Raw genomic sequence first — 72,089 nt, 5'->3', positions numbered from 1 at the left:
TTGAGTTTCTCAACCGCAAGGCCAGAAGTGATTTTGGCTCTATCAGAGCCAAAATCACTCCCACTGACATCACTAGTGATGTCAGTGGGGCCGGCTTCAGACGGTAGGCGTTCCCTTGGGAACGCCTCCGTCTGGCAGGCACGCCCCCGGCACGCCCACCAAAGGGGGCGTGCTGTCAGTCACCATCGACAGCACGCCCCCTTTGATGAGACGCTACGAGCGAAGGAAAGTCCTTCGCTCGTCGCGTCTCGCGCATGCGCACGACGGAGCTCCCTCCGTCATGCGCATGCGCAGTGCAGACGATCGACCCACTTGCGAGCGGACAGCCGCTCGCGAGTGGGTCTGAATGAGGGCCTACATATTCACACATAAGGTTTAATAAGCTCTAAAGTATATGATTTAAGTTGGTTCAGTTAGTTTAAATGCTGAGAAATAAAGATATTTGATAACTAAGGCCCTCATTCAGAGCCGTACGCTCTGAGCAGAGCGCACGCTCTGAATGAGGGCCGGGCTCCATTTTCATGGAGCGTCCTCCTGGACGCTCGTATAGCTGTGGGTCACCACCCACAGGCTATACGAGCGTGCTTTGTGATGGCCGCGATGGTCGAGACCATCGCGACCATCGAAATTGCGAGCCGGAGCCTGCGGTTGAGGTTTTCAACCGCAAGCTCCGGAGTGATTTTGGCTCTATCAGAGCCCAAATCACTCCCACTGACATCACTAGTGATGTCAGTGGGCCGGCTTGTGACGGGAGGCGTTCCCGTGGGAACGCCCCCGTCAGGGAGGCACACCCACCAAAGGGGGCGTGCTGTCAATCAACATTGACAGCACGCCCCCTTTGATCGGACACAACGAGCGAAGGACTTTCCTTCGCTCGTCGCGTCTGGCGCATGCGCACGACGGAGCTCCCTCCGTCGTGCGCATACTCAGTGCATAACATCGACCCACTTGCGAGCGGACAGCCGCTCGCGAGTGGGTCTGAATCAGGCCCTAAGGTATTATACATGCTAAACAAGTCGTGTTTGGTTTCGTACTGATGCGTACTCTTTCCACAGTATTCCGGTGTTATCGGTGGGGAGATCACATCATGCATTCTCGAGTTATGGATCGCAGAGACTACAAGCAACAAAATGTATATTTCATGAACAACTGTTAGGATGTTGCAGGGGGCGGGAAGGGAAAGATCCCCAGCTGTTAGAGGCAGGGAGAGTCTATTTGAACCAGCCTGCTAAATGCTCTGTAACAGATGCTTCTCTCCTGGGAACCAATGACATCAGCAACAAACTTCTCTATTGTCCTGTCTATTCTGGGGGGTTCAAATATGTGTGCTCAAACGCTAGGTTCTTAGTCTTCGTGCTGAATGCTGAATGTCGAGGGGTCTCTTGCTGATGCCTATCTTCGGGTCCGGAAGCGCTGCGTATGTATACTGTACTTGGGTCTGTATAATTTCTTTTGCGCCTAAATTGTGTCTGGATCAATTGCGTGTAACTGTCTGAACTTTTACTTGAATAACACTTGTGCTTTGGAACCACAGATTCCACGTCTAAGTCTTTATTTACTGTATGACTGCGTACGCAAATTAGCGTCATCCTTAGAGGTTTATAGGAAGGATTTTAGAAGGTACAGGCAGGGGTATGTAGAGGTTCATTTTAATATTGTTAACGACAATGTCACCTGTCATGTTTCCAGGGTGACGCTGGACTGGTATACAGATAATTTGGTAACCTGGATGGACTGGCCAGCTCAGAGTCCAGATCTTAACCCCATTGAGAAACTGTGGGATGAATTGGAGCGACGTGTGCGTTCGAAGCAGTGGCGTATCTATAATGGGTGCAGTGTGTGCGGGGCACACGGGCCCCCGGGTCCAGGGGGGCCCCGCACTGCACACACTGTACCCATATTATTTAACACGTACCTGTCCGTGGTCCCGCGTCGGGTGTCAGCGCTGCTCAGAACACCGGGAAAATGGCCGCCGCAGTAGACTCCGGTCACACTCTGGTGCCCGGAGTCTACTAAGGCTCCGGTGGCTGGCTAGCTGCGTCAGTCGCCTGCCAAACACCAGGGAGAGAGGAGGGGGCCCCGCACAGGAAGTGCACATGGGCCCCCTCCTCTCTTAGGACGCCCTGGTTCTAGGCCAACTCGACCTTCTTCAATGTCACAGTTGGTCACTGGCTTTAAGGTGGAACATCAAAACATACCGCCTGCTGCTGTCCAGGAACTTGTGGACAGTTTTCCAAGTAGGGTGTCTGCAGGAATCACTGTACGTGGTGGACCTACATGGTACTGACGTCAATAACATCTCGTTGATCTATTTGCTGTCAGTGTCCAGTCACTTTTGTCTATATAGTGTGTGTATATATATATATTATATATATATACACATTGTGACTTAAGACTAAATGGAATAATAGGAGCTGGGTGCCATTTGGGTTAAATGTATTTCCGGCGCTAGGTGCAGAGTGCGTAATTTTTTAAAAAAATTTTTATTTTACTGTTACATGCAGCAGCCCAGATCCCCTCCGGCAACTGAGCAATGGGTTGTGTGCAGGGCTGTGTGCATGCCCGCTGGGGGACAGGGAAAGCCTGCTCCCCGGACCTCCAGTTTTGAGAGCATGCAATAGGGGCTGGTAGCGCTGGGGAACTAGGCAAGCCAGCTCTTGGTGACCACCAGCCCTCCAGCCCAAGTTCCCCTTAGCAGATTGGTGGGAAGATTTTTTTCATCCCAGGCGTGATGGTGCCTGGGCGTGGACGAGCTCTGAGGGTGGGCTCAGGCACAGAGGATTGACCACTCCCCACTGTCCATTAGGGACAATGTTAAAGGTGTAAAAAGCACATGCACTTAATTTGATTGGGTAAAAATCACAGGGCGGACTTACCCCTATGGTAATGGGTATTGGAGTAACATAAAAGAAGGCCTGCAAGCCTGATTTCTGTGTGTCTTTTTGAACATCAAGAAGGCTTGTACTGCTGTTAGTATCTGTATGCTGTACCCCCTTAAGCCAAGGGGAAGAGTCTTTTTGAAGACTATTTGAGCAATAAGCATCTTACCTTCATCTGTATCCTGAGACAACAGAATTGTGCCAAACGCTATTCCGTTCTCCGGCTGTTCTGGATTGAGCCTAGTGTCTCCAAGCTCAAGCCCTCTGCCAGCTACCTTGCAGAGCCTGTTCCACTGCGAGGGATCAGTGTGTATCAGCCAATACCAATCAGGAGGTGTGGCCGCAGCTTGTCTACGCATACGCAGGGCAGAGGTGGTTCCAGGTGCCTATGGTAGCAGCCTGGGTGGAAATAAGTGGTTCCAACTGCCGATGGTAGGGGTTTAGTGGTGGCAGCGTGTTACCCGTCCACGGTGCAGTGGCCGGTGTCAGTAACAGGCGGTTACCGACGATAAGAGGGAATCCCTTACACCCTACGATCCAGTGGGATCAAAAGTAATCTGTGATTGGGTGGCGAGGATGAGGTCATCCAGTCACACACACACACGGGGTCTGTCTAAAAAGTTCAGTGAATGGTCTGATATATCTGTATGCAACGCTTGCAACAAGGTCGCTCATGCGCGCTGACATGCATGGACATGTCTGGACCTGACCCCAGTTGGGGGTTCGTTTGAGGCCTTCCACAGAGTGTCCCGTGCAGTGTGCGTCGAGCAGCAATGGAGCTCGTCTTCCACCGATTCCTTGCCACTGCGAAAGCGTGCAAACCAATCATACACACATTTTCACACTTTCACCAACATTTTGTGCGTCTCTGCATACTTGCCTACCTTTTTTTTTCTCCCCCCCCTGGGAGTAGCAGGTGGGTTGCAACGGGGGCGGGGCCTGGCGGCTTGCATCATCACGCCCCCCCCTTCACGGTAAATTGCAATCTGACGTTATCGGCAGATTGACCGGCATGTTCAGGCGATGATTGATGTTGAAAACGACCAGCAGGAGCGCGCATCGCTGGTCGATTTCAACATTTTAATGCTCGATTTGTGAACAATTAATGAGCGATGTCGTTATCGTTCAATCGCTCATTTTAATCGCCTAGTGGATAGAGCAAGTAACTGTGCGCCTGAACAAACCATGCTGTACTGCAAGGGGGGCAAATACATAAAAAAAATTGCATATGGGGTAAATACTGGCTGCTTTTGCATGTAGCCCACAAATGCTGGACAGCTTTATTTTTATACTGCATGTTAGATCTCAATTTGGACACACCCCTCCCAATTCTAAGGGGTCTAGTTACTAAGCAGTGTTATGAGACAGAGTGAAAAGTGATAAGTCTGTGATAAGGTGCCAGCCAATCAGCTCCCAACTGTCATTTTTCAAACACAGCCTGTGAGATGACAGTTGGGTGCTGATTGGCTGGCACCTTATCACAGACTTATCACTTTTCACTCTGTCTCATAACACTGTTTAGTAACTAGACCCCTAAATCTCTCTGAACATTTTAAATCTGCCCCACCTGCTGTGCAGCTGGGTGTTACCAACATGCTGTTACTTTATCTTTCTTAAGCTGGGTACACACTAGGACGATGGATCGGCCATCCTATCTGACAATTAGTAAGTGCACACACACTTACCAATCGTCGGCCCGATGTATCGTGACTGACATCACAACTGGTTGGGCAGTTACATGCACCCGCCCAGTTGACTTGTCAGTCAACGGCGGCCTCTGCGGCAAGTGTACAGGTGGTCGGCTGACCGCCGGTACGCAAAGCACGATGCTGTAGATATATTGGGCATCGGCTGTGCTGCACAGCTGACTCGATATGTCTGTGAGCGATGACGTTCATAGACATATTGTCTGTGCACACTGGCCGACGCACACGTGATATATCAGCCATTGAACGGCCAATTTATCGGCCAGTGTGTACCCAGTATAACTCTATTCCCAAAATTAAATCAGACCCTGGGCTCGATTCAGACCCGTTCGCACGCAGCCAAAGTATGCAAATCCCACGATCGCACGGCAAGGCATTAGTACGCCTACTATGTCTTAGCGTGCTATCGCGGTGTGTATTTAGATGCCTACCAGCCTGACATAAGACTCCCACTGTCCCATGTCATTTCCAGGAAGTGTATACGGCCATCGGTAACATGGAGTACCATCGGAAGCGAACACAGCACTCGTGGTCGACCATACCCTACCGCAAGCACTGCGAGTGCTTCAGTGTGTAAAACAACCATGTGATGTATACTATGATGCTGCGTCTTATTTATGCACGCCTCTGAAACGGCGTTAAGACGCTCAGACGCACCACCACTACCCCGTTTTCAACGAGCTTCCCCTGTCACCTCCCATAGACGGCTCTTCCTGTCACTCATTCTAGCGAACTGTCTATGCGCAGCGAGTGAACGCTTCCCGATCGCATGGACTAGTTCGTACACGCGCACTGCGATGCACACACACATTGCGAAACATCGGCAGCTACGTGCGAACGCAGCCTAGCGAGGGGGTCTGAATCTGACCCCCAGTGTCATCTCATCAGCACAATCAGCAGCACACTTTGAAAACAATGGGTCTGGTTCAGTAAGAATCGCAGCTCTGTAATCGCAGCTCTGTAATCGCACGCAGGTCTGCTGCGAAAATATGCTAATGATTGCTATCGCATTGAGCATAGAGCAGCAGAGAGACGCCCACTGCCTCCCACTACCGCTATCTCACGTCCGTAATACCTTGCACACCTCCATAAACATCGGTAACATCGAGTACCATCGGCCTCTCACGAAGTATTGCAGCAGCCCTGGCCTTACTTAGAAATTGCTAACCTCGTTGAGTACGTAGTAAGTACTCAAGCTGCATATGCAATAGCAATGGCTAATTTATGCATGTACATGCAACGGCGTTCAAACGGACAGACGCCTGCGTTACTCCAACAACACCCCCATCACCAGCCCCAAACACTCACTGCCTGTCAATCACTCTGCGATGGCTCTCCAGCAGAGTTGCCGACATCCTCAGTAGTGGGGAGTGTCCCATCAAAAGGGGGTGTGACCTTGACCATGACTAGTCAATGGGGGTGGGGCATGGGCATGACAACACGATCGCGTCATCGCGGCCCCGCTTCCTCTTCACAATGTCAAGATAAATGGCAGTGTGAAGCAGGGGGCGGGGCCATGATGACGCGAATCGCGTCATCGGGCCCCCCGCTGCCGGGGATAATACTGTATTCGCGGGGGGAGCCAGATGGATCGCCGGGGACCGGGAGACTTACCTACCTTTCCGGGGGGCCGAGAGCGGCACAAACGATTTTCGAGAGGCTCCCGACCAAATCGGGAGGGTAGGTAAGTATGCTCTCCAGTGGTCTCTGTGATCGCAGTAGAGCCTTCGCGCACATGCCTGCGCAGTACGCTACAACCGGCCGTCTGCGTACGCTTTAGCAGTAGCGATCCGCAATGAATCAGGCCCTATGTCTTTTCAGTACCGACTATTCAAAAGCTCTAGAAGTGAAATCTTCCAGCTCCTGAGGAGCCAGGAAAGTCTCCGTTGGGTTGGGTCATTCGCGTGCCAAGCAGCCCGTGTAGCTAGTGCTAATCTCTGCCACCGCCCTGCTCCCCATCAGCGCCCTAGACCAGTGAGAAGTGGGACAGAGAACTGCGCAGTAGATAGTTACTGTGAGTGTCCTTCCAAGCCGCCCCTCACCTCGGAGAATGTCAGGATCTGTCATAAATGTGTTTGTTCCTGGAAAGACTGATTGCATGTACTGGCTGGTGCTGGCTGCCACTCCCCTGTGTGAAATATACATTGTAAATCCAGAGTGCACCCTTTGTGTCCTAGTATAATAAAGCATACCCTGAGATAAGATCTACCTACATGCTATTCCACGTCTCCCTTTTAGCCCTTGGGTGAGACTAATGTAAACTTCACATTCACTGTTCACCGTCAAAGTAGTTCAGTTTTCCAATTTGTTTTTCTTCTATTTTTTTTTTAAACATTTCGCTGTTTCTTTAGGTCTGTGTATGATGTTATGGGTATGCAGAAACAAAGGATGGATACAGTGGCAAATGCAGGATTTCCAGAGGGGGGTTTCCAAATGCTTAATTTTAGAGCGAGTGTGTCCAGCTTTAATAAGCATCATACAAAGGGCCTGATTCAGAGCCGCTCGTAATCGGCAGTACGCTCGTTCTGAGTGATGTTCGCCCATCTGCGCATGCGTACGGATTTTAATACGCATGCGCGAACCAGTCAGTGCGGCCGAAAATCATTTGTTCGCTATATAGCGAATGCCTGGTATTTTGAATGACATGAGGAGCCGTATATGGGTGGTAACAGGGGAAGGTGCTTGAAAACGGGGAGTGGAATTCAGAACGCAGGCGTGCTTAAAGGTCAAAACGGGCGTTTTATGGGTGTGCATAATTAATACAGCAGCGTCATTGACCACGTCACCTGGTTGTTTTATAGTCAGAACTGCTCGCAATATAGTGGTAGCAAAAACCAACCACAAGAATAGCGAGCAGTTCATACGCTGTTCGATGTACTTGATTAATCTAATAAATAGCAGACATGACGTATGATGCGAGCGGCCAGGGGGCGTATTTTTCAAATAAACGTCCGCATGTTTTGTTCGGTCGTTCAGACATAGAGGCGGCAACAGACCGCAAAGAACGAACGGTTCATTTGAATAACCACCCCCTTTTTCTGAACGAGCTAATTGCATCCGGCTCTGAATCAGGCCCAAAGTGTATTGTGTGTAACAATCCTAGCATATACAGGACCAGCAATCACAGTAAGCCATTAGATGCGTCAGTATAACCATCCTGCCTGAGCTGAATGTTTTTATTTTAGATGTGGGCACCATTCCAAACTATTGGAGCAAGTCCGGGAGCCTGGAGGAGCAGCAGAATAACCTAGCACTGCCCTGGACATATATGTACATATAGCAGTGCATCTCTAACAGTGCATGTTTTCCAGATCTTCTAGTTGGTGCACAGGTTATTTATTACTGGCTGATACATGTTAAAAGATCCACAGGTGGTGCTACTATTATTTAATTTGTTATACTGAGAAGAACATGCAGCACTAGTAACAATCTATTATATTACTATTTCTATTGTGGTCATGGTGTGGGCTGGGGAGGGAGGTTTCCAGGCAGACGGAAACCCCACCTGCGTTTGCCTATAGGGTATCTGTAACAATGTAGAGACAAGCAGAGGTTAGAAAGTTGTTTGCTCTTCCTCTTTACTATATTAAGGGGCAATTGTAGAGCTGCTCTGGAAAGTTGCCCTGCGCTGGGTTCACCGTCCAGTACATACGCCTCTGAGGGTCTTCCTAATGGTGAGAAGCAGATGTCTGATAACAACGCACTGCTGGCTTCTATGAATGGTCAGATCCCGATCATAGCTGGACCATCCTGTATTTTACAGTCCTCATAGTGACCAGTCTACTCAAACAGCTCTTGTCAAAGTACGACGGACAACTGTGCAACCTGTATGAGCTCTTCGCTTGCTGTTATGTGACTTCTATTAAACAGATGTTGTTACAATTACAGCAATAAATCCAGCTCCTCTTCATCATCAGAAGAAAACAATAATAATTTCTAACTATCAATATACAATTTTCCTGTATTTTGGTAAAGTAGTTATTAGTCCAAGCACCAGTTTTGAGTGCGGTTCCTGTTTAATGATGGCACGCGCTCCCTAACTGTCCATAATGGTGCCCTGACACATATACTGTAGTTTCTCCCACGTCTGGCATTATACAGTACATAACACATAGGCTCCAGAGTAATTATGATGTCCCCATGACAACTCAATGCTGCTCTGCTTGTCTCATTAATATAATATAACCTTCCTGGCAGGAATGTTCCTGAATACACAGGCTATGATGTATCAGCCCACACAAATGTCAACAGTTACGTGTGGACAGTACCGACAAAAAGGACATTTAAATCGGCATGAAAGTCCGCAGAGCTGTATGTCAGCTGCAGTAAATGAGTGCAGGGGTGATCAATTTGATGGAAGATAGCAACACCCAGGGCTGTAAGGAGGCGGGGGGACGCTATGGAGATGGTACCAGCCGTACTCACCTTCCACTGCAATCCACAAATTGTTCTGCCTCACAGCTCCGTACTCACTTTCCACTGCAATCCACACCTTGTTCTGCCTCACAGCTCCGGCTCTGCATGGGGCGAGACATTGGGCGGGATGCACTAACGTTGGAAATGCGGTCAACCCCCGATCATGCCGTTTTTGGAGGTTCGACCGCATCAAGCCTCGGGATGCGATACATTCCATGGCTTTGATATGATGGGCTATGCCTGACCCGACGGTCTGGATGCCGGCAGTAATCCCAGCACCGGAATCCCAACAGCAGTCCGAATTCTGTCTTCAGAATCCTGACCATTGACATCCCGACGGTGAGTATGAGAGTTAGGGGTAGGTTTAGGGTTACGGGTTAGGCAAGGCACTAGGGGTAGGTTTAGGCTACGGGAGGGGAGGGTTGGGGATAGGCTGCGGGAAGGGAGGGTTAGGCTGCAGGAGGGGAGTGTTGCGGTTAGGCTGCAGGAGGGGAGGGTTGGGGTTAGGCTGCAGGAGGGGAGGTTAGGCTTCAGGAGGTGAGAGTTGGGGTTAGGCTGCAGGAGGGGAGGGTTAGGCTGCAGGAGGGGAGGGTTGCGGTTAGGCTTCAGGAGGTGAGAGTTGGGGTTAGGCTGCAGGAGGGGAAGGTGAGGCTGCGGGAAAGGTGGGATAAGGTTAGGGTGATGGTAAGGGTCAGTGGCGTATCTATAATGGGTGCATTATGTGCGGGGCACACGGGCCCCCGGGTCCAGGGGGGCCCCGCACCTGCACCCATACTATTTTAAACTTACCTGTCCGTGGTCCTGCGTCAGGTGCCAGCGCTGCTCAGAACACCGTAAAAATGGCCTCCATGGCCATTTTTCCGCTGTTTTGCGCATGCACAGTAGAGTCTGGGCGCACTCTAGTGCCCGAAGTCTACTAAGGCTCCGGTGGCTGGCTAGCCGCGTCAGTCGGCTGCCGGCCACCGGGGAGAGAGGAGGGGGCCCTGCACGGGGAGTGCACACGGGGCCCCCTCCTCTCTGGAGATGCCCCTGGTAAGGGTTACTTACCTGATTCTGTTGGCATTCTGACTGAGATCCCATTCCCAACCTGCAGAGGGTTCTTCCAAAGGGAGGCCACTTCCCTGCTATTACGGCAGCCCTATCCAGCTTCTAGGGGCTGCAGCCAATGTGCACTTGTGCAGACCCTCAGGCATAACAAGGTAAGAGCAGTCACTTCCTCTGTTGGAACCAATGGTATGTTGCACTGGCTAAGCCTTGCATACATAAAGGCTACATTCCTTTCTATTAAAATATGTGACACGTCTTCCCTCAATCCCTGACTGAAGCTCTGGCAAATAATATACTAATCAGGCAGTTAGTATGGAAATCATTGTGCCTCCTGGTGTCCACCTGCTCCATGTCAGGGGGGGGGGACAAAGAGCTGCTTTGTCTCATTGGCCTATCTATAATGGGTGCACGGTGTGTGGTGCAGGGGACCCACACTGCACCCATATAATAATTGTTATACTTACATCTCCATGCTGCAGACTGAAATCACTGGGAAAATGGAGCTGTGGCCATTTTCCCAGTGACTTGAGCATGTGCAGTAGAGATGTCTCCAAGAAAACACTGCAGGAGCCATGTTCCCAGAGACCTGTACATGTGGAGAGTATGGAGCTGGCACGGAGGCAGCAGGTCTGACCTTCAGAAATTGCTAACTTCATCGTACGCAGTGAGTACTCAAGCTACGAATGCCGTTGCAGTGGCTAATTTATGCATGCCCAGAAAGCGCCTGCGTTTTCTCGGACCTCTCCCCTGTCGCCACCCCAAATGCTGATGTCCCGTCACTCCATCTACGATGGCTTTCTTCCTGCGTGCATGATCGCAGAGTCATCGCAATGCTAACTCGCGCACTGTGATGCATACGCAGTACGCACCATCGGTCGGTCTGCGTACACAGGGCCTGATTCAGAGCCGCTCGTAAGCGGCCGCTCGTTCGCTCCGAACGATGTTCGCACAACTGCGTATGGGTCGTAATGCGCATGCGCCAACCAGTCAGTGCGGTCCAAAATCGAGCGCTCGCCAAATAGCGAGTGCCTGCTCATTTGAGTAACAGGATGAGGCATTTGTGGGTGGTAACAGGGGAAGGTGCTTGAAAACGGGGAGTGGAGATCCGAACGCAGGCGTGCCTAACGGTCAAAACGGGCGGTTTAAGGGTGTGCATAATTAACAAAGCAGCGTCATCGACCACGTCACTTGGTTGTTTCTTAGCCTGAACTGTTCGCATGATTGCGGTAGGAAAATCCAACCACAAGCACTGCGAGCAGTTCAGATGCCTTTCGATGTACTCGATTAATCAAATAAATAGCGGAGATGACGTATGATGCGAGCGGCCAAGGGGCGTCTTTACAAAATAGCGAGCACATGTTTTGTTCGCTCGCTCAGACATAGAGGCGTCAACAAACCGCAAAGAGCGAGCGCTCAATTTAAATAGCCGGCCCCTTTTTCTGAACGAGCGAGCGCAAATAGCGTCCGGCTCTGAATCAGGCCCACTGTGCGGTTGTGATCCATAATGAATCAGGCCCATAGATTCTAAGTTCCACTAGGTCAGGGGCCAATGTGGGGTAAATATCAGAGCCAGCTTTAGGTGGAACAGCGCCCGGTGCCATTATCAGCTGGTGCCCCTTATCCCTCAGTTCGAAAAGGTGGCGTGTCCTAATTTTCATACACCACGCCCCCTATATGACTTTATTTGGGTTTGTGCCCGTATGGCACGCCCCCCATTTTATGTCATGCTGTGGGCGAGCCCAGCACTCCGTCAGCAGATGGCAGCACTGTCGCAGCAATGGTGGCTGCAGGATGATGTTTCAGGCACCCTGCTAGCCAGACGCAAAGGCCGCGGGGCAGCGACAGTGCTGCCCACAGATCCCTGCACTCTGTGCCACTGCACCAGTAACTCACCCCTAGCTATGGCCCTGTGTGTGCTTAATTAGTAACTGGTAGTAATAATAATAATATAGATAGGATGTAAAGTAGGTCGAGGCCATGGAGCACTGCAGCAATAAGCTGGTGAATATGGACTAGGAAGGGAAGCAGTGAATGTTGCCTTGTACCAGCTGATTATGCACAGTCATAGGGCTGGATTCCATTAGCCTCAAAGCAGTGCCCGGGGCTATACAATCGCAGTGCGTGGTAGAGCGCGATAAGCCCGCAGGCTGCACTTAACGCAGATTTCTATTCGCCCCCTCCTGGGGCACGAACAGAAATCTGCAGTAGGTAGGGGTTTCTGCCGTATCGCAGCCTGGAAATCTATGGGTTAATGAGCACACGCCATGGATTTACCGCGCAAGGAAAGGACTTGTAGTTGAATGGGTGTAGTAGGTATTACCGCCGGCCGAATCTCGACAGCGGCAGCCCGGCAAAGGTGAAGATCCCGATCATCCCTAAGGTAAGTATCACTAACCCTAACCCTCCCTTAGGGGTGCCTAACCCTAACCTCCCCCTAAGTGCCTAACCCCCCTTCCCTGCCGCCTAAACCTACCGTAAGTCCCTCGGTGGTGTCTAAGCCTAACCCCCCCTTCCCCTAGCCTGAACCTAACCCTCCCGGGGGGGTGCCTAACCCTAAGTCCCCCCGGGAGCCCTAAACCTAACCCTCCCCCCCCCCCCCGCATCCAGCGCCCGGCTTACCTTCGTTCGGTATGCCAGGCGTTGGTCTTCCGGCGTATGGTTAATGACAGGCGTCGAGTTTTTGACGCCTGTCATTTGTACCATGCCAGGATTAGAGAGTCTGGAAGCCGGCGGTCGGCATTTAGACCGTCAGCTTCCAGACTACATCCCAGTTGAATAGCTCCTGGCATAAAAGTCCGAGGCTACCAGCTCTTTTCCTTGTGCGGTAACTATTGAGCCTAACTAAATGTGCCGTAATGGAGCCTACAATCTAAGGGTCTCATTCAGACATGCTCGCGAGCACAGGGTGCTCGCAAGCGGGTCGATGGTACCCAAATGCGCATGCGCATGACGGAGGGAGCTCCGTCGTGCGCATGTGCGAGACCCGGATAGCGATAGCCAAGCTGTCGCTCCGGGTCTCGCACCAAAGGGGGCGTTGGGTCGATGGTGAGTGACAGCCGTCCCCTTTGGTGGGAGTGCCGGGGGCGTGGCTGCCAGACGGAGGCGTTCCCATGAGAACGCCTACCGTCTGGGGCCGGCCCCACTGACATCACTAGTGATGTCAGTGGGAGTGATTTTGGCTCTGATAGAGCCAAAATCACTCCAGGGCTTGCGGCAGCGAGACCCTACCGCAGAGTCTCGTCACAAGCCCGATGGTCGCGATGGTCTTGACCATCACGACCATCATCATGGACGCTCGCATAAGCTGTGGGTGGTAATAACCCACAGCTATGCGAGCGTCCAAAAGGCCACTCCAAATTTAACTAGGACGGCCCTGATTCAGAGCGAGCGCTCTGGTCAGAGCGTCCAGCTATGAATCAGGGCCTAAATCCCTTGCCATGGGTGCACAAATAACTATTTATTTACTGATTAAATGGTTACAATTTACTAAATAATACTTACCTACTATCCCGGGTTGTTGCGGGAGGCTCCTGAATTTTCAGGTAACCCTCCCTTCGCACCCCGGAAAGAGTATCCGGATGTGGTATTAAAAGTTGTCAAGCCGGAATAATATATCTTCTCTATCAGGAGTAACAGTTATACTCCATGGTAAAGAGCAGAAACAACACGTAGAATAGAGACACAGGGATGTACAGGTATAGTAATTGTATAGAGCAGCCTAGAGCGAGAGGGTATTGCTGGGCTTTGTAGTGCGCCAGGCAGTATGATGACAAACATTCTGGTGGTTAATGGCACTATACTTGCGGTACTCCGTGTGCTCCGTAGTAACTGGAGTCTCGGCGGGCACGCCCATAAATATCCATAATGCACCTCCATAACGTCCATAAACATGGCACACCAGGGAGGAAAGACACGCCAACAGTGCGCACATGCACACGCAACAGATATCATAAAACCAGCAACAAAAAGTGTAAGCTTCAGGCACCTATAAAGTCACACACTTGTAAATCATGGAGCAAACGGATAACATTAGTTCACCTCTGCAGTAAGCGCTGTTGATTTAATTCCATAAACGAGGTGGTTGGAAGCAAATAAATGTATAATAACTATGTAGTGCGCACGCCAATCTGAGGAATCTGGCTGTGGGCCATATGCAGTTAGAAGCAAAAAGTCAATTTCCGCGATACTTTTTCGCCGATGACGTCATTTTCACCGATTCCATTTATCCCCATATTCAATTTGTCTGACTTTTCGTCGGTGCAAAAAGTTTGCCCCTTGTAACCAGCGGAAAAGTTTCGCCAATGGATACCCGGTGGGAAAAAAGTGAAGAATTGGAGTTTTGGGGTGCAACCCCCCCTAAACCATTTTTACACCCCCTTTGACGCTAACTGTGTCAGCAAAACGCAAAAAAAATCCACAAAAGACACACCAAAAAACCACTTTGAAAAAGTTGGCGAAAAAATTTAAGTGGGGGTACAAAATCAAAAACTAGCGAAATAGCCCTTGGGGGGGTCTGCAAGTATGGGGGAGGTGTTTTGGTGATTGCAGGTGCTTGCTGAAGGTGCGTATTTGGCGCTATTTAATGCCTGACTTTAGCAACTTTACATTATGCTAGCACCCATTTTCATGTACCTCAAATTTGATGGAACTACTTATTTTCCCCCAAAAAAGTGGCTAAAATGCTATTCTTCATCACTGTCCCAAAGATGCTAAATAGCGCCTATTGAGACCATTCAAAGACCCCAAATACCTTCAGCAGGGCTAATCGGAGGTACCATAATGAACCCCCATGTCAGAGCATCTTTTTGGGGGTGTCAGGCTGATTTCCCCAAAAATGACAGCACTTTTCGCCTGTTTACTCTTCGCCGGGTCCCGTTTTCGCCGATTTCAAATTGAAAGCGGGGATACAAGGGGACGCGTGCGATACTTTTTCGCACCTGAACCCAGCGATGATGGCTAAAAGTCTGGCAATTGACTTTTCGCTTCTAATTGAATTCGGCCCCCAATTTGACAAATACATTTTTTATGAGGTTTTTTTTTTGCACTTTTTCTTTTAATTATTTGTGTCTGTTAGTAGAAAAGTTCATACAGAGAAAAAAAAAGTCAAAACAAAAATAAATATATATGTTTTCAAAACTCCTTGATAATAAAAAAAAAACACCAGCAGCAGCTACCTACTATTGCCTGCAAAAATAAATACCTGTTTCCTTGACATGTTAAATTCACAGAGCGAAGTGTGAGTTACATGACATGACAGACGTTGACAGCCCCACAAGGGGAGTTGCTGAACCATTGGTGTAGCCCACAGGTCAAGGCGTGTCTCACTCTCTTCATAGATAAACCAGATCACTTCCCCTCTGATCCCCGTTGAGTTTACTAGAAACGTGCCCTAGAGTTTACAGTATTGCCCGCACAAAATTAACCAACTAAGAAGCATATGTCTCCACTAATCTCCTAAATCTGTCACAGCGACACAGAGAAAGGAATCCTGGCTGCCAGGAACTGCGATTAAACAGGGGAGCCTTGGAGACCTGGTGGCTGTCAGTCAACGATTCCATTGTACGGTCCACAGGCGGAAAACATGATCAGGTGTAAGGCACTGGGGAAATTAAAGAAAAGACTTGAAGAAGCCAAAAACAAATGGGCCAGGCTGGGCAAGCTAGAGTTCAGCCACAACGAGAGTGCCCGGCTGGCCACGGATGCCCTTTTGGATGGTGGGCAGGACGCGTATCAGAAGGTTCTCACAGAAGAAGGAGAGGTGGACTTTCTTTCCAAGCCAGAGGTCCACTACATCTTGGACAATGCAAAGGAGCCCTATTACGCCAACGAAGGTCACGCAGATGGCGAAAACGGCTCGGTGCACAATGGGAACCACTCTCACCAGTCTGAGAGCTATTACCCCATTAATTCTGACGTCAGTGAGCCCACGACGCCCCTGCACAACTGGAGCGCGGAGGACAAGCCCTACCTGAAGGACAAGTCCAGCGCTACTGTGTACTTCCAATCCGACAAGACCAATAATATCAGGGAGACCATCCGAAGGAGTATACACCGAACAAATCAGGTAGGCACGCATGCATCGTGTTTCTAAATGCCAGGGGTAAGCAACCTCTGGCCCTCCAGCTGCTGTGGAACTACACATCCCAGCATGCCCTGGCACAGTTTTGCTGTTAGGGCATGTTAAAAGTAAAACCTGTGACAGGGCATGCTGGGATGTGTAGCTCCACAGCAGCTGGAGGGCCGTACTTTCCCTACCCCTGCCCTTTGCTCTGCATTGTATCTACGGAACAGGTTCAATGATAAAACTGTGCACATGTAATTGTAATTATTAGTGAAATCACAGATCCATTCATGTAAATACGTTTCAGCCTCCGCCGGCCCCTGTATTATTGGGTTACATGAGCCTGTACAGTACTGTGTAATATGTTGGCGTTATTATAATAAATATACTATAATAAATAAGTCTGACTACACCGAGAACGATTTGTAATTGATTGAACTGATTTCCAAGGTGGCAACAGAATGTTAGGGGTCTATTTACTAAGCAGTGTTAGGAGACAGAGTGAAAAGTGATAAGGTGCCAGCCAATCAGCTCCCAACTGCCATCTCACAGGCTGTGTTTGAAAAATGACAGTTGGGAGCTGATTGGCTGGTACCTTATCACTTTTCACTCTGTCTCCTAACACTGCTTAGTAAATAGACCCCAGTTTGTTACACAGAAAATATCCTAATCTTCCGAAGGACTAGTATAAAGTGTTAGCTGCTCCTAGATTTCTCTTGGAAATTGGATTCATTTCTTACATCATTTATTACACAATGGGATGTATTTTATTAATCTGGGATTAGTAACAATTCAAAGAAATGTTTAAGTGCAGCTTTGCTCAAATAGATTATTATTATTATTAGCATTTATTTATTAAGCACCACAAGTGTTCTGTGTCACCGTACAGGGGGCTAAAACTGGTAAGTAATTCTGTGTTCCATAGCCAGCATCTCCTGCACGGACCTGTCATTTTATATAACAAAAATTCTGAACCACCAAGTTCATTGCGTGCGCAAAACATGGTACGCGTTGAAATTGACCCACTCGTCGCAATGCTCGTACAATGTTACTTGCGTTATCGGAAATGACAAATCCTGAGGAGAGTCTCAGCAGGATAAGACATTTTTCTATCACAACCCTGAGTTTTTCCAACAGATTTGGCACCGGTATGCCTCCTAAGCTGGGTACACACAATACGATGTCACTCCGACGCAGATCGGAACGATATATCGGAAACACATCGTATAGTGAGAATCCTGATCCTTCGTTCCGGACGGTTAATCATCGCATCGTCCCATCTGCTGTTCTGCAAGGCAGATGGGACGACACAATGGATGACCTGGCGCTGTTACATGTGGTACATCGCGCCGTGATACAGCGTACTCGATGTATTGTCACCTCGCTGGGTCGCACCCTCGTTCAGGTGTGTACCCAGCTTTAGTGAAGCCAGTGATACAGAGAGTAACAGTACATAATTTCACATAATAGATACATAATTCAAGTGAGCATTTAGCACAATTATGTAGAGAAGACAGACAGGGAAGAGCACTATTCTTACAACCTAAAGGTGCCCATACACGGGGCGTTTTGTATCCGATCCAATCTCACGTACGATTACCTTGAAAATTCTTCCCTTGACATTCTGTACGATTTGTATTTAGAAAATGTACGATTGTACAAATGACCATACGATCCGATGTATTAAGATGTGTCACATCGTACTGATCTGTCGAAATCCTTCTGCAAATCCATCTGATCTATGATGCCGATAGACGACTGCGGGGACGGCATCGTAATCGTCTAGAAAATGCCATTTTTTTACACGACTGGTAGGTACGATCAGTCAAAAACGGCCATATCGTGTGAAAAATCGCCTCGTGTATGGCGGCCTTTACAGTCTATAGTATACTGTATTAAATGTAGTTTATTGTAAAAAACCTGATAGCATTTAGACCCCATGAAACTGGAAGTGCAGAAATATTATGTGCAAAATTGACATTTAAAGCTTTGTGTTCTCGTAAATCCATAATTCCCCTATAAGTGCATATTTAGCCTGTTTCATGGCCATAACACTCCTTGCAGGAGCTAACATGCCTTTAGTAATGAACACAGGGCACTAAAATGTATAGGTCAAATCCATCGCCCCAGGGCGATACCCCACCAGGTCATCTACAGAAGCCGGCTCGCAGTAAATTGACCATTTTATCATTATACTTGATCTGCTCATGACCCAATGGCCTTAGGCTCACCTACACTCTTAGGATAATGGCCCCTAACGCTAGTGGATCAGAGGACTGTACTCTCCTTTACAGAACCCGTTTTGCGACCCTCCGATACTTCTGTAATGATGATATATTTCGATTTTGTCTAAAAGTTAATGATATTACCATTCTTAAAATGTAACTGCTACATAAATGAGGTTTTTGTAAATGTAGCTTTACTGTATGCCATGATCTACACAGAGTAAGAAACCCTGTTCTAGATGATCACACTATGTACTAAGGGCACTGTGAGTGGTTATGGGCATATGTATAAATTTTCAGGTTTTAGACCTGATAATTGTAGTTGCCTAACGCCACAATAAAAAATGAACATTCGCCGGGATGTATAAAAAAACGCATGCAGGAACAGGTTCTCCGAAAGGATCCAGTCCCTGCAATGTGTAAGAAGTGCCGTGAACGCTAGTGCAATTAGTTTTCACCTCCCTATCGGGACACCTGTGGGGGCTGCAGCTGCAGCTGGAATTGTAGGGACTGCGGTGGATATCTGCTGCTGTCCTCCGTTATACATTAGGGTGATTAATATTTGCGGGTTTCCCCCAAAAGCTGGTGTTTTCAGTGGATATGCAACAAATATTGAATGATAAATAGGCTTCAATATCCTTACTGTCTAATTGTGCACACAACTGTCGGACGCTCATTATTGTTATTGTGAGTGATACGTTTGGAAATGATTAAGCAGCAAATCTAAATAACTGAAAGGAAATTAGTTCATAAAATGTAGAATATAATATACAGTACGGTAAAATAGTATTTATTACTTAATATAGTTTAAAAAGTATTTTTAAAAATATATTTAAATATATTTATTAAAAAAAAAAAAAGATGCAATGGGGGGGGGGTGGATGTCTCGCACCACCCTGTGTCCATAGGCCCCTATTATAAAATCACATCCCACCCCCCCAGTGGTCATAAATCCTAATAACAATACCACCACTGTACGCCCACAGCACACCCCCTAAGTTGTAAAAGAATAAAGCTGCATACACACACAACAATTTTTTTACCAACGATTTTATGAACGATTTTCTGTCAGATTATCTGTCAGATATTTTAAAGTGTAATGAACGATTTTTATGAACTACAAACGATTTTTGCATATTCCCTTAACGAAAATCGTTCAGTTGACAAGTCTGACTGAACTACAAACGTGAACGCGCATGAACGATAATCGTTCATCATTTGACTCATTTGATATTGTTTAACGATAATCGTTCAAAAAATCGTTGTGTGTGTATGCACCTTAATGGTGGGTACACACTACACGATATGCTCCCTGAGCGATATCGTGTAGTGTTGTCCCCGGCAGGCTGTGCTCAATGTCGTTCATGACATTGAGCACAACCGCTGAACGATATCATTAACGATATCGTTCAGCGCCGGGCTCTCTCCTCCATTCCCTGACATGCAGCAACCTGACGAGGTCGTCAGGTTGGACTGAATGTCAGCCCGATGAACGATAATGACGAACGACCCGCGGGAACGCGCGTCGTCGTTATCGTTCATCTTTTTGGGGTTAAAAATGGACGATAAGGTGGACGACTGAATGATAACGATATCGTTATCGTTCAGTCGTCCACTTTATCGCCCAGTGTGTATGCACCATAACTGTTTCATAAACAACACCCCCTATAAAAAGCTCCTGTTTTTTGCGCACCCCCCTCCTCTCCTTCCCTGTGACAATGTCATTTATTTTTTTATCTTACCCCCCTCCAGGGTCTTATTACTTTATTTTGCCACTCCCCCACACTAAAGCTGCATACACACACAACGATTTTTTTAATGATTATCGTTAAACAATATAGTTTTAACGATAATCGTTTGCAAAAATCGTTCACTTTCTGAGTCAAACGATGAACGATTATCGTTCATGCGCGTTCACGTTTGTAGTTTGTCGTTTGTAGTTTGTAGTTCAGTCAGACTTGTCAACTCAACGATTTTCATTAAGGGAATATGCAAAAATCGTTTGTAGTTCATAAAAATCGTTCATGACATTTAGTAAATGAACAACTTTAGTAAACGATTTTAGTTAATTTTTTCAAGGGAAAAAATCGTTCATTACAAAATCGTTGTGTGTGTATGCAGCTTAACTGATAGCAGATACCCTCACTCCCATGCTCATTACGACCCCTTCCCCGCATGCAGACCGCTTTAGACCCCGGCACATGTGCTCTAAAATGCTCTTCGCACAGCATTCTGGGGCGCGACATTCTGTAGGGGGATTCAGGGAGTCAGAGGAGAGCTGTTGTGCACGTTTGCAGAACGGATCTCCTCTTAAAAATCTGCGGGTCACAGCAGGGGGCGGAGTCACATTCACCTTGTCAGCTGAATCAGTTCTGGCGACGGTCGCATCACGCCAGTTAAGTGGTTAATAGCGATACTTACTGCTGGTGGCATATTACGTTGTCAGCAAAGCCTAGATGGCTTCACTGATGCCGGGAAGGCTTTTGCTGGGTCCCCATTTCCGCAGAGGGGACTGTTCCACTAAAACCATCTAGAGACGGCATAAGCAGTACAGTGACTAGCCGCGGTGAGATAAGGTTACTGCTGTTTGTTACATACGGAGCGGAGGAAATAACTCTTTTAGCGAGTGCTACAGGGGTTATGTCGCGTTTTTGAATGGAGCCCTCAGGGTAATATTTTTGCTACAAAAACCTGACAAATGAAAATAACAGCTTCAGTAACCAGGTACAGAATCTGACAGTGCGATTATGGACGGGTCTGCTGTGATGCAGTGTAGCTGTGCTCAGTTGTCCCTCTTACTGGTGCTGCACAGGACACGAGCACAATTTATTTATTTATTTATTACCAATTATTGGTATAGCGCACACATATACTGCAGCGCTTTCACTGTTAATAAATAGCCATTCACATCCAGGAGGGCGATAGATTCAGTAGGTTCTCCTCCCAGTATGTGGCCAGCTGCAATGCACAAACAACAGGAATTGAAGGAAAATAGCCTCAGTGCTGTAATAGACAGAAAAAAATATTCATTATTCTGATATTCAGGGCCAGCTGCCAAGGTTTAGGGGGCACCTAAAACACCGAATGAGTGACCTTATGTTACGTATTCATTGCTTTATTTACCCAAAGGTGGGCCCACACAATGGGGGTCATTCAGACCCGGTCGTTAGCGCCGATGCGCTTGGACCGGGTCGATGGCCCCCCACGGAGCTTGCGCACGACGGCGCCGTCGTGCGCATGCGTGAGACCCGCTACGACCGACAGCGCCGGTCGTAGCGGGTCTCGATCCAAAGGGGGCGAGCTGTCGTTGTTGATTGACAGCTCGCCCCGTTTGGAAGGCGGGCCGGGGGGGTGGCAGCCCAAACGGAGGCGTTCCCATGGGAACGCCTACCGTTTGGGGGAGGCCCCACTGACATCACTAGTGATGTCAGTGGAGAGCTTCCGGCTCTGACAGAGCCAGAAGCTCTCCGGGGCTTACGACAAGTGAGACCCTACCCTAGGGTCTCGTCGTAAGCCCCGATGGTCGCGATGGTCTATGACCATCGCGACCATCACCCGAGCGGTCGTTAGAGCTGTGGGTGTTAACCCACAGCCTAACGACCACAACAGAGGCGGGCAGTCAGGATGCAAGTGGCCGCCCAGTTTCTGAGCGACCGCTTGCATCCTCCGACCGCCTCTGAATGAGGGCCAATGTCCCTCCCCCTCTAACGCGCTTCTCACAATTTGTGTATGTATTGAAACAACCAAATATAATTCCAATGTTTCATTTAAAATTAAAAATGTACTTAAGGGAAGTTTTGTATGTAAACTGGAATGTTAGAAGAACAATTTGCTTGTTCCAAAGACCTCGAATGACATCTTTTCTTTGTCGTATACATTTTGTGAGGTGGCAGATAATACCCCTGTTTAAATTTAAAGACAGATTAACTGGGAAGGAAACCTGCTGCCAAATTGCATTATGTAGTACAATTGTTTATCATCGCAATGTATATATAAATGATGGGTTGGGGAACATGGCACAAGAAATTAAAGATGGCAACCAAGAATTGGACTTGAGCGCCACATTTATATGGCACCTTGCTGTGCGGAATGTACATTGATATTTTTTGTCAAGGAAATTAACCTAATAACAGGAAAACAGATTGGGCAAATTCACTCCAGCGGTTTGGTGGCGGTTTTGCTATCTGCAGATTTACTAAGGCCATAACCTCTTCAAAATCTCTGCAAAACCAATATCAAAACACATTTTAGGGCAAAATTTACTATTCGGCGGTTCTAAACCCCGGTGGTATGGTGGCGGTTTGGCGGTGGTTTGGCCGATTCACTAAGGCTATAACCCCTTCAAAACCGCTGCAAAACCCCGGTGGTATGGTGGCGGTTTGGCGGTGGTTTGGCCGATTCACTAAGGCTATAACCCCTTCAAAACCGCTGCAAAACTAATGTCAATACAACACATTTTAGAATAGAATAGAACAGGACTAGGGCTAAAATTACTAGGCAGCAGTTTTGGTGTCATTTAGAACCCGCCATCAAACCGCTACCAAAGCGCTGGGGTTTAGAACCCGCTGCTTAGTAAATTTGCCCATTGTGTTGAAAGTGTCGTTATTATGGTTATGTTGTGTAAAACGGGAAACGTGCATCACTATGATAGAGAATAAGACCAAATAAAATTTAGCCGTTTCACGCAGTGCAATCATTAGCTTTGGACAAATGTCTGAAGATTGTAAAATGAACCCAGGAAACTGGATGGACCCTGCTGAAGAATATAACATGTTTGTATATATATATATATAATGTTTGTGCTTTTCTCACAGTGAGCAGTGACCTAGAGCTAAGGATTAAAGTAAAACCTCATCTTTTCCTAAAGTAAAACGACAAGCATTGCTTTGTCGCAATGGATTATGGGTAACAAATATGGAAGGGATTCTGGGTAAAATGAAACATTCTATAGAGTGCAGCGATCCAGAGCCAAGGATTGTGATTGACAGTATGTCATCAACAGTACAGGACAGTAACAAATCTCATACCCTCATACAATTGTTTTAAGAACAATGACTGATGCTGATACATGACATTGTCAATAGCCGTTGTCATTTGTCACTGTCAACCCGTTCCACAATCCTGATTTTCATGGCACAGTCCATTTAGTTTGTAGTTGTGTCAAAGCTTCTGAAGAATGGAGAAGAGGACAAGGGAGACATTTCCCACATCAACCAATCAGATACTAGCTATCATTTATTAAGTACCTTTAATAAAATAATAGGTAAAAGCTAATTGGCTGCTCTTGGCAACTTCGCCACTCTTTAGAAGGCTTCATGCCAGTGCCGGGACAGGACGCTATGCTGCCCTGTGCAGCCCCGCCCCCTAAACCCGTGACATCACAATGTCATTCCTAGGGGGCGGTTTCCTCCCCCCGGCTTTAGGAAGTAGAACACAGCTCTACAGGCTGCAGGGTGCCTGCCCAGAGCACCCAGATAGCCACATGAAGGTAGCGTGGTACAGGAAAGGTGCAGCCCCCAGGCCTCTGCACGATGGCACTGCTCGCACAAACCTAGTTATGGCCCTATTTGATACATCTCCCCCTAAAAATGGAGTGGTCTTCGGGGAAAGAGCCAAAGGTTCTCCCAAAATAGTTGTTGTTTGGTTGAATGAAATGTGTAACTAGCAGAGGAACTACTGGCACAGCAGCAGGTACACTGCACTGGGGCCTGTCAAGTGCCCATTGCCGCAGCCAGAGCCATATCAAGGAGGGGTATTGGCAGTAGATACCACAGCCCTTCTCTCTCAGAGGGCTCCTGGTCCCCGGGCGGTTGGATCACCGGAGTGATCCAAAGCTGCTGTCAGACTCTCCACTGCGGAGCTCACTGACAGCCACCTGTGCCGGCTGCCGGCCAGTGAGCAGTAAAAGCCTGCTCAGGCTTAGTGTTTGTACTGACGCTGGTCGTGAAGGCAGCAGGGAAGGAGGATGGTACCAGGTAGGCATTACACGTGAGCCCAAGGAGCAAGCTCAGCCCAGGACACATCTCAATAACAAGGAGTCTGGTCTGTACTCTGCAGGGGCACAGCCAAGTGAATAAACTAATAAAATAGTAGCTCTTGCAGTGCTTTTTTTCTTTCACATTTTGGAGGGGAGGGGGTGAACTGCTCTAGTTCCGTCACCAGGTGCGACCTGTTCTAAATATGGAAACATATTAAAACATAAATTTTGACAGAAGCGTCAACACAATTTTTAATGAGGTGGCATCAGATTTTATTTAAGTTTTGCAGATATACTGATGTTTACAAACTGCTTCTGGAGCTGGCATACAGCATATCAGGTGTATATTTTATATATATATATATATATATATATATATAGTATATCCCACAGGAACGTAATCGCTCCTTCTGCGGCTCTATATGACATCTGTCAGGTGCAGCAACAGGTAAGTTTCGTTCAGGTTCTAGCCTACAAACAGCAATCAAAACTGAACACGCTTTGCAGAATATACAAAGCACCAGGAAGGTTCTGTATTGTTGTCAAACTGGAAGTTTCCTACTAACTGTTGAGCCAATAACAGATCCTTCCTTAATGAATCGTAAATGCAGGTAAGAGGATATAGATTATGGCGCTCCTCAGTGGACCTTCATCTCAGCACACTAATTTCCCCCTACCCCCCATAGAGCCCCTCACAGCACTCCTCACCACAGCCCCAGTCATCACAACCCCTTTCATCACAGCCCCTCTCATCCCCCTCATCACAGCCCCCCTCATCACAGCCCCCCCATCACAGCCCCCATCACAGCCCCCCTCATCACAGCCTCATCACAGCCTCCCTCATCACAGCTCCCCTCATCACAGCACCCCCATCACAGCCCCCTCATCACAGCCCCCCCATCACAGCCCCCCATCACAGCCCCCATCACAGCCCCCCTCATCACAGCCTCTTCATCACAGCTCCCCTCATCACAGCACCCCCATCACAGCCCCCCTCATCACAGCCCCCCTCATCACAGCCCCCATCACAGCCCCCTCATCACAGCCTCCCTCATCACAGCTCCCCTCATCACAGCACCCCCATCACAGGCCCCCTCATCACAGCCCCCCCATCACAGCCCCCCTCATCACAGCCTCTTCATCACAGCTCCCCTCATCACAGCACCCCCATCACAGCCCCCCTCATCACAGCCCCCCATCACAGCTCCCATCACAGCCCCCCTCATCACAGTCCCCTCCCTCATCACAGCCCCCCTCATCACAGCCCCCCTCATCACAGCCCCCCATCACAGCCTCCCTCATCACAGCCCCCTCATCACAGCCCCCCTCATCACAGCCCCCCTCATCACAGCCCCCCTCATCACAGCCCCTCTCACTGCCCTCATATCCCCTCATCACAGCCCCTATATCCCCCTCATCACAGCCCCTCATATCCCCTCTTCACAGCCCCTCCATCACAGTCCCTTATCATAGCCCCTCTCACTCCCCTGCATCATAGTCCCTCATCACAGTCCCCTCCATCACAGCCCCCATCACAGCCCCCCTCATCACAGCCCCCCCATCACAGCCCCCCTCATCACAGCCCCCCCATCACAGCCCCCCTCATCACATCCCCCCCATCACAGCCCCCCTCATCACAGCCTCCCTCATCACAGCCCCCCTCATCACAGCACCCCCATCACAGCCCCCCTCATCACAGCCTCCCTCATCACAGCCCCCCTCATCGCAGCCCCTCTCATCACAGCCCCCCCATCACAGCCCCCCTCATCACAGCCCCCCTCATCACAGCCCCCTCATCACAGCCCCCATCACAGCCCCTCCATCACAGCCCCCATCACAGCCTCCCTCATCACAGCCCCCCTCATCACAGCCCCCCCATCACAGTCCCCCTCATCACAGCCCCTCTCACTGCCCTCATATCCCCTCATCACAGCCCCTATATCCCCCTCATCACAGCCCCTCATATCCCCTCTTCACAGCCCCTCCATCACAGTCCCTCTCACTCCCCTGCATCATAGTCCCTCATCACAGTCCCCTCCATCACAGCCCCCCATCACAGCCCCCCTCATCACAGTCCCCCCATCACAGCCCCCCTCATCACAGCACCCCCATCACAGCCCCCCTCATTACAGCCTCCCTCATCACAGCCCCCCTCATCACAGCACCCCCATCACAGCCCCCCTCATCACAGCCTCCCTCATCACAGCCCCCCTCATCGCAGCCCCCCTCATCACAGCCCCCTCATCACAGCCCCCCCATCACAGCCCCCTCATCACAGCCCCCCTCATCACAGCCCCCCTCATCACAGCCCCCCATCACAGCTACCCTCATCACAGCCCCTCCATCACAGCCCCATCACAGCCCCCTCATCACAGCCTCCCTCATCACAGCCCCCCCATCACAGTCCCCCTCATCACAGCCCCTCTCACTGCCCTCATATCCCCTCATCACAGCCCCTATATCCCCCTCATCACAGCTCCTCATATCCCCTCTTCACAGTCCCTCCATCACAGTCCCTTATCATAGCCCCTCTCACTCCCCTGCATCATAGTCCCTCATCACAATCCCCTCCATCACAGCCCCCCTCATCACAGCCCCCCTCATCACAGCCCCCCTCATCACAGTCCCCTCCATCACAGCCCCCCTCATCACAGCCCCCCTCATCACAGCCCCCCTCATCACAGCCCCCCTCATCACAGCCCCCCATCACAGCCCCCCATCACAGCCCCCCTCATCACAGCCCCCCATCACAGCCTCCCTCATCACAGCCCCCCTCATCACATCCTCTTTCATCACAGCCTCCCTCATCACAGCTCCCCTCATCACAGCCCCCCTCATCACAGCCCCCCCATCACAGCCCCCCCATCACAGCCCCCCTCATCACAGCCCCTCCATCACAGCCTCCCTCATCACAGCCCCCCTCATCACAGCCCCTCTCACTGCCCTCATATCCCCTCATCACAGCCCCTCATATCCCTTCTTCACAGCCCCTCCATCACAGTCCCTTATCATAGCGCCTCTCACTCCCCTGCATCATAGTCCCTCATCACGGTCCCCTCGATCACAGCCCCTCATCACAGGCCCCCCATCACAGCCCCCTTCATCACAGCCCCCTTCATCACAGCCCCCTTCATCACAGCCCCCTTCATCACAGCCCCCTTCATCACAGCTCAGCCCCCTTCATCACAGCTCAGCCCCCTTCATCACAGCCCCTTTCATCACAGCCCCCTCCATCACAGCCCTCTCCATCACAGCCCCCTCCATTACAGCCCCCTCCATTACAGCCCCCTCCATTACAGCCCCCCACTCAGACTTTCCTGGTGGCTCCAGGTTGTCCTTAACAGCTATGGGGGACTGGCAGCGGGGGACTGGTCTGGCAGCGACGGCGGTGGGTGCCCTCCTGAGCGCTGCAGCATGCCTGCCCAGGCAGCTGTGTCACAGTGACACAGTCTGCCCAGAGGCCGCTTTGCATGTCACTGGCCGCGGCATGGTCAGGACGCCCAACTCTAGGTGGCGCCCTACTCGGCTGCGTAACCAGCGTATATGTAAAACCGGCCCTGTGTAAACGCTATTCTGCTCCTAGATCTCCCTAATGACTTTGATTAAAAATATAAGTACTTATCCTAAAGCTAAAATACTCTATTGCTCCTCACAACTTGGGGAGAATTCAATAGTTTTATCGCACCCGATCACCCGTATAAAGTTACAGGAGACCGGGGTGCGATATTCAATTGTTATTGGGTGTCCATGTTTTATCGCGCATGTCGTCCCTAAAGAAACATTGTTTAGCCGTGTAGAGCATCTAAAGTCCTGGTTAGGGAGCCCAAACTACCGTTTTGAGTGCCTAACACCAGGACTAATCGCACATTTCAGGAGGGTGCGAGCAGAAATGCCAGCGGCTATCGCGCCCCAACGGAGCAACAATTGAATTGCTCCTTCGGGCGCCCATTAGGAAATGGTGGTCCAACATTATATTATTGTTACTTTATATAGTTCCCACCATATTACGCTGCACTGTACAGAGAGTATCCAATCATTCTCAACAGTTTAATAAATACTTTTTGCGGAAGTCACAGGCGTTCCCTTTACGCGCCCTATTACAAGAATCTTTTATATATTTATTGACAATATATCCCATTGTTTTATAGGAGATAGTATAATGTAAAAGACTATTATTAAAGAATCTATTGTGGTAGATATGATATTAGCTGGTGGGAACATTGATGTTATACAAGCATTCATATTACCTGGATCTCGCCATTGTACACTACAGCAGTAAGTGAGCCCTGCAGCCTCGCCCATGCCCAGAGCCAGCTCTCCCTGCTGAATGAAGGCATCTATCTACAAGGCTAATTAGTCAGAATTAATTATCTCTGTGTATAAACAAAAACAATCTCTACGGTGACAGCAACAAAGCATCGATGCAAATATTAATTTAGGAAATTATTGATTTCACTTGACAGCTTGAAAACAAAGAGGTTTATTGTCATTATCTGGAGCAACAAACCTAGTTATAATGTGTATTATGCTGCTTATATAATAACTGTTTACAAAATAATCTAGAATCTAATGTATGCATATAATAAATAATAGATATGTATATGCAAATCAGAGCAGATCGTTATGTGGAGGGTGGTTTTAAGAACAGGTTTACATACCATCAATATGCAGACTTTATCCTCCCTCTGTCATGACAAAACTGTCATATCAACAAATAATACAGTACAATAACAATAATATTACATAGCAAAGGATAACAAGACCCAGGACTGTTAAGGTGGGTACAGGGGCGCCGAGAGGGGGGGGGGGTGGGTACAAAAAATTACCCGTCCCGGGCTCCTTGGAGGGGCCCGGCGAGGGCCCAGGTCCGGCCCCACTCCCCCACCCTCTTACATGACAGCACACGCTGCTGTGTGCTGGGCTGCACTGGGACACTGCTCGCGGCTTCTAAGAAGCAGCCACAGCAGTCTCCTATGCCTGTGGGGGAAGCGATCAAGCACCGGGCTGAGGGGGCTCAGAGCGCCCCCCTCCCCAGAGCCACAAAACTTTTTTTTTCTCAAAGGGGGCATGGCTACGCCTCCCGCTATTAGGCCACACCCCCTTTTACCTGGGTGGGTACACACTGGAGTGACGAGCATTCGTTCCGACATAGGCATTAGCATACCACAGGTCACTTGTGTTATCTCTAGGTTTGATGTGCTGTACATCAAACTTAGCAACCGTCACAAGCGACCATGGGAGCGAGCAATCACCCGTACACACTGAGCAATATAGGTGATCTGTCGTTACGAAACTGTAAATCTGCCCGACATCGCTCCACTGTGTACCCAGCTTTAGTGTTGTTATACTGTCACTGTCCTCCTTTCTCTTACATTCTGAACAGAGCCCTCACAGATTGAAAGCACAGTGAATATTTAATAGCTCCATGATCCCTATAGAGCAGGTTTTTCGCAAAGCTGGTCCTCATGGAACCCTACCAGTGCCTGTTTTCCAGATCATCTAGCTGGGACACGTGTGTAAATTGATTAAGGACCTAATTCAGAGATGTATATAAACGTGATGTTTACGCAATGTTTGAAGATTTGTGCATGTGCAGATCTCGGGCTGCGATGTCGCTCGTAGAACCCCAAACGCCGCAGCTTGATTGACATGCTGCTGGAATTTGTGGGCGGGGCAGCGACAGGAAGCATTCCTGATGAAAGGGGGACATGCCGAAGCCAATGGCTGCGTCCCCAGATGCAGCTTCACTCACCCAGGCAGAGTGATTTCACCGGACCTCCAGAGTGACCTGAGGGTCTTTCAGATGTCCGATGTTCATGTAGTTTGATCCTGTGCTGCACACTCGGACTCAGCAACGGATCACGGAAGCCGGCAGGAGGCGTCTTTTTACACAAGGCGCCTCCCACGGTATCTGCATGTTTTAGCACAGCCGTTGTGCTAATAGCATCCATCTCTGTATCTCTGGGAGGGGGCAGCCAGGTCGGCGATGCCGGGGACGTGTCTGCGGCAACGGTGGGCTGTGCGGGGGCACGTCACGTCATCAGAATCCTCTGGACCGTTAGATAAGTGGGGGGTGCGTGGGATTCAGGGGGTGGCGGCCAGACCGGGAGACTTGCCCTCTTTTGCATGAGAGTCGGCAAGTATGCTCTGAATCAGGCTCTAACACGACAGATCTACAGGTAACACTAATTGCTCCTGAGGATAACTTGAAAACATTCACTGTTAGGGTTCCATGAGGATCAGGCTTGAGAACCACCGCTATAGAGACACGTATTTCCAGTTTACATAGCCAGCAATGAGAATTGGACAATTTGCCCCAATGGAAGACGTTTTCATATGTCTAGGCCCTATTTTGGTGTGTGGTTTGGTTTTCACTGCTTGGCTGTGTCCTTATCCTGAATCATAAGTAGGGGGCGCTTCGATTCTGAGCGTTGGTCGCTATGCGCATTTCGGAACGGCACATCATGACCACCAACATGTCTGATCTTGCCTCGCGCCCCATAGAGGTGAGCAGCAATATTGTTGATGTTGGGCTATCGTAATATATGGTAATGTGCACATTGGCCCCTTAGGGATCTATTTACTAAGCTGTGTTAGGAGACGGAGTGAAAAGTGATAAGAAAGTGATAAGGTGCCAGCCAATCAGCTCCCAACTGCCATCTCACAGGCTGTGTTTGAAAAATGACAGTTGGGAGCTGATTGCCTGGCACCTTATCACTTTTCACTCTGTCTCCTAACACTGCTTAGTAGCTAGACCCCTTAGACTCTACGGAAAAATTAAATTTAGAGTGATGTGCCACCAGACATCACCACAATGACTGTCCGCGTACATCATCATTTAATATGGCAGGAAATCTTAGCTCATTATCCCATGCTCCTCTATGGGATGAGCTGCAGACTGGGCTTTCACCCAACTGTTGAGACAATACTACGTGGATCATTTAAGTTAAACTCATCCAGTAGAGCGCGTGACAAACCCGCCTAACCCCGGATGTATCGGTTCTCTCAGTTATCCTGGGAGAGTGGCTGAGGAACAATGACGCAGGATGTAAGGGACACAGCGCTGCCCAGTTCAGTGATTAGCATACTGGGTGAGACTGGTGCTGGGAGCAGGACGGGGGTAGGCAGTAAGTTTCCCTGGTGACAGATGCCCACCTAGCAGAACACTACTAATCTGTATAAGTGTGACACGTATGCCGCTTTATTCTGTCCAGGTCCTGGCTATAATGATGGACGAGTTCACAGACGCCGAGATATTCTGTGATGTATTGGAAGCTGCCAATAAAAGGAACGTGTTTGTCTACCTACTGCTGGACGTCAGCAAGATCCAGCATTTCATGGATATGTGTGAGAAACTGCAGGTGAAAGACGTACATCTCCAGGTACACAGTATAATCAAACATCTACTTTGGGCTTTATTTATTTTTCAGATTAATGTACATAATCTCCCCCCTCTGTATATGGACAATATGTCATTTACTGGAGTTTATTTGAATCGTTGCTTCTGACAACTGCAGAGACTCTGGACCGATGTTAGGGCCCTCATTACATTAGTAAGCAGTACTGACGCCCTGTTCCATTTTAAGCACTTTCTATTGTTCCAACCATCCACCCGATGTTCCTAAACTTAGACAAGCTATTATGGGTGCTGCCATCTGCCTGCTTGCCAGTTCCTGGAAAGATCAATCCCAATCCCCCTCCCCCACCACTGACGCCCTCAGGATCAAGATGGCTCTTCGGTGCCATAGAACTGATGCCAAGCAAGCTGAGTAACTCCTCAAAACTTAGGATCATTGGACACAAGTAACCTCATGGCATCTCTTCTCCCCTACACTATGACTGTATGTGCCCTCATTTTCAGGATTCATTAATTTATCCTGTTCCGCAACCTTTTCAAACTGGTCAGAGAGCACCCTCCACCCCCCTCCCCTGTTAATTTCTGTTATCATTCCCCATCTGACATTAAGGAGTCTATTTACTAAGCAGTGTTAGGAGATAAAGTGAACGGTGATAAGGTGCCAGCCGATCAGCTCCTGTCATGTCACAAGCTGTGTTTGAAAAATGGCAGTTAGGAGCTGATTGGCTGGTACCTTATCACTTTTCACTCTGTCTCCTAACACTGCTTAGTAAATAGACCCCTCAGCATCATACTTCAGTAGTTTAACTATTCCAGTTTCTACAGTTTGGTAAAAAAAACTACTGTATTGTGTTAATTTCGCGCTCAATGAGACAATTATCTTGCATACTGTTTATGCTTATGGTATGCCTCCTCTGTTCATTAACAAAGCTTGTTGTTGTTTATTTCATGTTTTTACCGCTGTAACTTCTGATGCTGGCAATCCAATATTATTAAAAAAAAGCTGCATTCAGGACAAAATCACTTTACTTCCCCTGTTCCCATCAGCGGAGCCCCAGGGGCTACTGCATGAAGCCCTTATTCCCAGCTCTGTCATTCCTCTCACAGAGATAGATGTTCTAAGCCTTGGAGAGAGATGAAGTGGAGATAGATCAAGTACCTACCAATTATCTCCTAACTGTCATTTTTCAAACAAAGCCCGTAAAGTGACACAGGAGCTGATTGGATGGTACTTTATCACTCGCCACTTTATCTCTCTTCAAGGCTTAGTACATCTCCCCCACAATGTGAACTGCAGAGCTTCGAATAGCTGCATACCAATACAAAGCCGCAAGCACAGAGCTTGGGGTTTCATATTGGTCCTTCGGGCGCCATTTTAGAATGGCAGACAAAGAACCTACTACCTCCATTTCAGATGTATTTATCTTCCCATAACACCACCCTCTCTCTCTCGCCAAACCAAGCTACATCAGATCCCTCATCTCCACCTTGTACAGCAATCCTTACTTTGTAAGTCACTTCTCTGACCTACACTCCCACATACCATCTTACCTCACCACTCAGAACTTTGCCACTTTAAAAGCAAAAGGCATCAATTATGAAATCTGCAGTCATCCCCTTGCCACTCTCTCCTGTCCTCCCCAACTTTACCTCAGATGCCCATGGCAACCAATCAGCTATTAATGAGCTATAAAAATAATTGTGAATCTTTTTGACTTTTTTTTTTCATTGAGGATTACCTCTTGTGCTTAGCAGGTGACCATAAGAAAATCGTGAGTGGGACTAAACACCCCCATAATACAATTATATTTGTATAAAGACAGCTTTCTGTCCTCCCAACAGTTATGTTTTTATAATAAACTTATAAAATCTTCCTGCACCTACTTTTTGTAGGTTGTGTCTGGCTGGAAAAAAAAAAGAAATAGTGAAAAAAAAAAAATTACCAAAAAAGACTAGTGAACTAAAAAACTTTAAACCACTGCTTTTATTTTTTTTAAAAAGAGTTTTTACTTGATTTTATTGGAATGATCATTTGAAATAATTTATGTATTTAGATTATATTAGAACGTCGATTGGGTAATCTCAAAAAAAAATAAAAATTATTATTTATTCCTTAAAAAAATTTCTGAGTTTTCATTGTTCTAATGTTTCGCTTTCAAGATTACTCGTACATTTTATCGTATGGTTTTCATACTGTTTAGTCACATGCTTCATGTCCTGATGCTGTTTCTGCTATTTCCAGAATATTTCTGTCAGGAGTGTAACGGGAGAAGTTTACTGTGCAAAATCCGGCAAAAAGTTTTTTGGGCAAATTAATGAAAAGTTCATCATATCCGACTGGCGGTGCGTCCTCTCCGGAACATACAGGTAGGCAGCTTGTCTCTATTCACGTACTGTAGATATTTGTTTTCTTACAGGAGTCATAGGAAGTTACAGATAAACAACTTTACTTATCCTCTTTAGAAGGTTTGGTAAATATCCTCCTCAATGTACCAGATGGAAACAAAACTAGGCCAGCAGGACTGTCCATGTAGTAAATGTGGCCTTTATTGAATAGAATATAGCCGGGTAACTTTTATTTTACCATTGTAAATTGTGCAACAACTACAATATGGCACAGTAAAAATATGTAAAACATATGAGTACTAGCAAAAATATACTGCAAGTCTGTGCGTATCTAGCAAATAAAAACATGGGGATTTTGTCATATTTTGACCAGAACATTTAAGCTTGCAGCCTGTTGTCAAGGGGCCCCAATTCTGTGCAAATCCCTACACTAGCACATATGCCCAACACACCGTTAAATTGCAGTTACATGCAGTCACCTCTCAGGTACAGAGGGTAGCCTCTATACAGGGGCTGGCTTGTGAGCCACAACCAACTAGACCTTTCATAGCCTTGACTTGAAAGGCTATAGCATAACATATAGCATACTGTACATAGGTAGGGTCAGCCAGGAAACACCTGAGAGATGAGAGTGTCCAGATTTCTCATATCGTTGTTTAGGCAATGACGAGTCAGAAGTCTTGCACTTCCTCTTGTTATAATAACACCATGGGAGTGTCTACACTACAGTGATGCTAATCTGAATTGGAAACTTCTATGTGAGGCAATGGAAACCCCAAAATATTCAATATACAGAGAAAAAAGAAAGATGAGCAGTTGTAACCTGCAACATTGTAAAAGGAAATTCATGGTCAAACATATACATAATAAACTACAACATAAAAACACACACAATGCTTAACATTGTTTCACATCCTAGTCAGTAGTGAATAGGATACAGATAGACCATTACATGGCAGACAAACAAACCATTACATGACAGACAGACAGACAGACTATTGCATGACAGAGACTGACAGACCATTACATGACAGACAGACAGACAGACCATTACATGACAGACAGACTGACAGATCATTACATTATAACAAACTGTAAAAACTTTGGGGAAGGGAATAAATAAATGTTACATTTGGAGTTATTGTTATTGTTAATTCAAAGAGTATTATATAATAGTTTGCCAACTCCCATTTAGGCAAATTACAGTAATCTGAATCCCAGAAATGACAGCACAATATAAGCCCCCTCCCCTTTCCTACATGTGCTACCTCTTCTCTCCGCAAACCCTGTAACATTCAACCCCACCACTTCCTACCGTATATACTAAGGGCAAGTATAGGAGGGGATACCCCTGGGCATCACACACACTACTGCTGCCCAGAGTTACTGATGGGGGCGAGGCCGACTTGTACTCAATGGGAAAAATATACATTTACTATAGATTGTAAGCTTGCGAGCAGGGCCCTTTTACCTCTTTGTCTGTTATTACCCAGTCTTGTTTTATTATGGTTTTTCAATTGTAAAGTGCAAAATAATATGCTGGCGCTTTATAAGTAACTGTTAGTAATAAATAAATAAATTTACGTTTTGAAATATTAAAATGTATAAAAAAAACATTTGGAGGATCAAAACGTAAATCTGTCTCACCTTTGGGTTCCACCCCAAAACTCATGCTCTATTATGCTCTAATATTTGGTGATGACAGTTTTCCACTATTATATTTCCCAGTGTAAAACAGCATTATCAAACCAGCTTCTTGTTAACTGCTTCTCACTGCTCCCTGACAGACAGTGAATGAGGTCTAGCTAGATTAGTACTGAGGGCTGCAGAGACACACACTATATTTAGGGAAGCTGGATTCTCCTGCAGACAGACATTTGGAAATGCATTATTTCCTCCACAAAACAGTAATAGAAAAAAATTGTAAATAACGCAAATTTAAACATGGGTTCACCTTTACTAATGCGTGTATATAAAGGGGATGTAGTGAGCATGCCAGACGGGACTAAAGACAGTGGTTGAAATCCTGATGCCTATCTTAATCCCGACGCCGTAATCTTGACAGCCGCCATCCCAATCGAAGGTACACCGGGGCGTCTTAGCTGTTAGCCGTGGGGGGGGGGGGGGGTGATGAGGGCTAGGTTTAGGCACCACAGTAGGGTTAGGGTTAAGCTTTGGGGGTGGGTTAGGGATAGGCACCACGGAGGGGGTTAGGGTTAGGCACTATGGGGGGACGGTTGGGTTTAGGCAACATGGGGGTGGGGGTTAGGTTTACGGACTGACTGGGAGGGTTAGGGTACGGGGAGGTTTAGAGTGCAAGAAGGGAGGATTAGGGGGAGAAGGGGGGGAGGGTTAGTATGCTTACCTGACCCCTGTCGGGATACCAACCTGTATAAAGAATATGTAGTTGTTGCTACCAAAGCTGAATATTAAACAACAAGTACTTTAGTTGCATAGTTTTCTCAGAATTACCTACTGTATAATTATTAGATCTGGCACCAACCTGTTTATCTCCTAATCTACTGTATCTATGGAAATAGCTCGTTTATTTACTGCACTAGGAAAACAGAATCATTTTAAAATGTGTGAACAGAGACTTCAAAGGCACTAAGCAATCTGCAACTAATCTATAAACTAATCTATAAAACACATAAGACACCCTTTATCCATCACATCAGTACTGGGAAACATGTATAATTAATGAGACTGTAGGTGTGGATCACTGCTGCAGGTCTGAGGTGTGTAGTGCATGTAGTGTCCTCTGTGGTCCTTATATTGCTTCATTTTCTGAGATAATTTGACCATTTAATAACATACAATATAGAAACAGCTAAACGGATATAAAGTAAGAGTGCATTAGTGTAAGTAGCATAGGTGGGGGCAGGGCGGGTATGAGGTGGTTGCACACCAGATTGTGCAGTGTGTATGGAACGCCCAATATATTGTGCCCTCGCATCTGCCATCATTAGATATGGCACATCGTCTAGTGTGTAGCAAGCATTAGGAGCTGATTGGTTGGTACTTTATCTCCACCCACTGTATCCCTCTTCAAGGCTTAGTACATCCCCCACCCCCAATGTGAGAGTCTGATCAAGCATGGAGTGGATTCATGGGCATTTCTAGAGAGGAGGGGGCCCATGTGCAGTCTCCAACATGGGCCCCCTCCTCTCCGCCCGGCGCCCGGCAGCGCACTGAGCTGTGCATGGCCAGCGCCGGAATGATAGACTCTGGGCACTAGAGTGTGCCCAGAGTCTATAATGTATGCACAGGTCACCGGGAAAATGGCCATGGCAGCCATTTTCCCTGTATTGCGCATGCACAAACGACGGGAAAATGGCCAACGTGGCCATTTTCCAGTTGTTTTACAGTGCCGGACCCCCGCGCCGAAGTGAGACTCAGGAGAGGCACTGCCCCACTGTTCCACCCACGGGACGAAGTGTCGTTGGGCAGTTGTGCGGTGGTGCTGGCCCCGGAGAAGACGTATGGATTCTGCGCATGCGCGCAACATCCATTCAGTGAAGGAAGAGAGCTGGTGGCAGCCCAGCTACTGACGTAGTGCTGGGCTCGCACCCAACCTGACTTTAACGGGAGGTGTGCCATACGGGCATGCCCCCTAATAACTCAATTTAGGAGGCATGATCTATGGTAATTAGGTTACCCCCCATTTTCGGTCGCGCGCAGCCACGCCCTGCTCCCCCTGGAACCAGCCCTGGGTCAAACCCACTGGAAATAAATGAAGTGGTGCCAGTGTAGGGATTTGCAGATTTGACGCTGAGGGCCCCAATATATATATATTACATAAGATTAGCAGATATTTATTCTTATGTCCTTGATGGTACAGTTTTAAATTTTTTATTATAACGTGGGTGCATGGGAAGAGTTGCCCTTAAATATTCTTTTTTTTTTACCCTTTAGTATGATTAGTTAAGCTAGAAAACATTTGGCCCTCATTCAGACCCGCTCGCAAGTGGGTCGATGGTGGAGCACTGCGCACGCGCTGCGCGCATATGCAAGCCCTGAAATTCACTCACTCCGAGGCTCGCTACAAACAAGTGGCTGTCGATGTTGATCGACAGCTTGCCCCGTTTTGTAGGCGGAGAGAGGGAGGGGGTTGCTGGACAAACGGAGGCGTTCCTGAAAGAACACCTGCCATTTGTGGGCGGCCCTACTGACATTACTCGTGATGTCAGTAGTGAGCTTCCTGCTCTATTTGAGCAGAAAGCTCACTGAGGCTTGCGGCAGACGAGACCCTACCACAAGGGTCTCGTCGCAAGCCCAATGATCACGATAATCGCGACTATCACCTGGCCACTCGCAAACACTGTGGGTGGTCACCCACAGCTTAGCGAGCGGCCAGGGGGCCGGTTTAAAAAAGAAAAACGTCCGCCCTCATTCAGAGCGAGCGCTCGCTTGGTGCGTTGCAGAACTTTGGCAAAAAATAAATAAATAAATAAAAATAAAAGGCTAATTTAATTAAAATAAAATTTGAGGAATTTAGCTCACAATGTCATACATCCTTCATCAAGTAAACGTAACCTTTACAAATACGTTTTACATCTACATAATATCACTAGATGTATTTGCATTTCGAAAAAGAACCAAAACTTGAATTTTTAGATTTAGCGATTCCCTTGACAACACGGTTACCCTAACACCAACATAAGGATGCACATTCATACGTGCAGTATATTTCCTCCCCCCTGGGTATTCTCAAAATTGGTGGAATTATAAAGCAGATATAAGAGCGACTGTGACTCTCTGCCTAACATTATTCCTCAATATATTTATATGTATAGATATTTATGTGCTTCATTAAGAGATCATTATCCAGTGCTTTGAGGGGTGCATAAGTGTGGGGGATTTCTGTGCGGTTACCCTCACAGATGTTTAACCCTTATCACCATATCTGGCTCAGATAGTGTCATGATATATGAGAATCATAACAACTATATATCCAAATGTATCTATGAGTCCTCACACGACAAACTAGATACTTGGTGTCGACCCACATAAAAACATTGTATCTATTTAAAAATACACACAGGACACTAAGTACCTTGTGAGAATATTTTCTACAATATCTAGACACTTTGGCTGAATCCAATATAACCATTCATTTAGGATAAATGAGTAATACTATTTAAGATATATAGTGGGGCTTGTGCACTTATATTCGTAGAGATATTTTACATATCGCAGACCTATGCATCCAATCATGATTGTGCCATCCATATGCAGAGTATAAAAATTATGGTTATTTATATCCGGCAGACACAGGAGGTGTTTTAATTACCTATTTTCAATATATCCTACTTTCTCTTACCTTACTTTATTTTCATTTTATATTTCGCCTTTATTTGACTACATTGACACATCATATTTTATTAATACCTAATAAAAGTTATATTTTAATTAATTTTCCAGAGGGGATAAGATTTACATATGTGTTAGCCTGTTAGTGCACCAGACCAGAAATAGTTGTTTTCTTTTCCCTTTTCTCTTCCCTCTTCCCTTCTGTTGTGAAATATATAAAAAAATATATATTCAAAATAACTTTTATTCTGAATTGGATCCAGAAATGGATGCTGTAATATCACATGGGACCGTGCCCTGGAGAGACACTGTAATTGATATAATAACAGCATTGGTGTAAACACTGGTATGTGGAGATGTAATTTAGAAAGAACCATAACATGTTTCCGCTAATGAATGCTTAATTATCTTTACCTGTAAAAGCCTGAGGTGAGTCTCTGCCGGGTTAGGAGAATTGTACAGAGAACATTAATGAGTAGACGTCATAGTGATAGGTAGGGCTAATTATGTGAGAACATTGGTAGTAACCCGCAGTACTGGGGTTTACTTGATGGAACCTTTTTGAACTTGCACCATCAGCACATCAAAGAGTATTACTCACTGATTTAACTAACACATTGCTTTATCACCGGAATCTGCGTTGAAATATTTATGACTCCATCTCCAAGCGCCTCTGAAGCCGGCCATTCGGCAGGCATGCGGCACGATCCGGGTTATCGTGACCCGGATTGCACCATTTAAACTGCAGAGTTTCACGGGTCATTCCTGTGTTAAACCCTGCAAGTTACCTGGGTTGGATTGCTGGGTCACTCGACCTGGGAATCCAACCCTGTCCTCTTTTACACCAAGGAGCTTCCCGGGTTAACCCGGCAATAACCCGGGATTTAGCTCTGGTGTAAAAGGGGTATAATAAAACTAGTACTCTTGAGCAAGGCCGTAACCACAGAATAGCCAGGAAGGCACTCACCTGGGGTGCCGGTAGGGTGGAGGACAACTTTAATAATTCTGTAATAATAATACCTATCTGACCTTCTGATCATTGATTTGGCCTGGAATGAGTGAACCTAGTAGTGTGCTCTCGGTAATACACACTAAGGGGTCTATTCAGCAACAGTGACGATGTTGCCCACAATATTATCGGGCAACATCGTCATGAATAATATCAATTGTCAAATTTTTAGTAAGCTATTCAGCAAGATTTTCAGCAGGGACAGTGGTTGCGGTAACACGCTGTCTCTGTGATGTCACTGAAGGGATTGTTTTCGGAAACCTTCGGTTTGTTCCTCTGCGCATGCGCAGTCATGGCTTCCCAGTGACCGCGGAGGGGCAAGTACAGCTCCAGCCTGTCCAAATAGATTGTGTATACAGGCTTTATACTAGCCTGTATACATGTATATCTATGTGCTTTTATATTTAAAATGTATATATACACATTTTAAATATAATAGCACATAAATATACATGTATACCGGCTAGTATAAAGCCTGTATACACATGTTAATCACTTTCGGCAGGTTTAATAGGCCCTAAATGGCCTTACCTGCCGCCGATCACCAGGAAGCAAGCACAAAGACTGGGCGGGTTTACAAGATGCTGCAGGGACCTATGGGAAATATTCCCTCTGTCCCTGCAGTTTTTGGGAAATTTAAGGCATTTTCTTCATATAACGCCATTCTGAGATGGCGTTATATAAATAAAGTAATGATTTATCGAGTGATTTAACACTTTTTGCTATGATGAATAGCAAAAAGCATTAAAGCACTTTAGAGATCAATGGGTGATCCTTACAGTGCGGTACTCGGCGAGATGGGAATTAGTGAAGATAATTGCGTAATCTTCTACATTAACCCATTGCTGAATAGGGGATTTACATAAAAATACGGAAATCGCAGTTTCCATATTTTTTATGTAAAAAAATCAATGCTGAATAGAACGCTAAGCAGTGATCACTGCAGTTCCTGGCTGTTACTATATATTGCTAATCACTGACTGCTGTAAGTAATTAAGGTCTAGTTGAGACCCTAAAGATATATATCTCAAACAAACAATAGGAAACCATGATTACTGCGCTTGGTATTGATATTTGGTAGTAAAATAAAAAAACCTGTTTGCTCTCTATTAATAAACAGGAGGCTTTATTTAGAAAATACTATTTAATGGTTAAATAATTGAAACACAAACAAATAATTATTGAAATAAAATCTAAAACCAATTATTACACATACATAGCAGTATAGAAACATTGCACGTGCATATACACCTAGGGCCTGATTCAGACTTGGAAAGAGATATATAGCACTAAACTGATCATCTTGGTGAAACCATGCTGCACTGCAGGGGGGGCAGATTTAAAATGTGCAAAGAGATTTAGATTTGGGAGGGAGGTGTCCGAACTGACATGTAAATTGTAGAGTAATAATAAAGCTGTGCAGTATTTGTGGGCTACATGCAAAATCAGCCAGAATTTACCCCACATGCAAAAAAATGTATGTATTTACACCCCTTGCATTGCAATATGGCTTGTTCAGGCTCACTGTTAAGTGAGAATTCTCACTCTAATCCCAAATCTGAATCAGGCCCCTAGATCATAGTAACTTGAGATTGGATAGAAAGTGTCAATTCCTTCAATTAGGATTCCAAGCCACATAAAAAAGGTTACTTTGTTACTATGAATCCTTCCACAGAAATAGGATGTCAGCTCAATAAAAGGAGTCAGTATGAATGACCGCCGGCTGTAAGGCAGACCGGCAGCAGTGGAAATCCCGACAGGCGATTTAGGTAAGTATCACTAACCCTCCTTTAGGGGTGCCTAATCCTAACCCCCCCTAAGTGCCTAACCCTAACCCCCCTATCCCACAGCCTAAACCTAAGTTTCCCGGGGGGAGGCTAACCATAAGTCCCCCCCGGGAACCCCTAACCTAACCCTCCCCCCCACGGCTGTCCGCAGCCGCCTCCCGGCTTAGCTTCGATCTGTATCCAGTGCGTCGGGCTCCTGGCGTGGGTATAATGACAGGCGTTGGGATTTCAACGCCTGTCATTAGTACCCTGCCAGGATTTGCCAGTCGGGAAGCCGGCGGTCGGCATTTCGACCGCCGGCTTCCTGACTGCATCCCGTCCACCCCGAGGTCTGTCCTCACTGGTGCTCTGACCTCACAGAGAGCCGCGGCTGGAGGTGGAAGTGATTGCTGAATAGCAAAGTGCGGCGGTTGTTCACGGTCTCTACCCGGCTGCTCGGCAAGCGGATCTGAATGTTCACAACAATATCGGAGTGGCAGTAAGAACCACTATTGCCTGTAGGCTGACGTCAGTGCGTTTCATCCCGTATAGCACCGGGACTTTCTCAAGACTGGATACTGGAGCCCCTACTGTCTCCTTATATCCATCCAAGTTCAAGTAAAGTGATCAGTGACACCTGGATTTATCTTGTGCCGTGGATCTTCCATTCCCTCTGTGTGCCGTTAATCTTTGGTATATAAGGTGCACAGGCTGCGATTTCTCTGCATATACATTGCTTCTATATACTCTATATCATTACCGTTGTTTTTATTAAAAAATACAATACAGTTAAATTAAAAACAGCCTCATGTTTTTTCATTTATAAAGCTAATATACTACTCATACATTTCCCCTTCAATCTGCATTTGTCAATGCTAATTCACTTATTGGGAAACAGGGAATGAAGCACAGACTAGATTATGATATCCATAAATCATATATAAAACAATAAGAGTAATATTCTAAATGAATTTAACAAAATTCTGTGTTAAATGTTAAAAATATACTAATAATAATAATAATAATAATAATAATAATGTAATACAACCTTGTCTTATTTCTATATGTCTATATTTATGTTCTGATTAAGGGGCATATGTATCAAAGCTTGATGTGAGATAAAACTGTGAAATATATATCACCAACCAATCAGCTCCAAACTATCATTTACACAGCCTGCAAAATGTAAGTTAGAAGCTGATTGATTGGTGATATATATCTCACAGTTTTATCTCACATCAAGCTTTGATACATATGCCCCTTAGAATTTTTAGTATCACGCATATTAATTTTCATAACCTAATATTATACATTCAAATACAATCTTGAAAACAAATATACCCTTTACAAATCTTACATATTTTTTAAACTTAATATTTATGGTTCCTTTGGTATCTTAATTATATATCATCTATGTTTGAAGTGCTCAATATATCTATAATACTACATAGATGATATAGGTACAACTACCTCCAATTCTGCATCTGATGGTAACAAACCCCCCCCCTTCCCCCCAAAAAAATTAGCCCCAACGTTGATCACGATAGCATGGAGAATCTAAACCTGATTATGTATTTATAGATTATGTATTATTGACCTAAGTTCATTGAACTGACATCCTATTACTGTTGAAGGATTCTTAGTAACAAAGTAAACTTTTTTATGTCGCTTGAAATCCTAATTGAAGGAATAGACACTTTGGGTAATTTTTCTTAAGGCCCCCATTCACGACACGATATACTTGCCGATCTGACGGATCGTCATGATATAGGTGCTATATATCGTGCCGTGTATGAATCCTTCCACAGTAATAGGATGTCAGTTCAATGAACGGAATCAGTATGAATGACCGCCAGCTGTAAGGTACAGTTCTACTGTAACGACAATGTTTTACATATTCTATTATTACACTACACCTACACTATCAAGTATCAACCCGCCACCCACCGCCCATGGGTGGCGGGGATAGCCCCGGGCTATCAGTCTAGGCTATGGGTGCCCTGGAGAGGGGGACCCCTTTATTGGAGGGGTCCCCAACTCTCCAGATATCCCTAGCCTGGGCTGACTAGCAGTCAGGGTTGATGCTGCGGCTGGGGGGCCGGTAATAGGGCTCCCTAGGCTGTGGCATCAGTCCCCCGATAGAAAGGGTCCAGTGCTGGTTCTGGGAATTACAGGGAGAGCCTACGCAATTTTTTCCCTGTAATTCCAGAACCAGGGCTGGTTCCCAGAGCCCAGTGCTGGTTGTACTAAGTACAGGGGAACCCTACGCAATTTTTTCCCTGTACTTAGTCAACCAGGACTGGCTATGAAAAGTCCGGGGCTGGTTCTGTTTTGGGGGGACACCACATGAATGTAACTATTTATAAGCTGTTTACAGTCAGATACATGCAGGCATCTCACTGATGTCTGCATGTTTCTGTGTGAGAACGAACTGTTCATGCTGAAAGTGAAAGCACGTAGCAGGTCATGTTCAGACGGGGATTTGCAGTTCGGTTTGAAGTTTGATTTGCTGCACGATTTGTACATGAACATGTCAAATCGAACAGCAAATCGCTGTTCCAAAAAAATCAAACCGAATTCGATTTGAGAAATGCTTCTCAGTTCGAATCTTCGTAAATGAGGGGATTTCAGAGGGATTTGAACTTTCGATTTGAGTCGGTTTGAGGTAAGCTAAATCAAACTTCAAAACGAAAGTCAAATCGACCTTTGATAAATTTACCCCTTTATATCCAATCTCAAGTTACTATGATCTAGGTATATATGCACGTGCAATTTTTCTATGCTGTTATGTATGTGTATTAATTGTTTTTAGATTTGATTTCAATAATTATTTGTTTGTGTTTCAATTATTTAACCATTAAATGGTATATTCTAAATAAAGCCTCCTGTTTATTAATAGAGAGCAAACAGTTTTTTATTTTGCTACCAAATATCAATACCAAGGGCCAGTGTTGGACTCGGGCATAAAGGGCCCACCAGGGGAATGCAGTGGTAGGGGCCCATGCTTAAAGGGTTTGGCCAGACCCCAGAGATGCTTGGCTAACCAATAGGCAAATCTGGTTGTAGTTTTTATAGAAAGGAGCCAAGCACCCATGCTAATCAGTGGTACTACTCCACAGGTAACTGACCATATAATTGAGTAACAATGTATGATTTGGAGTAGGGGGATGGCCCCTCAGGCAATGGGGTCCACCGGGGATTTGCCCTGTACCCCTGTGGGCCAGTCCAACACTGCCAAGCGCAGTAATCATGATTTCCTATTGCTCTCAGTAATAACCAAGTGTTTGCCCATGATGACCTGTTAGGTCAGGTACACACTAGGCAACCCGGCAATGCGACGCCCCATGGTATGACTGAGCGATATATAGGGCGGTCAGTACACACTGCACAATCCCAGGCCAGGAAGGTGCATGGTGGAGGTGAAATATACATCGGGTGGTCATTCACCAGATCATGCTGTGTGCACCAACCTCCGATATGTCGTTCATCAGCGCCATCGCCCATTTCATTGGTAGGTCACATAGTGTGTACCCAGCTTAAGAGTGCACCCCCCCCGATGTGAGAAGACAAACTTATGGGCTCATCAGAGAACATTGTCGCACCCCCTGCCTATTTAGACCCTCATGCGGGAGGCAGATTCTGCCACCTCCTGACAGGGAAAAGAACTAAAATGGAAAGTATAAAATAAACGCACGGAATGGGGCCGGTATAGTAGTGCTGCATTGTCGTCCCATTCCCAGGAGGAGTGGGATGTGGTCATTAGAACAACATTTACAATTGCGACAGGCAATGTATCAATGTTGTCAGATTGTTGACATTAGGGTTAGGCTGTGGGGGAAAGGGTTAGGGGTAGGGATTAGCATTAGGGATTGGGGAGGAATACATATTGGAATGCTGGAGTATCACAGGTTTGACCGGAAGGTGACAGTCACATGACCGGCAGGACCTGGATGCCGTGCTGGAGAAGCTGCAGCCGCCAGGAGCAGGTAAGTCATTGTTGAGCCACCAGGGACAATATGTCGACATTCTAACAGTGTCACATGGTCAATGTCAACATTTTCATGTCGACATAGTGAGTGGTAACATTCTGACTCTCGATTATACCGCACACAAAGGAATAATGGGTTCTACATCCTTGTCACCAGGGACGGATTGGGGCTGTAGATCAGCCCTGGCAGTCCACCCAGTGCTCAGGAAGGGGACATGGGTAAGTTTCAAGGGGGCGTGTTGGGAGTCATGGGGGGCCTGGCCCCCGTCTGTTCCCGGCCGAGCAGAGTGCACCGGCTCATCACTGCCGCCAGGCCACCCCTTCTACCTGAGCTCATATAGTGACTCTGGCGGTGGGGGTGGAGGACGGAGACACTCGAACCGGCCCTGAGGCCATCAGCCCTTCTGGCATTTGCCAGAAGTGCTCGATGGCCAGTCCGGCCCTGCTTGTCACCATTGCTTAATTTCACTAAAGAAACAGAAACATGATAGGCAGGCTATGGTGGCAGCGTTAGTAAACTGATGTCAGGGGTATATTTACTAAAGTGCGGGTTTATAGCAACCAATCGGATTCTAGCTATTATCTTGTAGAAGGTGCTAGATAAATGACAAGTACAATCTGATTGGTTTCTTTGGGCAACACCTCCACTTCTATAAACCCGCACTGTACACCCCTTAGACTCATCCTTGACATGTACTGCTAATAGCAAACATGAAACTTGTTCAGCACAGTTTCATAACATTCTACAAATTTTAAAGTGTCCCAAGCGCGGGCCCCTGGAATGTGTACTCCCTTAACTCCCGTCACCCCTCCCCTCCAGGGATCCTTCTAATTGTCGAGTTAATAGAAAGAGCTTAAGTAAACCGGACATCTATTGTACACACCCGGTAGGCGGGTCAGCGCAGTTAGTGTCATTACCTAGAAGATACATGAAAAGCTTGTCAGTCTGTATCGCTGGGAACCCCAGGCTATAACTGGTCACCGGAGAACCATTTCTTAACAGTGATAAATCGGCCTCTGGTTCTAACACAAGGAGGCTCGGGGCAGTATAATATCATAATGAGACAAGTTTGTTGTACTGGACAGATGATCAATCAGGTACCTTGAATTTCTGGTCCTGTCAGCACTGCCTCCATTCTAAATGACTCTCGGTGTAAAGTTAGGTGTTTAAACTTTGTTTCCTGTATGAGGACATATTATACACCACCATTTATTTTTAAGCAAGGGTCATGACGTGGAGGGAGGAGAGCTCGGTGCCGCACAGGGTAAATTTTAGCCAACACAGCAGAGGTCACTTATGAAGTGCAACCAGTGAGCACCTCTGGACCTAGACGGTCTCTGCAATCTACGTCATAGTGCACGCAAACTCTCTGCTCTCAGGAGACACCGCACTCTGGGGGAGATGTACTAAGCTCTGAAAAGTGATAAAGTGGAGAGTGATAAACCACCAGCCAATCACCTCCTTGAAGAAGGCACCTTTGCCGAAACGCGTTGGAGACCCTCACATCAAACCCGACACCGATCCAGGCTGACCTCCACTAAAGATCCCCATCCCCACCAGGGACCACCAGTGCAGAAAGCTCTCAGCCCACCCGCCTGCTGGTCCGCACCGCTCACACCTCCAGTGACCGGCTCCACCCCAGACCAGCCCCTCTCCCCCCCTGCTCCCAGGCGTGCTCAGCAACTCACTCCTGGCCAGGGGTGTCTCCACCGTCGATCCCCATTTCCACGAAGGACCGTCAGTGATAAGAGCATCCCGCACATCCGGCCGCAAGTCCGCCCAGCCAACATCGCCAGTGACCAGCTCCATCCCGGTCACACTTTCCACATCCCCCCTCGTCCCTGGCTTTTTTTGAATCAGTATCCCGGGCAGACCACCCCCCAGGGGTGGTCTCAGCACACACGCTGCAACCCAGCCTCCCAGCAGCTCACCCATCCACACCTCTGGCTCCGCACCACCAGCGGCACGACCAAGAGCCAATTTCAGCTGCATACTACGGTCGCTGACCTCCGCAGACCAATCAGAACAGCCGTGCACTTGCAGCACACCAGCAACACGCTGATCCAGCTCACCAACAAACCTGCAGCTTCCAACCAATCTGCAACGGCCGCAACGTCGACCTACATCACCACAACAAAAACCTACCGGTAGGTAAGTACTGCCAAGACTCACACCAACACGCGGGACGCCGCACAGGTGTTCCAACCCACTCTGCAAATCCCCCCACCCCCCGAGACTTCCTAGACTGTCGACCATAGGTCCAGCAGGGGTGACGTGCAAGGTCACTGAACCGCACGGGAAGGAGCCCCCTAAAAGGGTCCACCTACCTCCCCAGTCTCATCACCACTCATCACTGAACCCCACCCACCTGCCCGGGATCTTAACAGAGCAGCATTGTGACTACTCAATAAAAGATTTTGCCCAAAATTACTGTGTCTCGCTGGCCTCATTTTGATCCTATTCCATTCCCCTTTTCACATTACTCCAAACTACACTCCATACCCAATCACACCCTCCTCACTCCCAAAACATCACCACCACCAGAAGAAACATTCTAATTAACACCACTCACAAACACACACAAGTCATCACCATTACTAGCAGGAAGAGCGCACCTTACCCCCCCTACCCCCATACGTTTTCAGTGCGGGAAAGGTACTCCCACACAAAGGTGCAGCACCCCGAAACCACAACACACCACCACCTGGTCAACGAGAGCGCAGTTCTACCGCCCATCTTCATATGTTACAGGCTGTGTTTGAAAAATGACAGTTGGGAGCTGATTAGATGGTGGTTTATCACTCTGCACTTTATCACTTCTCAGAGCTTAGTACATCTGGCCCAGAGTGTAAGTGCGCCTAGGAATATGGAGAAAGTGTAAAATCTCTAGGGCCGCATGAGGAAAAGTGTAAAGTCCAACCTCTACTATAAAGAAACTTTTCAGTTTTTCTTCCAAATTACTGCTCGGATTAGCAGCTTACAGAGAGTGAGGGTACAAGGGGACTGTCTGTATTACATGCAGGAAACGTGTGAAGTATTAATTTGAGGTGAAGAATTTAATTATAAGATTGAAGTATAATAATATTTCTGTTTACAATGGACTGGACAGAGACGTCCACCAATAAAGAAAACCTTACTGAAAAGTTTTTTGGTACATGGTTACCTTATATTCATACATTATCCCCATCACTTAAGGATTCTTTACGGAGATGTTTCCAACTAACGTCATGGTTTAATTTGGAAGTACTTGATAATGGTCCTCCCTTTTGATTTTGATCCTGATTATGATTTTGACTCACACTACAACTGTAAGACGGCCCGTTAATGGTAATGGTAATGATAATGGTAATTATGACGGTAACTAAATATGTAACAGTGTATGTAACTGTTTCTTGTGTGCACAACTGCAATTTATATCTGGATTTATATACTGCAAATATTATAATTATTTTGTTGGATGATTCTCGGCAATGTGTTTATTATGCTGAGGATTATTTAAGATATATTTGTATTACAATATGTCGCTTTCCTAACAATAAAATGTTTTTTTGTTTTTTTTAAAAGATTGAAGTATAAAACATTTGGTTCCATTAATAAAACAGGATGAGGCACTATCTCGCAGACTCAGGACCTTTTGCAGAGTGAAAATCCCTGCGGGTGGTCGGCAGGTCACCCTTACACACAGCATTAACTGTGCTGCCTGGCCGTCTTGATTTTCTGTGAATGGTGTCAATAGCAGAAGCAATATATCGCCAAATCCCGCCTCTCGCAACCCATCCACATCCCGCAGCACCAATCTAATCTAAGACAAGAAAATAATAATGTATAATGACAATAATCTTAAAATAAGTATCTGGGATATATACAATCACTAAAATATATATATATATATATATACACAGGTTGAGATTCCCATATCCAAATATTCCGAAATACGGAATATTTTTAGCATGACTGACATAGTGAAAACTTTGATTTTTGATGGTTCAATGCACACAAACTTTGTTTAAGGCACACAATTATTAAAAATAAAGTATAAATTGACCTATAGGCTGTGTGCATAAGGTGTATATGACACATAAATAAATTTCATGTATATACACAAACTTTGTTTGAGCCACAAAATTGTTGAACATATTGTATAAAATTACCTTCAGGCTGTGTGTATAAGGTGTATATAAATTAGGGGTGAGCGGGTTCGGTTTTACTCGGTTCTTATCGCCACTTTACCGCAAATTCGGCTCGATTTTATTTGCTATCCAAAACACGTGTTCGGCGATAGCCAATAAAAAGATCCGAGTAAAACCGAGTAAAACCGAACCCGCTCACCCCTAATATAAATCATAAATGCATTCTGTGTTTAGATTTGGGCCCTATACCTAAAACATTTTAATATGGTATGCAATTATTCCAAAATACGGAATATTCCGATATCCAAAATACCCCTGGTCCCAAGCATTTTGAATATGGGAGACTCAACCTGTATATATAAATCTTTACATTCCGCCAACATTCCCCAACTAATGTCACAAATAATGAGGGTTCTTAACAAATTTAAACATTTAATAATCTCCTGGCTTGGCAAAATACTTTCTATAAAAATGAACTTCCTCACAAAGAGATCATGGGCCCAATGTAACAGGCAGCAGGTTTTTAAAAATGCAGAGATTTCGGCAAGTTAGCAGTCAGATTTAAAGCTCTAATTTTTGCCAAGGGCAAAGCCAACCTACTTTTACCTTCATGAATATTGTCGCTTTTAATCTGCTAACTCGCCGAAATCTTTACACTTTGAACCCTTCCCGTTTTTCTCTATATCTCTTCCAGTTGTTACCTGCTGTATTCCCCATTCAGGTCTTTAAGATTGTGTTCTGCAGCTTATATGTGGCAGTAGTCTGTCCAGGACTATTGGGGTATATTTAATAACGAGTGATATTCTTGTAATCACTCGTCACAAATCTTAAATGGTGCTCCAAGTCCAACCAATCATCTCCCAACTGTCACTTTCAAACTCATGAAAGTTAGGAGCTGATTGGTTGGAGCACGATTTATGAAAAGTTCACAGTCAGAATGTCAACATGGACTTTAGGTTGACAATCAATATGTCAACATTCAAAAAGCCAACACCGGTAAAATGTTGACATACTTATAATGTCGTCATTTAAACTGTCAACACCAGAATGTCCACATACAGTTTTTTGCTTATTTTAGTCTATACCTTAACCTTTCCCCTAAACCTATTCCTAAAAATAAACAAAAACCTGTATGTCGACATTCTGGTCCCCCTGGATTGCTTTGGTTGATCTGTTTCAGGGCACTGCATTATAACACATTTTTCTTTTATAACACATTTTAACCCTTCACTGTTTGTTTATTTTACATGGACTTCACTTTTTTATTTTCATTCTTTATATGCAGCTGTGGCTGCTCTTAACTATCTCTTTCACACTGCACTTTTCTTACTATAGCGGTGCCCTGGGGCGGCTTAGCTGGGCTAGTTTGGGGGTGTCCTGTGCTCTGGATTTGAACCCTAATATGTTAGGGACCTACCCTAAAGAGTTTACCTGGATATGATGGGTAGGCCCATGAGTATGCTAAAAACCTCTATTGATTGCAAAATGTTATTGCATTTATATATTATTAGTAATTTGGAATTGTGCACCTAAGATTTGTCTGTTTCTGTGCCTGCAATGAGTCTCATCAGGTAGCACCTCCCACTATATATATTCAGGGTGTGCAGTCCAGGAACCTTTCCGACATTCTGGTGTCGACATGTTAAATGTCAAAATTATTATTAACATGCCAACATTTTAGAATGTCGACATGTTGGTCTTTGACCTAAAGTCCACGTTGACATTCTAACTGTTGATATTCAGGACCTGTCGACATTCTGTCGACCTTCTGAATATTTGGGGGTTAGGGTCTCCTATAAATCTAAGTACTATAAATACCCTGTTCGCTACCTCTCCTAAAGCCTCATCATCCCTCTCTTCCTCTTCTTTTGGGGTGTATTATTATTACCTTGTACACTGTTGTCTAGAGAAGTGTAAGCGCCCTGACCTGATCAAAGGTTATAGTTTTATTCGACGCATTGCGTATACCGGTATTACTGATTTTATTTATTTTATATTTTGTACTATTAATAGTTTGCATCCTTAGTATTGTTATATTGTTGTCATTAAGCCCAATTGCAGTTCTCCCCTTCCCCTATCTTCCCTGTCTTTGGTTAATAAGAAATAAAAAACATTGTTACTACAAAAATGATCACTATAACTATATCACAGCCAAACCACAATCAACCACAAATTGACCGCTACACTCATCCCCAACTTCTGCCCCGGCCACATTGTTAAACGCCTTCATTGATAACTAGAGCCCCTGGCTAACTCTGACAGTATGAAAATAACTTAAATATCACGTGGCTGCTTAGTTTTCCCAGAGCTACAGTGTTACTGCAAGCAGTCGCTGACTATGGAATGGTGTACAGTACATGCTAAATATGCATGATGTGACATGTGCCTTAGGCCTTTTCTGTTTTCTGACAAGTGTAGAATCACTAACCACCAGCTTTATTCCTGCACCCAGAGACCGCACATGTGCTCAGCTTGCTGGGAACTTATTGCAGGAGGTGTATAAAGACTGACATGCCAAGCAACTGTGACAGTATGGGAGTAACAACCATTTTCTATTCTTTTCCTACATCCTGACATCTCAATTATGCTGTCAAAACAGAAAAGGGCAAACTCTCCGGATGAGCTACTGCAAGGGGTGACTCCAGGATGAGGTCCTATGACAGGGACCCAGAGTCCATATCACTGTATAACTATATCTGGCCGTACAGGTGGTTCAAAAAGAGCAATGCTGTTTATTAATTACTATCTTTGGCTGTAAGTAGAATGTATCTGCAGCAGTGGTCATAGCATAAGTGAGATTTTTAAACTGTACAATGGAAAACCTCTCCCAATCATACAATACAATGGTGCGCTTGTTATCCAGAGATTATGAGTAGATTGAAAGCAGCTGACATATAGGAGATACTATAGGGGGTACTGCCCAAGAACCCCTTCAAAATATTACAACTAGGAAAAAATATATGTCTGCGCTAATAACCACTCAAACATAAACATACAATCCAGAGCTGTCAATCTTAATTTATTTTGAAACAATGGCCCTCATTCAGAGCCGCTCGTTAGCGGCAGTACGCTCGTTCCGAGCGATGTTTGCACATCTGCGCATGCGTACGGTTTTTAGTACGCATGCGCGTACCAGTCAGTGCGGCCAAAAATCGTTTGTACGCTATATAGCGAGTGCCTGCTATTTTGAGTGACAGAATGAGGCGTATGTGGGTGGTAACAGGGGAAGGTGTTTGAAAACGGGGAGTGGAGATCCGAACGCAGGCGTGCTTAAAGGTCAAAACGGGCGTATTATGGGTGTGCATAATTAATACAGCAGCGTCATTGACCACGTCACTGGGTTATTTTATAGCCAGAACTGCTCGCAAATTTGTGGTAGCAAACACCAACCACAAGAATAGCGAGCAGTTCATACGCTGGTCGATGTACTCGATTAATCTAATAAATAGCGGACATGACGTATGGTGCGAGCGGCCAGGGGGCGTTTTTAACAAATAAACGAGCGTATGTTTTGCACGCTCGTTCAGACTTAGAGGCGTGAACAGACTGCAATTTGCGAACGGATCATTTGAATAGCCACCCCTTGTTTTTGAACGAACGACCGCAAATAGCGAACGGCTCTGAATGAGGGCCAATGTATATTACACATTAAAAATAACTGCAGTTCCTATAAAAAAAATTCAAATAAATTCAGACTTGCATAATCTCATGTATGCATATTATTCAATCATAGACACAAAGATATGTTATGAAGTACAATTGATTTTTAGATCCCAACTTAGGGGCAACTTTCTCACAAAGCAACAAGTAGATGGATATAGGACCTCATTCAGAGTCGGTCGAAGCAGCCGCACGGTCGTACGGGAAAAGCGGCCGGATATTCAAATGATTCCGTCGCAAGTTGCGTCTCTAAGTTCGGATCGGTAGTTGGCCGACCAAGGGGAGGAAGCGGTCGGAAGACAAAAAAATCCGCCCCATTCTCGTACGCATTGCACGTCATCTCTGGGCATATAAGGATTAATCAAGACCATCGGGAACCATCGGAACTGGTCGTAGAGCTTAAGGTTGACCATACCCTCTCTTAAGGTCTACGATCATGTCAGCATAAAAACCTCCTATGTCACATGTGCCATGACGCTAATTTGTTAATTATGCACTCCCATAATCCGTATGCACTCCCATAAAACGCCGTTCGCATAATGAGGCATGCCTGCGTTCGGATCTCCACTCCCCCGTTTTCAAGCACCTTCCCCTTCCCAAACGCCTCAATCTGTCACTCAAACTACCGACCTGGCTGTGTTCAAGGAGAGAGAAATTTCTGATCGTAGCGGCTAGTTTGCACATGCGCATTGCGAACTTTACGCATGTGCAGTATAGCGAACATCGGTGGCGTACGACCGTGCGGCCGCAACGACCGACTATGAATGAGGTCCTTAGTCCCGCTTATTAGAACAGTAAGATTAATGAAATATGCTTAAACTTAAATATTGCACAGTCCACACAAATTCAACTTGAGTGTCTCTCCGTTCCCATTGTAGTTCCACCCGATCTCCACTATTATTTTTCTCGGGTTGGGTATGAAATCCCGGCAGTCGGGATGTTAACTGTCAAAATACAGACAGCGACATCCTGATGCTCAGTATCCAGACAGGAGTTAGACAAGTATCCTAACCCTCTCCCTTTAACCCTCTAACTCTAAAGGTGCATACACACTAGACGATATGCTCCCTGAGCGATATCGTCTAGTGTATCCCCGGCAGGCTGTGCTCAATGTCGTTCATGACATTGAGCACAGCCGCTGAACGATATCATTAACGATATCGTTCAGCGCCGGGCTCTCTCCCCCATTCCTTGACATGCAGCAACCTGACGAGATCGTCAGGTTGGCCTGCATGTCAGCCCGATGAACGATGATGATGAACGACCCGCGGGAACGCGCGTCGTCGTCATCGTTCATCTTTTTGGGCTTAAAAATGGACGATAAAGTGGACGACTGAACGAAAACGATATCGTTCAGTCGTCCACTTTATCGCCCAGTGTGTACGCACCTTAACCCTCCCTTCCTGCACCTTAACCCTCCCTACCTACAAGTTGCCTGAACTTAACCCTCCCCCTTTAGTGTCTAACCCTAACTCCCCCCCCCGTGATGCCTAAACCTAACCCCCTCTGTCCGTAGCCAAACTCTAACCCCCTCCCCCCTGTGGTGCCTAAACCTGACCCTTTCCCCCTGCGGCTAACAGTCTTCTGGCCAGAAATGAGGATTCCTGGCGCAGGGATTTGGAGAACCGGCATTTAGGCTGTAGGTATCCCTTCCCAATTACATCCCATTTTACTCACATCACAGAATGAACTTACACAGTCGTCATCCCAGCTAATAATGTTGGGGGAATGTGAATGTTACTGAAGTGTCAAAGCTCTACAAAAAGCTGCGTATTATCTGATTAACTCTTTCTGTGTAAATGGGAATTTTCTAAGCAGGAGAATTTAGTTATTTTCATTTCTGACTGTTCTTGCCAAGTGTAACGTGATTAATTCTGATTAAAACAGAGGTGACAACCAGATAAGGTTAGAACTAGATCATTTAGAAATATCTCAAAACACGTCATGTGCAGCTTTGCTCAAGGCACATATATTTATTATTTACTGACTTCTATTTATATAGCAACAGCACGTACATGAGAAGGATATAACTTTCATAGAGGAAGCTGCATTGGGGCCGATTCAATCAGACGCGGGTTGTGAGCCCTGGGCTCGCGGTTTAACATTCGTTAATTTCGTGGGATCCTTTCATGAAGCGCGCTCCCGATACCCCTGCAAATCAATTAGAAACTGCAAGACGTGGATATTGCGAACTTGAAGTACATGAGAGAGTGGGGGGGATCATTCTGAACCCCCCAAGAGGTGGCGAATAAGACAGCAGGACAGTGTAGGAGGCTGATAGTGGCCATAAGCAAAAGTACATGGTGTCAAATGGTATATAATCAGCAAATGAAGGTTTTACAGTAATTTGGGGGACATTAAGGTGTCTCCATAGTGATATGTAGGTGTATATACAAGATTGTAATAAGTTGGGAAAACACACTTTACACTCCCATCTGAAAATCTCTATCTCATCAATTCAACACACAATATACATGTCCCATATTATTTGCACCTCTACATACATGTCCCACATTATTTACACCTCTACATACATGTCCCACATTATTTACACCTCTACATACATGTCCCACATTATTTACACCTCTACATACATGTCCCATATTATTTACACCTCTACATACATGTCCCACATTATTTACACCTCTACATACATGTCCCACATTATTTATACCTCTACATACATGTCCCATATTATTTACACCTCTACATACATGTCCCACATTATTTACACCTCTACATACATGTCCCATATTATTTACACCTCTACATACATGTCCCACATAATTTATTATTTTTATCAGTTTCTTATATAGTGCAGCATATTCCTTTGCACTTACAATTGGAAGCAGCATTAATAGAACAAAACTGGGTAATAACAGACAGACAGAGGCAAGAGGGCCCAGCTCTCTAGCTTACAATCTGTAGGGAAATAGGCATTTACACCTCAACATACATGTCCCACACCATTTACACCTCAACATGCATGTGCCACATCATTTACACCTCCACATACCTGTCCCACATCATTACACCTCAACATACATGTCCCACACCATTTACACCTCCACATACCTGTCCCACATCATTTACACCTCCACATACCTGTCCCACATCATTACACCTCAACATACATGTCCCACACCATTTACACCTCAGCATGCATGTGCCACATCATTTACACCTCCACATACCTGTCCCACATCATTTACACCTCCACATACCTGTCCCACATAATTACACCTCAACATACATGTCCCACACCATTTACACCTCAACATGCATGTGCCACATCATTTACACCTCCACATACCTGTGCCACATCATTTACACCTCAACATACCTGTGCCACATCATTTACACCTCAACATACATGTCTCACATCATTTACACCTCAACATGCATGTGCCACACCATTTACACCTCAACATACATGTGCCACATCATTTACACCTCAACATACATGTCCCACATCATTTACACCTCTACATACATGTGTCACATCATTTACACCTCAACATACATGTCCCACATCATTTCCACCTCAACATACGTCTCACATCATTTACACCTCAACATACATGTGCCACATCATTTACACCTCAACATACATGTGCCACATCATTTACACCTTAACATATATGCCCCACATAATTTACATCTCTTCATACATGTCCCACATCATTTACACCTCAACATACCTGTCCCACATCATTTACACCTCAACATATCTGTCCCACATCATTTACACCTCAACATAAATGTCCCACATCATTTACACCTCAACATAAATGTCCCACATCATTTACACCTCAACATACATGTCCCACATCATTTACACCTTAACATATATGCCCCACATAATTTACATCTCTTCATACATGTCCCACATCATTTACACCTCAACATACCTGTCCCACATCATTTACACCTCAACATAAATGTCCCACATCATTTACACCTCAACATAAATGTCCCACATCATTTAATCCATTTTTTCTGATATTTAGAGAAAATTAACTGAAAAATTACCTGTCGTAACTGACTATATTTTCCTGTTTAGAAACCTCTATATATAGTATTATTCATTGGGAGGGGTGTTCCAGGGGTACAGCACCGTGTCCCAGCATTTTTGCTTAAAATAAGGAATTTTCTCCTAGCCTGGTGCTATGGTAATAGTTCTATGTAGGACGTACTAATAACTTTGTTTTCTTCCCTATGTCAAGGCTACAAAACCGCTTTCATTTCAGTCCATTATTTGTATGACACCATGAATTTGTCCTTTTATGCTTTTCATCCTTTGACATATGTATGATTTACAGTATGGCTGTCACTGGAAATATATGTTTTTTGGCTCTAGTCTATATTTACCATGTGCATTTTGGCGCAGACTACAAGAACCTCTGCCAGGTTTGCGTGTAGGGTTTACAGTTGGCATCATAGTCAATTGCTCTTAAACATAACCCCGGCTAATTTATTTACACAGGTGTATAGGTGAGCAAAGACAAGCACAGACAATATGTTCCCCATTACATTCACTAATTTGTGTGAAACATTTTTCATCAACTCAGTAAATTAGAGCAAAGTCCCCAAAAGCCTCTTCTACCTCATCGTTGGGGGACTGGAATTATAGTCATTGTCTGCTGCTTTCCGAGAATGGGACCAGTGGAGAAATTGCCCTTACCAACCTATCAGATTATAGCTATAATTTTATAGAATGTGCTTGATAAATGATAGCTACAAGCTAATTGGTTGCTATGGACAACTTCTCCCCAATATTGCATCACAGGGAATGTCCATCTTGGGCACCTCTGGTGGGATGACACATAACCATATGGTCAGTGCTAATTAGGGCTGAAGCAGATGAGAAGGACCTAAGGGTTTTCTTCTTGGAGTCTGGGACTGATCAGGAGATTTAAACTGCTTCGAAGAGGAGGTATGTTCTGAATACAGCATTTGATTGGACAGGAGGAAAAGTCATCCAATCAGGAGCTGTGTTCCATGAATAACTTCCATATTAGCAGCATGAATGCATAGTTCTACTCCTTCTCTCAAACCTCTGCTTCCCTGCTCCTCACAGGGACTACAAGAGGAAGCCCACATTGACACAAAGACCAATGTGATTTCTCCTGGAGCCACTGTATTGGTGACTGACAGTGGAAGTAGCTGAGGTTTGTCCTCCAACTGTCAGTCACTCATTGTCACTAGGGGCTTCTGACTGGGAGGCAAGGAGATGACTCCTAGTACCGAAATACCAGATTTGTCCCGCACCTTATTGTAGAAACAACTCTGGGTGGGAGAAGTCAGTAGGGGGAGGAAGAGAAGAGACACAGTTTTTGATGCAGGTAGTGTAGTGAGGGGAGAGTTACAGTGAGTAGGTGGTGAGACAGGCTCCCGGCACTCAGACCAATCTCCATGTGTGCCTCCCCAGCCATTGACCTCACCGCATGCCACAGATCGATAGATAGATACAGATATATAATGGTATGTACTTTATATCCCAACGCACAGAATGCTGGAGGAGTCAGAATCCTGGCTCTAGAATCCCAGTGGCTGTGATCCGGATGGTAAATATTAGAGTTAAGTACTAGGGCGAGGGTTAGGGATAGGCTGTGGGAGAGGAGGGTTAAGGATAGGCTGTGGGAGGGGAGGGTTAGGGATAGGCTGTGGGAGGGGAGGGTTAGGGTTTGGCTGTGGGAGGGGAGGGTTAGGGATAGGCTGTGGGAGGGGAAGGTTAGGGGTAGGCTGTGGGAGGGGAAGGTTACGCTACGGGAGGGGAGGGTTAGGGTTATGCTGTGGGAAGGGAGGGTTAGGCTATGGGAGGGGAGGGTTAGGGTGTGGGAAAGGGGTAGGGTTAGGAGAAGGGCTATATTAGTTACTTGCATGCATTGGGATTTCCAACCTTCAGGGTTCCGGTACCGGGATTCTGACCGCCGGCATATTGTGTCCCGGGATCACGTGCCGAACCCTATATAATAACATTAAAGTAATACTGTAAACGTGGAAAACATAACAAAGTCATGACGGGCCCCTTTAAGCCTCTGGGCTCCAGCGCTGGTGCGGACAATCCGGCAATTGCACAACTATCTTATTTTTGAAGGTGAACTATAAGTATGCTGTAATATAATGGCTTTGTTTACCCTCAAGGGTAAATTGATGCAAACGCCAATTGAAGTGACGATAAGATTATCCCCTCACTTGCTGTCTCTGTTCCTACTTGTCCGTAATTACCAGTGATTGTCAGGCAGTATGCTGTGCTCTGACTCCTGCATTCCTGTGTCACTATTCAGCACAAGGAGAAGGTCCCAAGGCCGCCATGCAATCATCTGTGGGGGCTACACGCACAGTCTGTTTTTCATTCATTTCACTGCTCTTCAAAAGGATTCTGAAGTAACTATTATAGCCTAAAAAAATGAAAGAAGATGCCGCAATTACCAGTTTTGTCACTTCTTTCTTATTTAATCTGCTGAGAAACGAAGGACGCTCCTCACTTTATGTTTCCAGAATTCCAAACAGCTTTGGGGAGAAGTCATCTGGTGCCGCCTGTGGTCCCAGCATGTCTGGGGGCCTGCTCATGCGCAGCAAAGGCCGGCCTCACTGCACTAGGCTCTGAGTTGCTATTGGCTGTTGCTTTGTACATGCATATACAGCAATTAGCAAAAAATTATTGGATTTGATAAATTTTATCCTCCATTTACGGAACACCAACATACCCTGCACTTCAGTACTGGATTACATGTGATAATTACTATCACAGCTAGGTCTAATAATCTTTATAATCATATGAGGGTGTATTTTTACCAATATATAGGGCAGATTGAATGCATGAATTCCCAGAGATGAGTACAAATCCGAATTTCATTATGATACCAACATTGATTGGCTTTTATTTTTTTTAAAACTTTTGGAACAATTTTACCCCTAAGGCCTCTATTTATTAACATTACTTTTACTAAAATAAAGTGAAAAAGGGTGTTTTGCGTTTTCACACCCTTTTCACATTATTTTAGGTTCACCTAAATTTACTAAAGGGCAATTGGAGTGAATTCGTAAAATTCTACTCCAACCCCTAAGTATCACTTATTTTTAGTAAGCAGATAGCATTTCCCATAACTGTAATGGGAAATGTGATCTGACCAAAGTTACTAAAAATAAAATGTGAAACAATACCGGGGAAAGCCCTATGATAATAACACTACCTGGAGGTGGCGTTATCCAGGGTTTCCCTCGGTTACCGGACTCCTGTTCCGTTCTAACGGGGAGAGCAGAGCCCAGAGCCGGCCCCAGTGATCAGCCGTGTGGTCTAAACAGACCGCAAGTTGATCACTGCTAAACAGACCACACGCTGATTCACTGTAATAAAAAAGTAAAAAAAAAAAACGGATAAAAAACAAACTTACCTGACTCCAGGGACAGGTGATCAGGCCTCCGGTGATGTCCTCTCTCCGGTCAGCTGGTCTCCCATGCTGCACTGCGGCCCGGTCATCACCTGACAGGTTCCCAGTGCAGTATGGGATGTCAGCTCACCGGAGGACATGGAGGACATCACCGGAGCCCGGATCATGCAGGTAAGTGTAATTAAGGGAGAGGGGGGGTCGTGGGGGGGGTCGTCTGGTGGTTGCGGGAGGTCTGCGATCGCGGGGGCAGGGCTTGGTGACGGGGGTGGGGCACTTGTCACTGTATTTTTTTGCGAAAATACCGTGACTAGTGTGCGGAGGGGATTCGCAGGGACAGAGCTTTCTCGCAATAAATCCCTGTGATATTGCCTGAATATGCAATGCGAATTCGGTCGGTAATATCACACTACAATCTGCATTACCAATGCGGATTGTAGTAAATAGAGCCCTAAGTGATTATTGGTTTCTAATATCAGGATGTGGTATAAGAGATAGACAGTAATTAGATAGACAATGTCTAGACAGACACCAGATATTAGACAGGGAAAAAAGTCAGACACACTAAAGTTTGACATGTAAGAAGGTTGAGTCGACAGGTACAAAATGTCCACATGGTCAAAAGTTCGCCTTGAAATGGTCGACAATTTTTTTCTTTTTAGCCCTACTTTTCAACCTAATCCTCCCCTTGGTGCCTAACCCTTAACCCCCCTCCTGGTGCCTAACCCTAATCGTGGGAGTAAGTGCCTAACCCGCCAGTAAGTGCCCCAACCCCTCCCCCCCAAAAAAAATGTGCCGACCATTTTTGTGTTGACCATTTCCGTGTCGAACTTTTGACCCTGTCGACCTTTTGGACCTGTTGACCTTCTTACATGTCGAACTTTTTTTTTTTTTAAATTGAGTAATTTTTATTAGAATTTCACATGAAATATTCACAAATAATAATAATAAAAAAAGTAACGAAAGGGAGAAGAGGAGCTTCTCCGAACCCTGCACCAATACCACACATAAACATTATACAAAAGTTGATCAGTGTGACAGTTATATTGAAAATATAAAAAATACAGCTAAACCCAGAATAACACTACAGCAAACATTTATATATAGGGAGAGCATATCTGGAATTCTGCCATCTACTCCAGATAGGGTAACATTTGAACTCTGCCTTTCAAGTTAGATAAAGGTATTCCTCATGGTGCATACCAAGGATAGCCATGCACAATAGTCTGGTCCCAGAGAGGCCAACCAGGACCGGGCAATGCTAACCTTAGCCACAGTACACATATTATAGCATATTTAGCTTATTTATCGAGAACGGTATCCTCCAACCCCCCCAGACAACATACCACTGGTGTAAGAAGAGGGCAGGTATCCCAGTACAGGATATAGCAACATGCAGTGGCGTCACAAGGGGGGTGCGGGCCGCATCCGGGTGTCACCCGCAAAGGGCTGACACCAAGATGCAGTCTTCCCCTCAGTGACAGGAGCCGGGTGCTGCACTGTATCATTAAGTGCAGCACTCGGCTCCTGTCACAGTAAGGGAGCCTGCACTGCCCGCACCTCCGGCACCCCGCACCACTCTCCATAATCTACACGAGCCGGGCACTGGGTTGGGCCGCAAGGCTGCGCCCCCTTACCCAAGGCCGCGCCCCCTTACCTGAGGACATGCCCCCTTTTTGGGGCGCACACGGCTTCACCGGGCTCAAGACATTCCTCCCCGCACCAGGTGTCACTGAGGGGGAGGGACGCCACTGACAACATGTCAAACTTTAGTGTGTCTGACCTTTTTGTCCCTGTCTAACTATTGACTGTCTAACATCTGGTGTTTATCTAATTACTGTCTATCTATAGACCGGAACCGCTAATGTCATACTACCAAGGCCTGTATAATGATATGCTTTGCTTGTATTGTTTATACGTTTCTATATCCAATATGATCATTCATATTTTATTCTATAGCATGCTAGTTTATGTATAACGGGGCGAGAAAAAAAAAGAGTAACTTTGCACCTGACAAACCATGTTGCACTTCAAGGAGTGTAATTCATACTTACACTCCAGGAGGATGCAGCCAGGTCGGCACTGCAAGGGGCGGGACTCGGCGGAAGTGAGTGGGTTTGGGGGCGGCGATGGGCTGGACATGGTGGACGGCCCACGCTATGCAATGCAGAGATTACTTGCATTGTGGAGCAGGGGGTGGAGCCACGATGACGTGATTCAACTTTCCTTTCCGGGTGGCTAGGAGTGCCATACGATTTTCAGGAGCCTCACGGCCATTCCTGGAGGGTGGGCAAGTATGGTGCTAACTGCTAATACAGTTATTATTTTTTGCATGCAGGGTAAACACTGGCTGCTTTTGCATGCATCCCAAAAATTCTGGACAGGTTTATTTTTACACTGCAATTGAGATTAGAGCCAGGACATGCCCCTCCCAGCTCTAAATCTCTCTGCGCATTTTATATCTCCCCCACCTGCTGTGCAGCATGGTTTTACCAAGGTGCAAAGTTATCCGGCTGTTTTACTTTGCTGTCAACTCAAACTCTAGCTCAAAACGCAATTTCTTTTATTCTCAAAGGTATAGACTGAGAGGAGGTCGGTGCCAATAATCACTGTACCGTGTATGCTGTATAACAAATATAGGGCCTGATTCAGAGCCGCTCGTAAGCGGCCGTCGTTCGCTCTGAGCGATGTTTGCCCAACTGCGCATGCGTATGGATCGTTATACCGATGCGTGAACCAGTCAGTGCGGTCGAAATTCATGTGCTCGCAAAATAGCGAATGCCTGAAAATTTGAGTGACAGAAAGAGGCGTATGTGGGCGGTAACAGGGGATGGTGCTTGAAAATGGGGAGTGGAGATCCGAACGCAGGCGTGCTTAAAGGTCAAAACGGGCGTTTTATGGGTGTGCATAATTAAAACAGCAGCGTCATTGACCACGTCACTGGGTTATTTTATAGCCAGAACTGCTCGCAAGATTGTGGTAGCAAAAACCAACCACAAGAATAGTGAGCAGTGCATACCCTGGTCGATGTACTCGATTAATCTAATAAATAGCGGACATGATGTAGGATGCGAGCGGCCAGGGGGCGTATTTTCCCAAAAAACTACCGCAAGTTTTGTTCGCTCGTTCAGACCTAGAGGCGTGAACAGACCGCAAAGAGCGAACGGTTCATTTGAATAGCCACCCCTATTTTCTGAACGAGCGAGCGCAAATAGCGTCCGGCTCTGAATCAGGCCCATAGTGCCAGTCAGGCATGGTACCATAATAAGTGCCAAGCAGCCGTAACTGTTCCACACACAGAGATCAACTGAGATCCTCTGAAGTCATCTTTTAATTGCTTTTTCCCATCATGTACAATAATGATCTGATTGATGTTGGCCAAAAGCTTGTGCAACCCAGCATAACTTTGAACCGTAGAATGTAGAAGTGCATTCTGGGAGTGATCCAGATTGTGTCCTCCTCATTGTTGAATCTCATGCAGATCTTATCTTTCTTGCGTTGGTGGTATAGAGACCAATGTGCTCTTTGCTAACAGTTTCTCTCTTTGTTTTGTTTTTTTTAAGCTTCACGTGGCTGTCTGGGCAAGTCCACAGAAACTTTTTGTCCAAGTTTTCTGGAGTGGTGGTTGAGTTATTCGATGAAGAGTTCAGACATCTTTATGCCTTATCCAAACCAGTGATGGGTTTGAAGTCACCAGCTCCCATGGCACCTGTGCTGAGGAGAGACAACAGCGGGATGAGCACTATGACAGACAGTAGCACCCAGGAGAGTGCCAACACAACCTCGGAACCTCTCAGTAGCTCTTCAGCTACCAGCATCTCCCAAGCTTCACAACGTCCCCCATCCCCTATATACAACAACCCAGTGCAATCTCCACTTCAGTCTCCTCTTCAATCTCCACTTCAGTCTCCTCTTCCATCTCCACTACAAAGGATAAACTCTTTCCATGGATACTCTTCTCTGAGGTCCCCTCTGGGGCAAACTAACTACCAAGTGAACTACCAGCAGAGGAACTACCTACCAGAGCCCACCACACACCTGTTCAACCACAATGACAACTTGTACCGCTCCATGAGGACCCGTAGGGAAGAGTTTCCCACCACAAGGTTTACCCAAGGATGGAGACTATTCTCAAAGCCTACAATGACTTAATACATAGGATTATCTCACTATGCAATTGCACAGAATGCACTATAACACTTGAAAAGTGATATATATATATATATATATATATAAATAAACAAATACCCATTTTTTACTTTATAAAAAAATAATTTTGTGACATTGAAAGTTGAAACTGAACAATACCTGTACACCATGCTGTTTTGTTACTACTCTCTATAAGTATTCACGTTATGCAGCCAGAAAGTATTGTTATTCACGTAGTATACTATTTTAAAAAAAAAACATTACATATATTTGTTTATGCTAGTTTTATCTGTATTGTTGGTGTCTCTGTCCTGTTTTATTGTTACTCTTGTTAAAGAAGGTGTTGCGTTATACCAGTATACCATTGTATAAGTTACTGTTATTGGTGCTGCCAGTGATCGGTGGCTTTGACCAATGGATTTAAATCGGAAACAGTATTAAATGCCAAACCAGCCCTGATTTAGCATACTGTTGCCCTTTTAAATCCATTGGTCAAAGCCGCCAATCATCATCAGCTTTGATAAACAGTGGCATAGTAAATCTACATTGTAGTGCCAAACAGGGTCGAACTGATCCACAGGGGTACAGGGGAAATCCCCGGTAGGCCCCACTGTCTGAGGGCCCAGCTTCTCCTCTAGGGGTCGGTAACTTGGTGGAGCAGGATCATGGATGAACTAGGATGCTTGTTTTGTTTGTATGGAAACTACACCAAATTAGCCCTCCTACCAAGTAATGTGGTTGTCCTGAGACACCCCTGCCCCCTACTATATAAAGGGCCCCTGCTCTTTGCATGTACACTCAAATGGCTGGCCAAATCCCTCTGTGGTGGGTGCTCACACCCCCTTGGGTAGCTGGCCACACCCCTTAAGCTTGGGCCCCTACCACAGCATTTCCGGGTTCGAACTTCACGTCCCAGTCCGACAGTGGTCCCATAATATAATAGCCACAAGTTGTGTATATCAGTGAGATTGCGAAGATTTAGCTGCTAGATTTAAAACGGCAATTTTTTGAAAAACCAAAATCAAACCGGTTTAAACTTAGCAGCAGAATCGACGAAATCTGGCAGGCTATTATATATTGGAAATAATTTAGAGATGTGCGGCGGGGTTGTGGCTCGGGGGCGGAATGCATCCCACCAAGGATCGCATGCATATTGGTGTTTAGTAACGCCGTATGCATGATCATTTAAGCAAAGAACAGCTCCTCCGATAAGAGCTGTCCTTTGTGGTGTGGGGACTTACGGTTTTATGGCCAGGGAGTCCCTCTGCGCTTGTGCAAGCCGCCTGACAGCGCATGCCTGAGTCATAGGGGACCATGGGAGGGATCTTATTGGATCCCTCTCTGGGAAGTTTCCCGATAAGAAGCCCATAGGCTTTTATTAGGCAATGCCAACTGTAGATGCCATTGCCTATCGGGCTTTGCTTTCCGGAGCTTGGTACATATGGAAAATGTGATCAAACCTCTAAAAACTGCATTTTCGGAAGTTTGACTGCATTTATCATCATAGAGCATCTGGCTCCGAATCTTCCAGCCAGGTCAGATCTCAGAACAAGGCAACACGTTGTCTTTCACCGATGTCTGTGCCGAGATGTCTGTGAAGGATGTCGTTTTGCCCGAGATCTGAACTTGGCGGTGAAGATTTGAGCCAAATAAGCAACCGCTAGAATTGGAAAAAATTTTTGCTACTTAGCGAAAAAAAAACCATTCTTACACACAGAAGCGCAGACGCGATTGAGATGTGCGCTGTCAGAAATGTATTGGGAATGTGCTGGGAGTTCCTGGGCAGTGACTGGGAGGTGGCTACTCAGACGAGTGCCGCGGATGTGGCACTGAAGTGGCTGCGTACACAGATGGATAATCACTCACATTGGAAGCCATAGTTAGACCGTCAGTCTGCACCTACCATAGGGTTGGTGCAAGTTTCGATGGAGCTGCTGATGGTGGCGTTTAAAGACGCACCAAGCGGTATTACAGCGTCTAAAGATGCTCAACGTGGGCATCTCAGTCCTTAAACATTATTTGAGACATATTAGGGGAAGGGCTAATACTAGCATTAGCATAAAGTCATAGATGCGTCTACGGCAAAAGACGCTAATGGCGTCTATGTGGCTCCTTTAGAAAATGGAGCCTGTGTCATTGGGAATGAATCCAAAATTCACCACTCTGTACAAATCTTTTGTTACCTAGAAGACTAGCAAGCCAATCACACGGTTCTTGCATTGATCTGCATTAAAGTACTGTAAGATAGAGAAGTTCCACCACCAGCCAGAGGTTCCCAAACTCGGTCCTCAAGGCACCCTAACAGTCCAGGTTCTAAGAATATCCATGCTTGACCACAGGTGGCTTAATTAGTAACTTTGATTTAATGGAACTACATATCCCAGCATGCCCTGCCACAGTTTTACTATCAGGGCATGCTAGGATGTGTAGTTCCACAAGAGCTGGGGAGTCGCTAATTGCCCCACTCCTGCTATAAAGGATAAATAGTTCGCTGGTCAGATTTAGATAAGTTCAAATAAACAACAACATATATTTCAAGTATATTATTTACACGGCTTTAATGTATAGCAATGCCCAAAAGTAGTTTTACTTGCTTTTTAAATTCTATTGAAAGGAAATATACATTACACGCTATAAGAAATATGTGAGACAAAATTTACGATACTGAGGAAATGTACTGACACTGAACTATTTCTAATGATTTATAATAAACTGTATATATTAAAGTACAATACATTGTGTTTGTTGAAAGAGTTTTGTCGATTTGTAGGTGATAGCCTATTAGTGTGCATCAGTGCAGTCTCTTAAACAGGAAGATCTGCAAAAGTTGGCTATAAATATACTGAAGATCAGGAGAGCTTTTTAACACACTAGCCTGTTACATAAAGTTTAAAGCTTGATACACAGGGCCGGCTCAAGACCAGGTCCAGTGGAGTGGGCGAACAGAGGTGCCACACCATAGGGGACACGATGCTGCCATTTTGCCCGGGATATGGGACCTACTGCATTCTCGGAACATGGCCTGGCCTGGGTAGTGCTGGGCTCTGCAGCACTAGGGACACTACTGCACGTGACATCGGTGGGAAGAACTGAGCTGCGCAATGGGGTGTGCTCCAGAGACGGCAGCTCCAGAAGAAGGATGGAGGAAGGTCCACTAGGTGGAGGTCACTGGTAAAATATTGCTTCAGCCCATGGAATTTTCTCTGGGCCTGATTCAGAGCAGCTCGTAAGTGGCCGCTCGTTTGCTCCGAGCGATGTTCGCACATCTGCGCATGCATATGGGTTGTAATGCGCATGCGCCAACCAGTCAGTGTGGTCGGAAATCCTGTGCTCGCAAAATAGCGAATGCCTGCTAATTTGAGTGACAGGATGAGGGTGGTAACAGGGGAAGGTGCTTGAAAACGGGGAGTGGTGATCCGAACGCAGGCGTGCCAAACAGTCAAAACGGGCGTTTTAAGGGTGTGCATAATTAACAAAGCAGCGTCATCGACCACGTCACTTGGTTGTTTTTTAGCCTGAACTGCTCGCATGATTGCGGTAGGAAAATGCTACCACAAGCACTGCGAGCAGTTCATACGCCTTTCGATGTACTCGATTAATCTAATAAATAGTGGAGATGATGTAGGATGCGAGCGGCCAGGGGGCGTCTTTACAAAATAGCGAGCGCATGTTTCGGACGCTCGCTCAGACATAGAGGCGTCAACAGACCGCAAAGAGCGAGCGCTCAATTTAAATAGCCAGCCCCTTTTTCTGAACGAGCGAGCGCAAATAGCGTCCGGCTCTGAATCAGGCCCTCTGTGTGCCCTGACACATTGTGTCAAGTACCTACAGCAGGACCCATTGTAATGGTGGAATTAAAAGGGGGGGGGATAGACTGGTATACTGTATGGAACAGGACCAGCGTAGTCGTTTAGGGTGAAGATGCTAGATATTTGGGACAGAGAAGAGGTTTGGTTAGGGGGGGAGGTTCTAGATATACCGTATATGGGACAGACTAGTAGTTTGAGTAGAGTTGGAAGTACTAGATATATGGGACAGACTAGTAGTTTGAGTAGAGTGGGAGGTACTAGATATATTGGAAAGACTAGTAGTTTGGGTAGAGTGGGAGGTACTAGATATATGGGACAGACTAGTAGTTTGGGAGATGCACTAGATATGGAATCGTTATGAAATACCGACACCAGGAATCCCGAACAGTCTACAACCTGGCAGGGGCTGGTAAGTGCCCTAACTCTCCCCTCTACTCCCCCTAACCCTCCCTTAGGGGTGCCTAACCCTAACCTCCCCCTGGTGGTGCCTATCCCTAAACTCACCCCATGGTACCTAACCGTAACCCCCCCCTTCCCACACCCTAAACCTAACCCTCCCTGGGGGATGCCTAACCCTAACCTCCTCCCAGTGGTGTCTAACCCTAACTCCCCTTCACCTAGCCTAACTCTAACCTTCCCAGGGGGGGTGCCTAACCCTAAGTCCCTCCGGGGGTGAAAAAACCTAACCCTCCCCCCCACCGCCCCCAGTGGCTAACTGCTAGACAGCCCTGCTTATCTTCGTTCGGGATACTGGCCGTCGGGATTTCAGCATTGGGCTAAAGATAGGCGTCAGGATTTCAAGCCTATCTTTAGTCCCGGGTTGGGCTTCCATTGTCGGGATACCGACTGCCGGCATTCCGGCTGCCGGTAATCTAACTACATCCCCTAGTTATATGGGAGTGGGACAGACTAGTAGTTTGGGTAGTGGGAAAGGTTCTAGGTATATGGGACAGACTAGTAGTTTGGGTGGAGGGAGAAATACTAGTGTGATGTACTGACTGGTTTGTACAGTGCTGCACCACTAGCACCAGGTTCAGGTGTGTTCGGATTGCTTCGGTGGCCGATTTCCCCGTGTTCAGATAGGACACACCATGACAGAGAGGCAAGCCTGAATTCCCCTTTTGCAGACACAATGACCAGTCCGGAGGGAAGGTGCAACGCAATTTTATTATTTGTTAATAATTAACAACAAATGACAGGAGATATTTACCATTTACAGATGGAATGAAATTAATTACACTATTCAATGACAAGGTATTTATTTATTACCTCCCCGTCATCTACCGGTGACCCCAGCACCCAAGCATGTGAAACCAACAAGAAACACAATTCCTGCAGAACTTTACCAAAAAAAACAAATGAGAGACCTAAATATGAAACCTGCTGGTCTAGCTTGAATCAGTGGTGCTCCGGCAGTCTATAGCTGTGAAATACAGTCTGTGTTAGCGCTCCCTTTTTGCTGAGACAAACGTGGGAAAAAAACACATGCAGGTGAGGCTTATATCAGTAGTGCACCAGCTGTAACAACAAATAGTCTATGCAAAATAATTAGCTGCAAGCAGGGTTATGAACCTGCAGGTTGGATAGGTTCTTGTAGTGCACCAGCTGTACCAACAAATAGTCTATGCAAAATAATTAGCTCCAAACACATGTAGGTTGGATAGGTTCTTGTAGTGCACCAGCTGTACCAACAAATAGTCTATGCAAAATAATTAGCTGCAAGCAGGGTTATGCACCTGCAGGTTGGATATGTTCTTGTAGTGCACCAGCTGTACCAACAAATAGTCTATGCAAAATAATTAGCTCCAAGCATGATTATGCACATGTAGGTTGGATAGGTTCTTGTAGTGCACCAGCTGTACCAACAATGTAACACAGTCCTTGAGCCTTGAGAAAATAGGGACAACAGTCTTCCTAATTGCCTGTGCCACAAATTACTGTCACCAGAATTGGCAGCCGGGGTTACACAGGGCTACATAAAACAAGTAATGTACATTACACCACAGAAATTGTCAAGGTAACAGATTCACAGTAAGCATACACCTTTTGCTAATGAGATGACAGCACAAGTAACAAATTACATCAGCATGAATGGACTTTGAAATGGATACCGGGCCAAGCAGTGTGTAAGAGACTATTTACATTAACCCCAATATCAGTAAAGATTCAAACATTTCATGCAAGCAAAATATTAATCAGCATTGACAATAATAACACAGTGAGCAGTGAACAGCTTTACAGAGTGCTATAACAGATAAAGGGCCACGGAGGGCCACTATCAACCACATTAGCTAACACATGAGTCAAACAGTAAACAGAGCCAAATACATATCACATGGCATTATATTTACTTTAAAGCTAGACATAAAATACTTTGTACATCACCCACAGTGGAATCGGACATGAGCCGACACCCATAAGGCACGTCCCCTCCTGGACATGAGCCAGAGGTTCACAGGAAAGAAGATGACCACCAATGCAATACTTGGGGAAAAGAGGGGGTGACCTATCTTTTACTTCCCCCCTATTTCATCACTACACACACTTTACCTACTTTAATACACTATTAATCCTTTCTACACCCAGTTGTGTGGGAGACTAACCCCCAGTCCCAGCTTTTACACAAAACCTAGTCTCCCAGCCTAATCATGGGTAGCCACAAGGTAAAGGATAATGCAATAGACCCAGGGAACCCAGATAGGATAAGTGTACAGAGGGGCAGGGCCTTAATGGAGGGAAGATAGGAGCTGTAGAGGGATGGTTGCTACTATTTCCTATGTGGCTAAAGGACCTCTGTGACGTATTCATCACCTGACCGCTGCAGGAGGCTGAACCGCTCCTGCGTTACCATCCACT

General features: G+C 46.0%; 1 protein-coding gene across 1 annotated transcript; it reads left to right on the top strand.

Annotated features, from left to right (window-relative positions):
- Positions 1–15,398: 15,398 nt before the first annotated feature.
- On the top strand, positions 15,399–68,156 carry SACK1A (scaffolding CK1 anchoring protein A). Its single transcript, XM_088453120.1, has 4 exons — positions 15,399–16,112; positions 31,526–31,693; positions 33,911–34,035; positions 64,839–68,156. Exons 1-4 carry the CDS (start codon positions 15,630–15,632, stop codon positions 65,425–65,427), a joined length of 1,365 nt encoding a protein of 454 aa, XP_088309246.1. The 5' UTR covers positions 15,399–15,629; the 3' UTR covers positions 65,428–68,156.
- The last annotated feature ends 3,933 nt before the right edge of the window (positions 68,157–72,089 follow it).

This window comes from Taudactylus pleione, unplaced genomic scaffold (genome assembly GCF_031769625.1).
Source record: "Taudactylus pleione unplaced genomic scaffold, aTauple2 ptg000571l, whole genome shotgun sequence".
NCBI classification, from domain to species: Eukaryota; Metazoa; Chordata; class Amphibia; order Anura; family Myobatrachidae; genus Taudactylus; species Taudactylus pleione.
The sequence above is the reverse complement of the archived record's forward strand: the minus strand, read 5'-3'. Positions and strand labels throughout refer to the sequence as shown.

Excerpts from the sequence above, each read along its gene's own strand:
- SACK1A (XM_088453120.1), top strand. The coding sequence starts at position 15,630 with ATGATCAGGTGTAAGGCACTGGGGAAATTAAAGAAAAGACTTGAAGAA. Across the intron at positions 16,113-31,525 it reads GTATACACCGAACAAATCAG|GTCCTGGCTATAATGATGGA; the intron begins GTAGGCACGCAT and ends TATTCTGTCCAG. Across the intron at positions 31,694-33,910 it reads TGAAAGACGTACATCTCCAG|AATATTTCTGTCAGGAGTGT; the intron begins GTACACAGTATA and ends TGCTATTTCCAG.